This window comes from Humulus lupulus, chromosome 8, assembly GCF_963169125.1.
Source record: "Humulus lupulus chromosome 8, drHumLupu1.1, whole genome shotgun sequence".
Taxonomy (NCBI): Eukaryota; Viridiplantae; Streptophyta; class Magnoliopsida; order Rosales; family Cannabaceae; genus Humulus; species Humulus lupulus.
In genome coordinates this window covers 54,816,228-54,887,934 of record NC_084800.1, presented here as the reverse complement: position 1 = coordinate 54,887,934, position 71,707 = coordinate 54,816,228, and the positions used below count along the sequence as shown (strand labels likewise).

At 44.0% G+C, this 71,707-nt stretch overlaps 3 protein-coding genes across 4 annotated transcripts; 2 read left to right on the top strand and 1 right to left on the bottom strand.

Annotated features, from left to right (window-relative positions):
- The first annotated feature begins 35,948 nt into the window (after positions 1-35,948).
- Positions 35,949-39,690, top strand: LOC133797295 (subtilisin-like protease SBT1.8). Its single transcript, XM_062235154.1, has 2 exons — positions 35,949-37,710; positions 38,753-39,690. The coding sequence occupies exons 1-2, from the start codon at positions 36,096-36,098 to the stop codon at positions 39,412-39,414; spliced, it is 2,277 nt and encodes a 758-aa protein (XP_062091138.1). The 5' UTR covers positions 35,949-36,095; the 3' UTR covers positions 39,415-39,690.
- A 677-nt stretch (positions 39,691-40,367) lies between these two features.
- LOC133797296 (guanine nucleotide-binding protein subunit gamma 3) lies at positions 40,368-43,694 on the bottom strand. 2 transcript variants are annotated; one of them, XM_062235156.1, is made up of 6 exons: positions 42,546-43,694; positions 41,639-41,691; positions 41,456-41,500; positions 41,337-41,381; positions 40,621-40,975; positions 40,368-40,473 (listed from the first exon to the last, which is right to left on the bottom strand). In XM_062235156.1, exons 1-5 carry the CDS (start codon positions 42,690-42,692, stop codon positions 40,621-40,623), a joined length of 645 nt encoding a protein of 214 aa, XP_062091140.1. In that variant the 5' UTR covers positions 42,693-43,694; the 3' UTR covers positions 40,368-40,473. The 2 variants fall into 2 exon arrangements, with proteins under 2 accessions (XP_062091140.1, XP_062091139.1); XM_062235155.1 differs by having other exon boundaries at positions 40,368-40,975; positions 42,546-43,689.
- Positions 43,695-52,802: 9,108 nt separating this feature from the next.
- LOC133795413 (uncharacterized) lies at positions 52,803-53,357 on the top strand. Its single transcript, XM_062232861.1, has one exon. It carries the CDS (start codon positions 52,803-52,805, stop codon positions 53,355-53,357), a length of 555 nt encoding a protein of 184 aa, XP_062088845.1.
- The last annotated feature ends 18,350 nt before the right edge of the window (positions 53,358-71,707 follow it).

The window sequence follows — 71,707 nt, the reverse complement described above, 5'->3', positions numbered from 1 at the left end:
GGCGAAGCCTTTCTGTTCATCCGCGAGCCCTGGTCATCCTTCGTGAAAGATAGTGATAATTATGCTTCCCTGAGGCTACCCATCTAAACGCTATCCGGAAACCTGGATAACATTTACCCCCCAAGGTCACGGAGCTTGAGAGGTCCGGGAGCTTGTACAGTCCTCTGGGTACTCTGGTTTCTAGATTAGGCGTGGGGTCACCTCCTGTGTTCCCGGAAGGGTTCCTTTTTCTCGCCTGAGTGTTAGTATGAGAAAAGGAAATTTCTTCTGTTTGAACTCAAGTACTCGAGTGTGGCAAGGGCCACGCGTCATGCAGGGAATGGCTCTGTGACCAAGACGTGTGCGTGAGGCGACTGGCTGAGTATGCGTGCGTCAGGCGTCTGAGTAGTGATTTGACAGTATTTAATGGTACACCGGGCCCGAGATGGTATAATGATGGGAAATAAATACTTTATTCCCATCCGAGGAGTCATAAATGGGACCAGCGCTTCATCTCCAGCCGTCGGATCTGGTGCATGCGGTATGGGAAGATCGGGACCGTCCATTTGTGGGATTCGAAAGGACTTCGTTCCTGCTATAAAAACGAGGGAACGGACCTTTCTTCCTCTTTACGCTTTCACATTTTCGATCTTTCAGATTCTCAGATTCCCAAATCTTCGAACTCTCAAGCTTCCAAGCTTCCTTTCCTTCGAATTCGCCACTTTTTTTGGTAAGGACTCCAGAAACTTTTCTTTCGATTTGGCAGTGGGTTTGTTTGCCGAAGTTCTGGGTTTTAATCGTTGCTTGTCTTTGCAGCCTTTACTTCACGTGATCATGCGGTGCAGTGACCCGGTTACTCCCTCAATCATCAACTACCCGAACACCAGTAAGTAGTTTTACTTTTCTCTTTCCTTCCAAACCTTAGATTGTTGGTAGTTGTTAGGGTTGAGTTTTTTGCCGGTGTCATCTATATGCATGCGTGAATAGGGCTTTGATAGGCATGTGGCTGATGTGAGGCAATAAATCATTTCTTTGCACGCTTTGACGATTTGCTTTTGGAAAGTTGTTTCTCGTCTGCTTTTGTTGTTCTGGTTTGTTATTTTAGGGCATAAGCGTGAACGCCTTTAGGGTGTCTTCCCCTGGGAAGACACTTCTCTCGGCGGGCTTAGGCTCGAAGTTTAAATCTGGTTCCTTGCTGTCCTTCGGGTGGCATGATGCCAATCCCTCGGCAAGCTCGGTGGGAGCCTCTCCAAGCAGTTTTCAGGGAGGGTCTCCCCGACGCCTTTAATACCGTTAGGGTATGACAAGGGTGCTGACTTCTTGGAGTGTTTTCTTCTTTGTTTCTTTTGCTTAGTGACGAACACCTCAAAGGAACAAGTCATCGCTGCGGTAGAGGCTGAATCTGCCCAGGAGCAAGGTTCCCCTGTTGCCGGCGCAAAGGGGAAAGCAAAAACTAAAGTGGCCGCGGCTAGCCCACCGATTATCAACAGTTCCATCTGGGAGATGGACCAAAAGCCGAACCTGTTCAGGAACTACGGCATGCTGGAGCTGTATTCCTCAGAGGCGGGCCTGAAGAACATCCCAGGCCTGATGTGGCACCGTCTGTCGGTGCTGGGTGAGTCTGCCGGCCAGAGTCACGAGGGTTTTGGTGCCTGGAGCTGGGCACACATAGTGTGTGGGGCACACTTGCCCCTAAGAAGTTATTTTGCCAACTTCTGCGTGAAGGCGGGGATTGCCCCCTTCTAGTTGATTCCCCCTAGTTACAAGCTTCTAGCGGGGTGGTATATCTTTTGCAAGTCCCGGGACCTGGAGGCCCCTACCCCGGAGGAGGTACTATACTTCTATGGGCTGAAGTCTCAGCCCATGAGAGGTCATGCAGACAAGGTGGGATTTTATAGGCTGGAGAGGTATCCGGACGTGATGTGTCCCACCTGTCATACGGCGAGGGTCCCAGATCTCCGGAAGTACTGGTTCCTGACGACTGGCTTCCCATTGAAGAGGGTGCCAGCCCTGTCTTTGGACTTCAAAGTCCCTGGTAAGTGCTCCTTCCTTTCTTTTCTAACTTTGTTTCTTCACGTTTGGTTTACCTTCCGGGAGGATCTCTAACACTCGTGTTTGGATTTTGCAGAAGCCGTCCCGCGGACACCTCGCTGTGCGGAGATGATAAGGAGGTCAAACTTCTACGAGGGGCTCTCAGAGGAAGAGCTGAAGGTGGAAGGACTTGTGACCACCGAATCTTTGAGGGAGTATGGGCTACTCGCCTCTTTCCAAAATATTGAGCCAGTGAGTGGCAGGGGGGCAAAGTCAGGTGTCCGCTGACGTCCGGGAGCAGATTGCCCTGAAGCTGTCCAAGGTGATCTGCCAGGCGGCCCAGGACGAGAATAATTTATCCCCCAGTTGGGCGGAGAGGTTCCCCGACCCCCAGTCGGAGGAAGAAGAAATCAAGGCTCGCCACGCCGCAGCTTACCCCAATGAAGGGACTCCGGGAGCTGGTACCTCCGGGATAGGTAAGACTAGCTTTCTATTGATCCACACCCCCAGCCTGTCTGAGGTTTCCCGGACTTCTCAGTTAGGGTTCGATCCCCGTTTCCTTAGGCTAGATCCGCATAGGATACCCTTTGACAGATATTGCGATAGGGTAGATGAGCTCCTTGGGTGTTTGAGTGACGGTAGTCTGCCAGAAGGTGTCACCATGGTTGACCCTTCTTCCCTCAGCATGCTATTCCCGGACTTCGAGGAGTACGGGAGCTTCCTGGAGCAGGAAGCGGTGTCTTGTTTTGCTCGGGGAAGGCCATCCACGTTTCTCGTGCATGGTCGTCTCTTTCAAACTTTTCTCTTGCTTGTTTTTTGTTCCCTGCTGGTGGACTTGTTTGTGCTTTCATGTTGTTGCTTGTTTTGTTTTCTGCTTATCTTTTTTCACATCGCTTGCTGGTTGGTTAACCTTGCTTCGTACTCTTTTTTTTTTTTTTTTTTTTTTTTTTGCAGAACATCCCGAAGCGAAGATGTTGGGGAAAGCTACCTCACTTATCAAGAAGGCCGCCACCAGCCAAGACCCGTCCAAGGGGAAAGGACAAAAAGCCAGAGCTGGTAGGGGAGGTAAAGCTGCCACATCCAAGAAGGCAGGTGGCGAGGCGCAAGTGTCTCCGGCGGTGGAGAGGTCTCCTGCCAAGGGGCCTTCCGAGACCATGGCGGCCTCGAGTAGTAGCAGCGACGGGGAAGGTCTTGTGTTCCCCGCGAAGACGACCGGGACGAGCAAGCGCCCCGGAGGAGAGGCTGAGGGCGACAAGAAGAAACGCCTCAGACATTCTTCTCCCGGAGGTGATGGAGACCTCCGGGCTCGCTAGACTACTGTCACCCAGCAGCAACCACAACCCCAACAGCGACAGCAACCACAACAACAACAACAACAGCAACAGCAAAGACAACCATCACCGCCACAACAGCAGCAAAAACAACAACAAAATCAGCAGCAACAACAAAGGCAATCACCTCCGCCACCGCAGCAGCAAAAACAACAGCAACACCAGCAGCAACAACAAACCGGGGCTGTAGTGTCTTCTCTACCGTCCCTAATACCCCGTTTACCTCCTCCTCCAGTCCAAAGGGAGTTTACCCTTCCGGGGTCTCCTTCTTCTCCTTCTCTTCCACTTTCTCAACAAACAAGCCTTCCTCAGCCTGGCCTGAAGTTCCAATTCCCTCAGAAACCAACCCGTTTCCCCGCTGCCCTCCTGGAGGGTGTAAGACGGGCTGATAATTTTTGAAGAGGCGGTTGGAGGCTGAGAAGGCTGTTACTCAGGGAAGGGCAGACAACCTGTCTGCCGTGAAGAGAGCTGAGCTGGCAGAAGGGGTGAGATCCCTTCACCCGGCTGGAGCGGTTCTGGATGGCCCAGCCTTGGAGAAGAGGCTGGTGCCTAGGCTCGGGCGTGCTTTGGCGCCGTTCGGGGCGGAGATGATGGAGGACATGGCCTTGAGCTTGTGCGAGCTCAATTCTGAGAAATGGGCCATCAGTAGCAGTAAGGACCCGCTGTTGCTGACACATGCCGTAAAGCAGCAACTTACTGGGGTGAGCTATCAGTTGCTGTGTTCTGGGGTCATTGGTCTCAGTACATTTGGTTCTGCTTAACTTATTCTGTTGTTTTTCCTTGCAGGCCTCTCTTATCGCGGAACGCTCGTTCCGGGAGGTGGGTGCAGTTCTGATTCAGCTGGAGGAGAGCCAGGCGGGTCGCCAGGCCTTGGAGGCGGAGAAGCAGAAACTGACCCAACAGGTCGAGGGCATGAAGGGGGAGGCTATGGAGAAGATTAACCAGGCCCGGCGCACGGCTGAGGAAGAGGCGGACAAGAAATATCTTGCCAAATATCAAGAGTACCGGGCCAGCGCGGAGAATGAGTTCAAGCTGCGGTCGGACGACTTGAGGGCCAGAAACTCCAAGCTCCAGGAAGAGCTATCCCTGGTCAGGAAGGAGAAGGATACCTTGGATGCCCGCCTGCAATCGAAAAACGATCTTCTCCTTAAGCGGAACGAGGAATATGCCACTCTTCAAACAAGGCTGCACGAGGTGGAGCAAGATCACATTAAGAGCAAGGATCTCGTGTCTATGCTGGAGTTGGGGCTCGCTGAGAAGGATAAACAGATCAGAGCCTTGCAATTCACTGTCAGGGGGCATGTGACCGAGAAGCAATCCGTGCTGAACCAAAATAAGATGTAGCGCAAGGAGATCGATTCTCTTAAGGGAGAGCGGGATGCGTCCAAGGCCGAGCTAGAAAAACTGAGGGCTCAATTGGCTGTCGCCGGAGGCAAAGCTGGCGACCTCCGAGGCGGAGCGCTTGAAGGAGAAGGAGGATGCCGAGGTGGTGCTGAACAAGACGATTAATTTATCGCATGTGGTCCTCATGCATCAACTCTGGAAAATAAACCCGGAGGTAGTAGGCTATCTGGGAGAGGATGCCGACGCCACGAGGGAGAAGCTACTGGTGTGGGATCAAGGCCCAGAGGTGTACGTCCAAACTTACAATATTGACGAGCCTGCTGGAGCCCCTGAGGCAGAATACCTCGAAGGGGCGGGGACCTCTGATCCAGCCAGTGATGCCGTTCCTCCTTCCAACGAGCCGACTCCGCCGTCCCCAGTTGAAACCGCTGTCCCCGAGGCCCCGGTCGTGGAAGCCGCAGCCACCCCCAATGCTTGAAGGGGTCTTACCTTTTGTAAAAAATATTCTTTACTGATTATTATTTTTCATTTGTATTTTCCTTTGGGGCGAAGCTCCCTGTACTCTTTTCTCATTGCAGACATATTTGCCATAATTATAGCATTTTTCTTTCCTTTTCTGCCGAGTTCTTTGTTTAACTTTGCGTTTAGGGTAGGCTTTTATACGGTAGAAACTGTTGTAGGGGCGCATGAGGTTTTGGTTCCAACGGCCAGAACCTATGCATTTCCAACTTGAAGCTCCAAAAGCTTATGTCTTTTCCCACATAGTTTATAGGTTACGGAGGTTTCTTGGTTCCAACGGCCAGACTCCTTTCACCGTATTTCAGCTTTCCTAAGGCAAATAGCCAATCCCGGGACTTGTAGTTATACTGTTCGCTGGGATTGCTAAGGTGACCCGTTCCATGGTGCCGGAACGGGCGTTCTTTTGGTGAGCGTCACTAGACTTCGGGCTAGATCTTTGTTAAGCAAAACTAACTGTCGTTGCGGACCTCACGGTGGCCGACTTCAGGGACCTGGCATGAAGCCCTGCGAGGCCAGGTTCGTTGCGGTCGGGGAAATCGCCACGCCTACTATGTGCGATCCCGGAGCAGGGGCTTTGCGAAGCAAGGCCTGCTGTAATTGGGGGATCGATCATATCTGCTCCTGGAACTGAAGCTTGCGAAGCGAAGCTTGCAGTGGTCGAGGAGCTCGCCATGTAGTATTTGTGAGACCCGGAGCTGAAGCCTGCGAGGCAAAGCTAACAGCGGTCGCGGATCTTACCATCTTTCGCCTTGCGGGACCCGGAGCTGGAGCTTGCGAAGCAAAGCTTTCATCGGTCGCGGAGTACTCTGCGAAGGATTTGTCAGGGAGTTGGGGGTGTTTCGGCGTAGCTCTCTGAATGTGCCTCAACCCCCAGTCCTGTTCATCGCTGGGATACACAGGAGATAATTTTCATGATGCATAATGGCAGACATTTTCATGGCAATTTTCACATAACCACATAATGCACCTATGACACGTAATGCAAATATGTTCATGGCAATAAATCAACCTAAGCTTAACAATTTAAAATTTTCAAACACAATGCTAACACATAAGTGGTGTTCTCTGTATGTTTTGTTCAAGGGGCGTATGGCTATGCCTTAGCCATGTATACCCCCCCAAGTGAGCGTGGGGTCCGGACGTCTCCGGACCGCGTGGTCACTTGTTAAAACGCAGCTTGGAACAAAGGGATAAAAAATGCAGTAAGAGCGGAGTGAATCTCTCCATGTTTTATTAATTTAGCCTGTTAGGCATGCGTTTTACAGCTGGGAGGATTATCTCCACATTTTACATTTTGGCTACGTCCACCAAGGACTTCCGACTAGATAGTCCGGGGCCTACTGATAGTAATGGCGGAGGTGCTCCGCGTTCCAGGCGGGAGGGACTTTAGATCCGTCGAGTCTCTTTAAGTGATACGTCCCAGGGCCCACTTTTTCTTGGACTTCATAGGGGCCTTCCCAGTTGGGTCCGAGGACTCCCACTCCCGGATCCTGCGTAGCAGGAAATACTCTCCGTAGGACAAGGTCCCCAACTTCGAATGTACGGCTCTTGACTCTTGTGTTGAAGTGTCGGGCTATCTTGCCTTGGTACATTTTGAGTTGGACCTGTGACTGCTCCCGGAGCTCTTCGATCATGTCCAGGGACTCCTGGAGAAGGGCGTGGTTCCGGGTCGGGTCGTAGGTGTCCTGCCTGTGAGAGGGGATCATAGTTTCTACTGGGATGACGGCCTTGCAACCGAAGGTCATGGAATAAGGTGTGTGCCCCGTCGATGTTCTCTCTGTGGTGCGATAGGCCCAAAGTACTCGCGGAAGTTCTTCCGGCCAGTGAGCCTTGCATGCTTGGAGTTTTTTCTTCAACGTGGTCTTTAAGATTTTGTTCACTGCTTCCACTTGCCCATTGGCTTGAGGTCTGGCGACTGCGGAAAAGCTTTTGATGATTCCATGCGAAGCACAGAAGTCCGTGAAATGTTCACTGTCAAATTGCTTTCCGTTGTGGGACACAATTTTTCGTGGAAGCCCGAAACGACACACTATATTCTTGATGACAAAGTCCAGTGCTTTCTTAGAGGTGACCGTGTTCATAGGTTCAGCTTCAGCCCATTTGGTGAAGTAGTCTACCGCGACTATGGCATACTTCACTCCACCCCTTCCAGTTGGGAGGGAACCTACTAGGTCAATGCCCCAAACGGCGAACGGCCAGGGGCTGGTCATTAAGGTAATTTCTATAGGCGGCGCTCGCGGAACCTTGGCGTACCTCTGGCACTGCTCACATTTTCTGACATAATCCACACAATCCTTCTTCATGGTGGGCCAGAAGTATCATTGACGAAGGATCTTTTTGGAGAGGCTCAGCCCGGAGGTATGGTCGCCACAGCAGCCTCCGTGAATCTCATGGATGATGGTGCTGATTTCGGTTCCGGCAACACACCTAAGGAAGGGTATGGACAACCCCCTGCGGTAAATCTTTCCATCCATAACCACGTATCGGGGAGCTTGATATTGGAGCTTTCTTGCGTCAGCTTTATCAATGGGGAGCTCTCCGGTGGTGAGAAATCTGAGGATGGGTCCTATCCAGGAATGGGAATGGTCGATGATGGAATTTACCCTCCGTGTCTCAGTACTAGGTGCTTCTAAGTGCCCGATGGGCACTAGGCCATATTGTTCAATCTCCGGATCTGTTGCAAGCTTGGCCAGCGTGTCCGCGAGTGAATTCTGGTCCCGGGGGACCTGGCGGATTTGGTAGCCTTTGAAATGCTGCAGGAGGCCGCGGGAGAGAGACACGTAGGCAGCCATTTTTTCGCCTTTCGTCTGGTATTCTCCGGATATTTGGTTTACCACAAGTTGGGAGTCGCTGTATACTTCGATTTTTTGGGCTCCGACTTCCCTGGCCAGTTGTAATCCAGCTAGCATGGCTTCGTGTTCTGCCTCGTTGTTGGATGCTGGGAACGTGAAACGGATGGCGCTCTGGAGCTGATGTCCTTGGGGAGAAATTAGGATAACCCCTGCTCCAGCTCCTTTTTCATTTGAGGCTCCGTCTACATAGACCTTCCACGTGGGAAGTTCCGGGACAGGATCTTCCGGGAGGTCATTCATTCCTGAGCATTCCACAATAAAGTCCGCGAGAGCTTGACCTTTTATGGAAACACGTGGCTGGTAGTGGATGTCAAACTGGCTCAGTTCCATGGCCCATTTAAGTAATCTGCCAGAAGACTCGGGCTTCTGCAAGACTTGCCGGAGAGGGTGGTTGGTGAGTACTCTGATGGTGTGCGCCTGGAAATAGGGCCTTAGCTTTCGCGAAGCGATTAGCAAGCAGAGGGAGAGTTTCTCGATCATTGAATATCTGGACTCGGCGTCCAGTAACCTCTTGCTCACGTAATACACAGGGAGCTGGAGACGGCCGTCTTCCCGAACGAGAGCGGCACTTACGGCATGCTTGGTTACAGCTAAGTACAAGAACAACGCCTCTCCTTCGACAGGTTTGGACAGTATGGGAGCTTGAGTTAGATGTACCTTGAGGTGTTGGAAGGCTGCTTCGCATTCGGGGGTCCACTCGAACCTCTTGTTTCCTCGCAACACATTGAAGAAGGGGACACATTTGTCAGTGGCCTTAGATACGAAGCGGCTGAGAGCAGCTATCCTTCCCGTAACGCTTTGGACATCCTTATGCTTTCGGGGAGAAGGCATATCTATGAACGCCTTAATTTTCTCGGGGTTGGCCTCCACTCCACGGGAGCTGACAATGAAACCGAGGAACTTCCCAGACGAGACCCCGAAAGTACATTTCTTAGGATTCAGTTTCATTCCGTACTTTCGGATCACGGCGAAAGCTTCCTCAAGGTCGTCACTGTGGTCCTCGGAGGTCTTGGATTTTACCAACATGTCGTCTACATACACCTCCATGTTCCTCCCCAGGTGGTCCTTGAACATCCTGTTTACTAGGCGCTGGTATGTCGCCCCAGCATTCTTCAAACCGAAAGGCATGACCACGTAACAGTAGACACCCTTGTCCGTGAGGAAGCTGGTGTGCTCCCGGTCCGCGACATGCATCTTGATCTGGTTGTACCCGGAGTATGCATCCATGAAGGACAAGAGTTCATACCCGGAAGTAGCGTCTACCATTTGATCGATTCGCGGAAGAGGGAAGCAGTCTTTTGGGCAGGCTTTGTTTAGGTCCGTGAAGTCAATACACATTCTCCAGGACCCATTGGGTTTCGGGACCAGAACCGGGTTGGCCAACCACACGGGATAGTGTGACTCCTGGAGAAAGCCTATGGACATCAGCTTGTCCACTTCAGCTTTGACTGCTTCGGCCCTCACTGGGTCTAACGGCCTCCTCTTTTGGCGAACTGGAGTTGCAGATGGGTCTATGTTGAGTGCGTGGCACGCAACATTAGGATTAATCCCCGTCATATCAGCGTGGCACCATGCCAGGATATCCTGATTATTCTTCACAGTGGCCACGATCTTTTCTCGAATGGCCGATGGAAGGTTTTTCCCCACCTGAATGACTTTGGTGGGATCTCCCGGGTTGAGGATCACCTCTTCGACTTCCTCCATCGGCTCTATCGCCCTCTCGACCCCCAATCTAGGGTCGAGTTCGTCAACATATGCCCCTTGGGCACCCCCAGTTTCTGGTAGATTCTCCGCCAAAGGAGCGGCAACAGTCGCCTCCTGGACCGTGTAGACGGATCGGACGGAGACGTTATAACAGCTTCGTGCACTTCGTTGGTCTCCTCTGAGGGTGCCGATACGCTCGTTGTCGCATGGAAACTTCAAGCATAAGTGGCGTACCGAGGTTACGGCCCCAAAATCGATTAGGACCGGTCGGCCTAGGATGGCATTATACGCCGTGGGGCAGTCGACCACCACGAACGTGCAGTGCCTGAAGGCACAAGCGTCGCTGTCTCCTCTGAGGGTGACTGGAAGTTGAATTTTGCCTAAGGGCATGAGTGCATCCCCATTGAACCCCTGAAGCTGGATGGGGCATGGGGTCAGATCTGTCTCGGTTAATCCGATCGCGTGGAAGGCAGCTTTGAAGAGGATGTTTACGGAGCTTCCATTATCGACTAGGATCCGTGACACCTTCTTATTGGCGATCTAGGCTTCCACGACGAGGGGATCGTTGTGGGGGAAGTGCACATGTCGGGCTTCATCTTCCGTGAAGGTGATGGGAAGATCCATCATTCGGGGACGCTGAGCAGGTGACTGAACCAAGGCGCACATCTCCCCGGTGTGTTCTAACTCCCTCAAGTACCTTTTCTGGGAGTTGCGGGTGCTTCCGGCAAGGTGTGGTCCTCCGGAAATGGTGGCTACGTGTCCGTCAACGGATGGCAGAGCAAGGCCAGGCGGATATGGGTTTCCGGGTCCTGGAGCCAACATGGCAATGGGTGCCGGAGAGGTCGGAGCAGGAAGCGCTGGGAACTGAGATCCAGGAGCTTGGGGGCGACCGGCTCCAGGAGCGCTAGCGGTCCCCCTCTGTCCCGGAGAGAACGCAGCTCCGTGAACTACTCCCTGTCCGGGATAGATTATGGGTATCCTCACCCATTGACCGAGGTGTCCCGCTCTTGCCAGGGACTCGATCTCATCCTTCAGCTGAAGGCATTCGTTTGTGGTGTGCGCCACGTCTCTGTGGAACTCACACCTCTTATTGGAGTCTCGCGGACGCCTTCCTCCGTGAGACACTTTCGGGGGCTTCCTGTAGTTGACCATATTACAGGTCGCCCGATAGACATTCTCTCGTGAGTCTATCAAACTGGTGTACTCCGTGAACTTGGGCTCATAGTCCTTCCGGGGTTTCTTTGAATGGTCCCCCCGGTTGGAGTTTCTTCCGCCTCGTTTATTCCGCGATTGGCTCAGATTTTGTTCTGGGCCTTCCGCTTGCGGTTGTGACGGGTCGGGAGCGATACTACATCCGGTTTGTACAGCTCCGTACCCAGAGAAATGGGTTTGACTCGGCGTCTGAGCAGACGCGGAAGGCCCATACACGCTTGGAGTGAACTGGGCTCTTGGAAATGTGAGGGCTGGTGCGGGAGCCTGCGAAGCAAAGCTCGGCGCAGTCACGGAGGGCGTCGGAGCTGGGGGAACTCCAAAGGCCTGTTGGTAGGCATCTTCAAGGTTGATGATTCCCTGAGCTTTCGACATGAATTCGGACAGAGTTTCTGCCCGTCTCCTTTGCATTTCCCCCCATAGCAGGGAACCGACGGTAAGCCCCGATTGAAGGGCGATCAGCTTCATATCATCGCTGACCTTGGTCTTAGCAGCAGCTTCCATCATTCTTTGAATGAAAGCTTTGAGGCTCTCATTGGGTAGCTGCTTGATGTTGGTTAAGGAGCCAACCTCCATGTCGTGGTCCCGGGCAGCAATGAACTGCCTCCTGAACGCGGACTGTAGCTCCTTCCAACTGTGGATGGATCCGGGAGCTAATCTTTTCCACCAGTCCTCCGCGGACTTGGTAAGGGTGAGTGAGAAGCACATGCATTTGGCATCCTCACTGACGCGCGCCACTTGCATCATCTTGTTGTATTTAGCTAGATGGGTGCGCGGGTCTGTCCTCCCCTCATATAATTCTATATGAGGCATTTTGAAGTTCTCCGGGAGGGGCGTTTCCGCGATCCTCCGAATACATGGTTCCGGGTCTTCCTCCTCAGAGTCTGACAGGGCCCCACTTTGCTTCCGGACCAGCTTGGTCAAGGCAGCTATCTGTTCCTCGAGCCTCTTTGTATCACTCTCCGGGAGGTCACGTCCCCGGAGCTTGTCGTTGAGATGATTTCGCAGGTCATCTCCGCGAGGTCGAGCCTTTTCTCCTTTGGCCTTTTCATACTTGGCCTCCAACCTTCTTCTTAGGTCCACCGTGGACCAGCTATCCTCGGAGTGCGTGTCCGCAGCTCGACCGTCCTGGTTGACGGAATCACTGGGGCGGTTGTTCCTTCCCCTAGGCCTGGGTGCCTTAGTACCGGGCCCTTCAGGCACAGAGTGCCCCCTTGGGGCTGAAGGACGTCTGGGCTTAGGAGCGCCAGAGACCTTCTGCGCGTGGGGGGGGGGGGGGGGGGAGGGGGCAATTGGCCTGGTGATTCACGCCTTTAGGAGGTGCAGGGGCGTTAGTGCGCACAGGCTCCCCAACTTTCTCTTTGCCCTTGTTAGGGGCGGCTTTGGATGGTCCAGCAACGGCTGGATCCGGCATGGTGGCATCAGCACCACCTAAAACAGAGGCGTCCTCGTCCGAGTCGCCTAGATCTCCGAGCTTGCCTCGGAGGCGCTCCATCATGCGCTGCATTTTTTCGGAGACGCGCTCCTGCTCAGCAAGCTTGGCCTTAGTGGCCACCAGTTCCTCGGCTACTTGGACCAGTTCTGGATCCTTCTCGTAGTAGTAGCCGTCTTTGTAGTAACCGTCTCGGACATACTCTTCTTCGTTTTCTAAGTATGCCGTATCTTCAGTGCTGACCCGATCCTGGCGGGATGTCGGGTCTTCACCCTGGTAGTCCGAGTCTTGGGTACTTTCTCCTTCGGTCTGGGCTACCGAGGGTTCGTTTTGTACCGCGGATTTTCTCGTAGTCACCATCTTTTCAGTACGGAGTGAATACAAAAAACGTACACAGAAAAAGAGCTGACTAACAACTCTCTACAGCTCTCAATGAAAGCACCAAAATGTTTACCGAGTTTTTCGGAAACGAATACAAACAAAATAATAAAAAGATAAGAACTGTAGAAGTGCAGAAATATAAATAAACAAACAGGTTTTTTACGGGTTCAGGCGTTAACGAGCCCTAGTCCACGAGTCGATGTTATTATACTTGTAGAGAATTACAGTAAAATGACTGGTGTATAAGACCCTCACCCACTCACAATGTTTCTCTCGGGTTCTCTTGAAGAAGATGAAGCTAGAGAGATTTTTTGGCAGAGTTCTTGCCCTGTAATTTTTCTTTTTTCTCCCCTCATTCAATGAGGAGGTCTTTATAGCTAGGGTTTCGGATTAGGGTTTTTCTCTGCCCCAATGAGTCTTAATTACACCAGCCATAAATAAGGAATACAATTACCGTAGTCGCATGGCTACAAGGCTCTACGTAGGTATAATTACATGAAAATATGGGGAATGCCAAAAGGTAGCTGTCTTTTCCAGGCTGTCAGCGGAACAGTAGGCGAAAAGGCACTTTTAGGCGTGCTGGGATGTGTGCGGCCTCGACCTGTCAGGCGGGATCCTGTGTCAGGTGAGTATCATTTAAACTATGCCTCCTCCGTGACTTCGACCGCTTGGTCTTCTTCCGTGTGAGGCACGGAACTGTATCCGCGAAGGTAACCTGAAGTGCTTCTCCTGGAAGGACCTTCCCCGAAGGATATCCCTTCAAGAGTCCAGGAGAATTGATGAGCTTCCGGGTCGCGGTTACTTGAGAGAGTGTGCTAGACACTAAACAGGAGAGGCGAAGCCTTTCTGTTCATCCGCGAGCCCTGGTCATCCTTCGTGAAAGATAGTGATAATTATGCTTCCCCGAGGCTACCCATCTAAACGCTATCCGGAAACCTGGATAACAGTATTTATTTTGAATTTTCATACTACAATATATTTATTTTATATTGTAAAAGAAAAGAAAAACTAAAACTAAAACTAAAACTAAAAAAGAGTTATTTTTTATTAACTAATTTTTTAATTTTTTAAGGATTTAATTATTATTTTAGAAAAATTAAATAATTTTTTTTAGTAAAAGGGGTATATAGCGGTCAAAGTTGGGAGAGCAAAATTGTAATTATTATATACACGGCAGTGACACATCAACAGACAAAATGCTACATTATTAATCTGTTAACCACCTAAGATGAAATCTAACATAAGTCTCATATTTCAATGACGTACATAATTTAAGGGAATATCGTGAATTATTTAGGATGCACGATCATACAGGGATACAAAAATAATTTTTATTCTTAAATAAAAATATATGTAGATAAATTAAAATGTGCATTTTATTTGAGTTGAATATGGAAGGAATATTGATAATGGGACTAGACCCTACTCATCGATCTTCCTACTCTATGCCTACGATAGAGAAATGTTCCAAATTGTAGGACTAGAACTTGGCGTTTTCAAAAAGATAAACATTATGCAATACAATATACAATTCTTGAATCTTGATATATTTTATATATATAATAGCTGTAGTCACTATAGATCTACTATTTAACTATATAGTATATCCAGTAATTGAGTATGCGAATATGTAGTACTCTATGTTCTTTATGCAAAAAAAATGAAAATGTAGTACGATACTCTTTTTAGATTATTTATTAAAAATTTATGAGACATGTGGCCTAAGTGATTTGAGCGGTTGAGTTATTAAATGACATAATTATTTCTTCATCAAAGACTTTCATTCCTTTTTTAGTTTCTTTGTATGGTATATAAACTTAATACGTAGTTCAAATCATCAGTTCGAATGTCTTAATTCAAGTTATTAAATGCGACAATATCAAATGTGTGCTAATTAAAGCCTAATATTATGAGTTATATATACATGCATCTTTTCAAAGTATTAATTAATTTCAATGAAATGTCAATAATAATCAACACTAAATAACTTAAAATTAGGTAGTGGTCCAAGGATTAATTACATACGTACCTCATAATATGTACACATTTACACATCCCAATCTTTTCTATCATTTCTCTGGTTTGTGGTAATTTTTTGCTATCAAATTGCTGTCACAGTACTGTCATATCAATTTTTTTTTTCACCACTAAATTATATATAGAAAATACTTATTTATTTAAAAGCTTCTCTGCATGGAAACACGATTATTATTATTATTATTCGTTTGCGGGTAGAGTAAGAATTACTTGTCCAGCGATTATATAACATTCATAACCTTTATTAAATAATATTTTTTAGGACCAATAATGTAATATACCCACTATGTATAACTTAATCATATTTTAATACTATATCTATTGTCAAAGTCTAGTTGGTCGACTTTATAAATAGCTACAATTTAGTGGTAGACCAACTAGAGTTTGACATGAGATATAGTCTTAATTAGTGTTAATTAGTGGAATATCATTATATATATATAAGTGGTAAGATAGCTTTATAAGTATCTTCCAAGAAGAAGATGTTGGTTTTATGTCCTTGTAAAATCATGTCGGGCATATAACACGATTCTATATTGTTAATAAAAGAAGTATAAATCATTTAATTTGACAATTGTATTGCTTGCTTGTTTTATTACATAATTATTGGAATAATAAAAACATTTACAAAATCTTGAATATATAAATAATTATAATTATAGTGACTAAGTTACAGTGGATTATAATTGTAATTATATATTCAAAAGAATGAGTCTTAAGATTAAGTCAGTACATTGAATTTTCATTGATCTAGTATTTTACGATATGATCTACTTACACATTCGGGATGCAATGTCTTATCCAAGGCAATGACTAAGTAGATAAGATCGGATGTATTTTGTTACATTGGACTGAACCGATATTGATTATTGATAAGATAAGTAAGTATCGTTATTATCCAATCTAATCATATCACAACGTTGACTATAGGTCAATTCAATCTTAATTCTGAGTGATTAATGTTCTGCTAATTGTATTATTCAAGTCTTTTGATTTGGTCGTTGCCAACTTACCATGCATACTAGCTCATACTTACATATTGGAGATTTAGTAGTATAATTGAGTGAGTATTTATCATGGGCATGAAATCTATAGCTTTTGTTTAAGAAGTATAGTTTGGTTAAAATGTTAAATGATAGAGTATCAATTTCTGTAATTAAGTTTACGGAAATATCATTTACAAGGAACTTAGTTGGAGTTAAGGATAAAATATCAATAAAGGATAAAATGGTAATTTGCACCGATCTCATTAGTAGATCATCTATAGAGGAATGAATGACGGTTATGGTTATAATAATGGATAACGTATTTATATTTGGTGTAAACCGTTCTATGAATTCAAGAGTGAAATTCTGAGTCTATAGTGAAGTCACGATAAATTAATAAGGTAGTGAGATTATTTGTTATAAATAAATTCACTTTAATTTATTGTAGCTTGAGTTCATGGATCTATGGTCCCTATGTCATCTCTTATCAAAATGAATATAGTAGTCTTGAATAATTAATTTAATTATATCATATTGACTAGTTCAATAGAAATAAATAATGTTAAATTATTTATTGTTTGGTAGTGTAAGTTTTAAAATATTAATAGCTTATAAAACAAAATAATAATAATAATATATCTTGATGAAATTAATGATTTATTATTAACTTTGGTCCTGATATTTTACTGTATTTACTTATAATTATCGGATAACATATATCTTTTATTTTGTTTTGCTCTTCATCAACTGCCCCGCGTAGGTTCTTGTTTTGAACTCATTTTTAAAATATTAGTTTGTTGCTCTTTTCATAAAATTCAGTTCATGGTGTTCTTATTGATCAACAGAAACATATTTATCCATTCAATTAAATATGATAGTAAATCATAAATCATTTATATCACTGGTCTTACTTCAAATTGTTTATATAGTAGTAAATGAAACACACACATATATATATTATTAATTAAACACTTCTTGAATTTATTAACACTTCATGTAGCAGTATGGATACCGAGTTTTCGATAATTAATCATTGACCTAGCTTAACAATAACAACAATTCCAAGGAGTTTCCAAGCGAAACTTCTAATGACGCATTTCAAATAAAATAATAGTTACTGTAAAGTCCCAGATCTTAGATCTTTTACATATTTTTCTTCTTGCTATAGCGAGCACGAATATTATTAATATTAGTACAAATAATAGTTAATATCTAAGGCTCATTATAGACTTCTCTGATCAATCAACTGTACATCGTCACACAATACGGTCAAAGTTCCAAAATCAAGCAGTTGGAAAAATCGAGACACTATCATAATAAGCTGTACAACATGTACTTTACAATGGAAGCAAGCTAGCTAGCAAGCACTTTTTTTTAATAAAGTAAATATATGTTTTTATTGAAGAAAAAAAATGGGGAAAATATATAATGCAAAGTCAAGGTAACTGACAAGAATCATGAGGCTCCATCTAAAAATCAATTGGTGATTAGTGGAGTTACACATGTTCTTATTAATAGTTCAATATTCTAACACGTATTCCATGTGGGACACCATAGTCTAATATCCCCCCTCAAGATGGTGTCGATTTTTCGCTCACCAATCTTGAATCACCTGATCACAAGTGGCTCATTTTGTCAGCTCGCTTATTTTTTTGGATCTCAAGTGTTTTTTCGCACTATGCGGATCTCGTGCGGCTTGGCTCACTCTTTTGGATCGGTGTGGATCGAATGCCCGCTAGGGAATTGGCTCTTGATACCATGACAAGAATCATGAGGCTCCATCTAAAAACCAATTGGTGATTAGTGGAGTTACACATGTTCTTATTAATAGTTCAATATTCTTACACATATTCCATGTGGGACACCATAGTCTAATAGTAACAACATTATAGCAGTCAAAATTTACAAGAGAGAAACTCATTCATTCACACAAATAAATCCCTTATAATTATTACTTCTCTTTCATACAAAAACGTTGAAAAAACTATATCATTGGATACAGTACGAGTCACACCCAAAACTCTATGTTTGTAAATGTTACCTGCATTCTTGTGAAAGATATTCAATCTGTCAATTTTGGGAAGTGGGTTTCTTTTGTTGGGGTCCAAACCAAAGTAGGTGATTTGGCACATGCAAAATCCCAAAATTTTGGTGTGAAATAGGAGAAAATTAGAAAAACAAGAAGATTAGCTTGCTGATATGATGGTCAGAAAACGCGTGGATAATATGATATAATGAGAGAAAAATAAATGAAAAAGTTAAACGAGCGTGCGGCCCTGCACTACTGAACTTCTGTTTTTGCTTTGGCGTTCAGATTATTATTATTATTATCAGTAAAGGCTCAATTGACGCCACTATCTGCGGTTATAATGCCTATGCTTTGCTTTGTTGGGTCCCTCTTCTCACACCTCTGTGGTGACTCAAACACAGCATTTGTATTTATTTTTTTAAATAAAAAAAGAACATTGTTGTTAGTGCAAGCGTACTTTTTTTTTTTTTTTCTATATCAATTTTCTAATTCTAATGATTGGAGAGAAAAAAAAATTGCATTCATATTTAATCACCTATTTCAGCAAAAGGAAAGAGAAACAAAAAAAAAAAGAGAAGTGGTCTTTAACTTTTGTCTTTTCCTTTCTTTTTTCGCGATGTCCATTTTAATTTTGATGTTTTCCTTAGTAATTTATACCAAAATTATTAGTTTTTAAAATATCTAATACCACTCACATTTTAAAAAAAATACTATCGATTCCATGTACATATTATATAGCAAGTTAAAAAATATATACAATACATAGATAAATTTAAAATTAATTAAAAACTAAAAAAATTCAAAAAGAACAAAGCTGACTTAGTTACTATTATTTTTAAAAATAAAAGTTACGACATTAGAATGATACATATATTAACTAGTAATCAAATTGATAAATTAAAATAACTAAATAGTTCATTTATTTTAAAAAAAAATTGTAGTAGGAATCGAAGGTATTTATACTAATTTCAATTTGAAATTATAATAAATTATTGAAATTTTGTAGAAAAACAAAATACTCTACATTAGAATGATACATATATAAATAAATATATATGTTTTATGATATTTTTTTAACTATATAAAAATATATTTTAAAAAATTAGCTTATGATAATAATATTAAATTATTTTTTATTAAAATAAAGTATAATTCTTCTTTTTATATTTTTGTAACAATGAACTTTATTCATTGAAAAATAAAATCATAGTATTTTACAACCTATAAATATAAAACGCAAAATACAAAATGAGGAGAATTTTCTAGCCAAACAAGTTCATCTTCCACCATCTGAGCAGTCTTATTGGTTGTCCAGCGAACATGAATCAAGGATGCTCTTAGAAAATTGGACAACAAATTTACTATACCCTCTAACATGAATGATATGAATAGATAAGTTTTGAATTATGTAAACATAAGAGCATAGAGTGTTAAAATTGTGATGCATTACTAAAATATAGCTCACATTACAAAAAAAAAATCCAATGATGTGTCAATAGTTGTGCCAAATTTGGCACATACTAAAAGTTTGGTCATCTTTTGATACACAATATATCATGATGCATAAATAATACATTTTTTTTATTATTTTATTATTATTTATATCTATTATCATTAAATGCTAGACTTTTTACTTTACTATTTTATTATTATCATTAACTATCAACAATAAAATATAAAGTACAAATATTATTTTTGTATATTTTCAATAAATATTATATGAGCATTAATTAAATATTAATTTTTACTCAACTTTTACAATTGTGCATTGAAGCACAGCACATCTTCTATGGTCTAAACATGTGTATGTTTATAATAAAATAATATTATTATTATTTCTTATATTATTTTTTTCGTTTGGTAAAAAATACTAATTTCAAAGAGCACGTAAGAAAAATTGACAAACCAAATTAATGTAGTTATCTTTTATTTGTATTTTCTTTTTATAAAATCACATGAAGAAAACAAATATAGTTAAATATTAAATGACTTTATATGTAAACGTCTAAACAAATATCAATACTTAATAAGCGGCACTAATTGTACATAGTACCATTTTATATAATATATTTTTATTGAATAATTTAGTATGGGGTCTCACCTCTTTTTATTTAAAATAAAATAAGTGAAATTCAATACTAAATTATATCAATCAACATAAAATATGCAACTTATAGCAATGCCATTAACATCTTCCCCATCCCTTGTATAAAAGGAAGAAAAAAAATTACTTTCTTATCTCATTTGAATATTTGGTGACCAAATGGCACGCGTTTATGCCACATTCAGGGATTATTGTAGTATCTTAACAAGTTCCATCTAAAAGTAATTATTCTTTAATTTGTGTCCTAAAGTGTATTATATTAGATCCATTGGAGGACATGGAAGAATAATTGAAGCAAGATCTATTATTTTTAATTTACTTAATAATACATCTAGCATGTTCAAAGTTGGATTCCTTTCATAAAGTGCTTACATCTAGACCTAGTCAATTTTTTTTATAAAAAAAATAGAGAAAAAGAGATCAGAATTATCCTAACCAGTAGTTATTTACTACTACTATGAGCATGAAGATTGATTATTAAAGTTTAGCCATATTTATATGGCACCTTCTCTTCTAATTTATCACCAATTTTTTTTACAGATATTTTATCACCGATTTAGTAGATGCAATGATATATATATATATATATATTTTTTTTTTTTAAAAAGGAAGGCAATGCCTTTTTTTTTTTTTAAAGGAAGGCAAATACATATTAATATGGTATAATATATATATTCTTCAATTGAAATTGTGCTCTAAATTAGAAAAATATACTTCTACTCAAATTAAACTTTTACCAAGTTCACTTCATTAACATTACCATAAACACTTTGAAAATAAAATATTTGGTTCTTTCCTGTTAGTTAGGAAAAAAAAAAGTTGTTTCAGACATATGGTGGCTCCCTCCAAACACCACACACACACTTTCTCCAACGAATTTAAAAATACTTTTTTATTTTTATCATTTGTCTTGTTTTAGAAAGAAAAAAAATCAATAATATGATTTTTAATTTTAAAAATATACTGAACATATATTAATATACTAAATATAAGTGTAATATGCATGTTTCCTTAGTTTTATTTATAGAATTTATTAATTATTTTTATTAAATTTATGTTAATGTCATATAAACTTTGAAATAAATATCATATTTTAAATTTATTTATTTTTGTTTAAATTTATGTTTGTTCTAGTTTTTGAATTTGGGAGTGACAAAAAATATTATATATTTAATGTAGTATTAAATATTATACGTAGATTTTAAATTTAAGTTTCTTGTTAGTTTTAAAAAAAAAAAAATTGTTGCTAATTTACAGTAGATTATATTATATGTTTAATATGATATTGTTGACGCGGTTCTTCGCCAACAGGTAATTAAGAGAAGAAGAGAAAGGGACTAGTGCTGAAAGCAGAACCGTCACAGATGAAATCTTAGAGAATGAACTAGGTGACTCAAGACACGTTTTTAAGTGGTTCAAAGGTTAAAATCCTTCTACTCCACTAGTCAATATTATTGATATATTCTGGATTTTTGGTTACAAAGTGTATATCTCTTCTGAGACTATTTTTTCCAACCCTTATCAACTCCTAGGGTCTCCATATTTATAGGAGAAGGCACCTGGAAGTTGGTAAGGAGGTCATCCCGTGATCTTCTTATTTGTCGTATCAATTCTGTGACATTCATGATTAATTCCTAAACCTAACACATGAGTATGGTCAAATCGATAGATAAGGAGATAATGGGCCGCACGGCCCAACCCAGCCGTGGGTGTCTGAATACGCACGTTCCTGCTGCGTGTTCGAGAAGTCAGGGAGATATCGGACACGTGATGTCAGATATAGGCACGTTTATCTGGCGTGTGTTGACTTTACAAAAAGGGTCATAGATCTAGGGAGGAGCAGCTCGTATCACGAGCTGCTTCCCTGACCCGACCTTCGGCCTCAAGGATCCCTTCCCCCAGTCTTGGGCAGCCTTGGCGAGTTCTTGAGGATACCTCGAGCTAAGGGGGTACGATCTGGAAAACAGGATCTCCGACCTGGGGAAGTTTACGGACTAACCTTGATTAGTCCGAGGCTCGACCCGCTAATCAGCCCGCGGGAAAACCAGGGCGTACATCTGCCCCCCAAGCTCCTGCTCGTGGTATATGACGTCATATATAGAAGACCACAGTAGGGGCTTTTAGACTTCCCCACAACCCTTCGCATTCCACTTTTTGTGCAGGTGTCTGATACATGGAACGCCGTGGGTGGTGACGGTACGTTTTACGAGAACCGCATTTAATGGCCTAGTCTAAGCCCAGCTGTCGTTTCGTATTTCGAGTGGAAGGCCTCGGATCCCTCACTAGGGTCATCCAAGAGCCTTCTACACGTGATCCTTCACGTATATAAAAAGGGGGTGGCCACCCTACGCACGGGCCACCCCTTCATTCAAAATTTCCCAAATTTCATTCCTTCTTCCCTCTCTAACTTTCAGAAAAATGAAACCCTCGCCTTCGTTGCTGCCATTCTCATTGTTCAAGAAGCTTAGGCGCACGAGTTTCTCCGAAGCTTTGGAAGCTATTTCACCGACGAAGCTCCTATCAACGCAGCATTCTCTTCGACCTTCCAGCCATATACTGTAAGTTTCTTGACCCTGTTCATTTTGAAAACATGCTACTGTAGCTTAGGTAAAAAAAAATTACTGTAGCCGCATGCAAGGGTTTTCTGGGTTGCGTGGATAAGGAGGGTGACAGCCCTCTTTAGGCTAGGACATATTGGTTGTAGGAAATCGCCTTAGAGCCTGGGTTTCAGGATGCTTTTTCTGGGACATTTTCTGTGTAGGAGTTTTGGGAATTTTGGGTGCAAAACCGGGTAGCTTAGGGAACACGCCTCATGGGCGGTTTTGCAATTCCTGCCTACTGAAACTTTCCTCCCAAGGCAAATTTCACTCTGAGCCTCCTGACACGCGAATTCCGAGTAATCTGGGATCTGTTGGGAGTATACGCGCGTGTTTACTGAACCGCGTGGTTCCACTTCCCACGAGTTGGGCTTTCCTCAGCTCATGCAAATAATAATTATTCTTCCTCCCGCTTGGGTCGCCTTTTCTAAAATGTTTTCTTGTGTTCACTAGGCGACCAGATGGCTCCAAAAAAGAACCTCCCTCAGAAGAACGTTGGAAGCTTGGCCTCCCGGCAGGAGAAGGGAAAGGCGGTGATGCCCAGCTCGCCGATCCCCCACTTTGGGCCGGCCGTGGAGAAACAAGTCGAGGTGGCCCCCGACGCATTCTTTGAGGCGGAGAGAATCGTCTCAAAGGTAACCGATCAGGTGAAGATCAACAAACTCTTCCTCACCCACAAGATCCCATTGGGGAAAGCCTCAGTCATAGCCCGACCTGCTGCGGAGGGCGAGCGGAGCTGTACACCGCTAGACAAATCGTTTGCGGCCTGGAGTGGTGAACACTTCAAGGCAGGGGCCTTCCTCCCCCTGGATCAGTACTTCGCTGATTTCCTGAACTACGTGGGGTTGGCCCCTTTTCAGCTCCCCCCCAACTCCTACCGTCTGCTGGCAGGGTTGAGGTACTTGTTCAAGAAGTAGGAGTGGGAGGTCCCTACTCCTGCTGATATTTTATATTTCTTTTGCCTCAAAGCCAGCCCGGATCAGCGGGGGCGAGGTGACGGGTTTTACTATTTAACCCGTTTTCCTAATACGGCGGCGGTCATCAAGCTGCCAAGCCATCCAAATGACTTCAAGGACCAGTTCTTCATGTCAACTGGGTTCCGGAACTGTGAGCACCACTACTTCAACCGTCCTCGTAAGTGAACCCTGACCTTAGCTCGCCTTTTAAGTGTTGTTTAATTTTAGCTCCTCCCGTATTCCATTCTGATTCCAGCCCAATCTTGCAGCCATCTACGCGAGGACCGAGAAGTCTGTGACCTCGGGGGTCAATATGAAACACTGGCGGGATTGCCCCCAGTGAAAAGGACTATCGCGTGCTCGTGACGGACGAGACGATGGTGTTCTGCAAACTGATTTTTCCAAATCAGACTCTGAACCTGAAGAGGCCTCGGGGGTCGCCCCCAGCTCGCGCAAACAGACCTATCACCGTGGAGGAGGTTGTGGAAGAGGAGGACGAGGAGGACGAAACGGCTGAAGTTCCGCTCGTGAGGAATAGGAAGAGGAACTTGGAGGTCGCCTAAGGGATGGAAGAGGAGAGGATCCAATCCGGAGCAGCCGCGGGTCCTTCCGGCCAAGGTAACCCTTTCTTGCTTAGGAATGTAGATAGGGCCACTGCGGACCCCCGGCTGGTTAGGTTCAATCCTAGGCAGATCGTCCATCGCCACCGAAGGAACTCGGACCTGAACACACTCCTGCTCCATTGTGTTGACCGGCTCGTGCTGGATCACCAGGATAGTCGGCCTAGGGGTACCATAGTAGTAGATAACACCCTAGCTTTTAGGTCGATCATTTTTTAGGAGTATGGGACCAATTTACGCACATGGCCATCACTCCAGAGAGGTATCTATGCTCCGGGGCTTAGGCAGTATGTAGAAGAGTCTAGTCCCGAGTCAGAACCGGACCCCGAACTTGCGCCTATTCGGGAAATAATCGTCTTAGGTTCTTCCAGCTCGGGGGGTAGGGCTCCTCTAGTATTCGTATACTTTTTGCCTTTAACATTTTGCTTTTATTTCTGCCTGATTGCTAATTTGTAATAACCATGTTTTTTGTTTTCGCAGAAGAGATGTCTCAGCCCGAGGATAGTCTGCGGGACATAGACTTCGGGGGGAGTCCCCCGGCAAGGCCAAGATTGAAAAGGCTCCGAGGGTCCAAGAGCACGGCTGGGGGCTCCACCAAATCCCTGGCAAAGGAGAAGGAAAAAACCCCACCATCACAGGTCGGGGGGGGGGGGGCAATTCTTCTTTCTGGCGGAGCAGGACACATGCCCCCGCCGACCTAGCGATCTCCCTCAGCCGCCCAGGACGTGGGAACGGAGGTCGTGCCCCCGGCTGCAGTGGCCCCCGGCGTACGCATCACGGTTGACGCCCAGGATCTGGAGAAGATCCCAGAAGCCTTTCAGGGGACGGTGTATGAGTCGGCGAGCTACGCCGTCAAACATTTCGACAAGTTCAAAGAGAAGGAGCTCCGGGCTATTGAGACACTTAGCCCGGTCCACGTAATAGAGTCATCGCTGGACATGACCCTAACGGTAAGCTGCCCCATTCTTTTAAGGCTTTATCCCTCACACACACCGCCTTATTTTTCCACTTAGCCGATTTATCTCCCATTTCTCGCAGGGCATCGCTGCCGTACACCGAGGCATCGCCAGGACCAGAGCTCAGCTCGAGGAGATGAGGGCTGATCGCCAGACCGCCCTTCAGGAGGCTCACGTGGCGAAAGATGCGCTGGCGACCTCGAAGGCCGAGTTAGAGAGGACCCGCTCGAAGGTCAAAGAGCTCGAGACATCCTTTTCCACCTCGCGAACTGACCTCGAGGCAGCGAAGACCGAGGCCCAGGCCGCCCAGGCCGCCCTTGAAGCTGAACGGGCCACCTCGGAACAGTCCATGCAGGAACTGTTCTATCGTTGCTGGGCCCACAACCCGGAGGCTGACTTCTCCTTCATGCCGTCGGGTCTCTGGGCGCGCTTGTTGGTGAAGTTCCAAGCCCGCTTTGACAAAGAGGTGCCGCCTTCGGAGACTGGGGAAGCCTCTGGTGCGGCGGAGCAGGATGAGACTGCGACCTCCAAGGGGCCGACCGACGGGGCTTAGGGCGTTTTTTTCTCTCTTTATTTTGAAGTATTTTATGTAATCTTTAGCACGAGGTATTTTTTCCTCGAGACAATTTGCCTTGCAATTTTAACTTGGGTATTTCTTCATGCTTTCGACTATAATACACATATTTTGTTGTTTAATAAACTTAGTTCGTGTTAACCGTTATTTATATCCCGAGCCCTTTAAGAAGAACCACGATCAATAAATTTAAGTTAACTTCTAAGTTTTATGACCCGGTTAAAACCAGGAGCTTATTTTGAAAACTTAGTTCGTGTCAACTTTTTATCCATATCTCATGCTCTTTAAGAAGAACCACGATCAATAAATTTAAGTTAACTTCTCAGTTTTATGACTCGGTTAAAACCAGGAGCTTATTTTGAAAACTTAGTTCGTGTTAACTTTTTATCCATATCTCGTGCTCTTTAAGAAGAACCACGATCAATAAATTTAAGTTAACTTCTAAGTTTTATGACCCGGTTAAAACCAGGAGCTTATTTTGAAAACATAGTTCGTGTTAACTTTTTATCCATATCTCGTGCTCTTTAAGAAGAACCACGATCAATAAATTTAAGTTAACTTCTAAGTTTTATGACCCAGTTAAAACCAGGAGCTTATTTTGAAAACTTAGTTCGTGTTAACTTTTTATCCATATCTCGTGCTCTTTAAGAAGAACCACGATCAATAAATTTAAGTTAACTTCTAAGTTTTATGACCCGGTTAAAACCAGGAGCTTATTTTGAAAACTTAGTTCGTGTTAACTTTTTATCCATATCTCGTGCTCTTTAAGAAGAACCACGATCAATAAATTTAAGTTAACTTCTAAGTTTTATGACCCGGTTAAAACCAGGAGCTTATTTTGAAAACTTAGTTCGTGTTAACTTTTTATCCATATCTCGTGCTCTTTAAGAAGAACCACGATCAATAAATTTAAGTTAACTTCTAAGTTTTATGACCTGGTTAAAACCAGGATAGGACTTAGTTCGCGTTAACCCTTATACATTGATAAGAATCAACACCTAAGTCGTTAAGGAGACCTGGTTATATCCAGGTACCATATGCCCCCCAAGTAACTGGGAAAGGGTCTTTCGTGGTTACTTTAAGATTACACTTGCAAAAAGAAAGAAAAACTTGATTCTTATTAATACATAAAAAGTGGCCTTCCAGGCCTTACAAGTGGATCATTGATAATATTTCTTCAAATGGATGGCGTTCTAAGTCCGTGGGACTGCCCCTCCATCAAGTCGAGCTAACTTACAAGTTCCTTCCTTGATGACTTCAATGACCTGGTATGGTCCTTCCCAGTTCGGTCCTAAGACTCCATCCTTGGGATCTTTTTCGGCCAGGAAGACTCTTCTTAGGACCAAGTTGCCAACGCTAAAGGTACGTTTTTTGACTTTAGCGTTGAAGTAGCGAGCGATCTTTTGCTGGTAATGGGCGAGCTGGAGTTGCGAATCCTCTCGCCTTTCATCGATAAGGTCTAGGGAATGGCATAGGAGCCCGTGGTTCTTATCATGGTCGTAAGACTGGACCCTATGCGACAGAACTTTAATTTCCACGGGGAGGACTGCTTCACTCCCAAAGGTTAGGGAGAAAGGAGTGTGACCCGTAGGAGTTCGATGTGAGGTCCGGTATGCCCAAAGGACCTGGGGGAGCTGTTCTGGCCAGACCCCCTTTGCCTCATCTAGCCTCTTCTTGAGGCTCTCCTTTAGAGTTTTGTTGACAGCCTCGACCTGGCCGTTTGCCTGAGGATAGGCCACAGAGGAGAAGCTTTTCACAATCCCGTGCCTATCACAAAACTCAGTGAACAGGTCGCTGTCGAACTGAGTGCCGTTGTCGGAGATAATCTTCTTCGGCAGGCCGAACCAACAGATGATGCTTTTAACCACAAAGTCGAGTACCTTCTTCGATGTTATTGTTGCCAACGGCTGCCTCGGCCCACTTAGTAAAGTAGTCGATGGCTACCACGGCGTAGCGGACCCCGCCCTTTCCGGTAGGCAGGGCGCCTACTAAATCTATCCCCCAAACGGCGAATGGCCAAGGGGCTGAGATCATTTTCAGTTCGACTGGAGGAGCTCGGGTAACCGCAGCGAAGCGCTAGCACTTGTCGCACTTTTTCACATATGAAATCGAGTCTTTGGACAGAGTTGGCCAGTAATAACCTTGCCTGAGAACCTTCAAGGCCAGGCTTTGCCCCCCAGCATGGTCTCCGCAGAATCCTTCGTGAATGTCTTGCAAGATGGCCTGTGCCTCATCTTGATGAACGCACCGGAGGAGAGGTAGGGAATGCCCACGTCGGTACAACACACCATCGACCAGCGTGTACCTCGGAGCTTGATACAAGACTCGCCATGCATCGCTACGCTCTTCAGGCAGCTTACCTTCGACGATATACTCAAGAATGGGGGTCATCCAAGTCGGCCTGACATCAATCATCTCGACCTCTGCCCGATCTCCCTCTATACTTGGTTCTTTTAAGAATTCTATTGGCACTAACCCCAGGGTTTCTGTCTCTCCCGAGGTGGCGAGTTTGGCGAGAGAATCTGCGTTGGCGTTCTGTTCCCGAGGTATCTGTTCGATCGATCCTCGCTCAAATGCGGACAGCTCAGTTTTTACCTTTGCCAAATAGGCGGCCATCTTGGGTCCCCGCGCCTGATATTCGCCCAGGACCTGGTTTACCATGAGCTGGGAGTCACTGAAGCACTGGACGGAGCTCGCCTTTAACTCCTGAGCTACCCTTAGCCCAGCTAACAAGGCTTCGTACTCTGCCTCATTGTTGGACGCCTTGAACCCGAACCTTAGCGCCGAGTGGAACCTATGTCCCTCGGGGGATATTAGGATGATTCCAGCCCCGGAGCCGCCCTCGTTAGATGAACCATCAACGAAGATCTTCCACGACGAATGCGGCGAGGCGACTTGAGGTAGGCCTTCTGATGGATCCTCCTGGAATCCTGCGCACTCCGCCACGAAGTCAGCCAACGCCTGACTTTTTATGGCAGTTCGTGGAGTATAGAAAATCTCGAACTAACTGAGCTCGACCGCCCATTTTAACAAACGTCCCGATGCTTCAGGCTTTTGCAAAACCTGCCTTAGAGGCTGACCGGTCATGACGTGTACCGAGTGGGACTGGAAATACGGTCTGAGCTTTCGCGAGGCTGTGATTAGGCAAAACGCCAATTTTTCCATCAGTGGGTACCGTGACTCTGCTCCGAGGAGTCTCTTGCTGATGTAGTAGACTTGCTTTTGAACTTGGTCTTCTTCTCGTACTAGCACGGCACTAGCTGCATCCTCCGTGACGGCCATGTAGAGGAAAAGAGGTTCTCCTGCCCTGGGCTTGGACAGCACGGGCGGTTCAGCCAGATGCGCCTTCAGATCGAGGAATGCGCTTTCGCACTCTACTGTCCACTCAAATTTCTTGTTTCCCCGGAGCAGGTTGTAAAAGGGCAAACACTTGTCGGTCGATTTGGAAATGAACCGGTTGAGTGCTGCCACTCTTCCTGTGAGGCCTTGGACGTCTTTCCGCGACCTGGGGGAAGGAAGCTCGAGCAGTGACCTGATTTTGTCGGGGTTTGCCTCGATTCCTCGGGTATTGACTATGAACCCCAGGAATTTCCCTGATGCGACACCGAACGTGCATTTCTGAGGATTGAGCCTCATGCCGTATTCCTGTAGTATTTTAAAACATTCTTTCAGGTCAGAAACATGGTTGTCGGCAGTCTTTGACTTGACGAGTATATCATCAACATACATCTCCATGTTCTTTCCAATCTGGTCCGCGAACATTCTGTTTACTAGCCTCTGATAGGTAGCTCCGGCATTCTTCAGACCAAATGGCATGACCTTATAGCAATAGACATTCGCTGGAGTCATGAAGCTGGTATGCTCCTGGTCCGCCAGGCTCATCGCGATCTGATTGTAGCCTGAGTACGCGTCCATGAAGGTCATGAGCTCGTGCCCCGCCGTAGCATCCACCAGCTGATCGATCCTAGGCAATGGAAAGCAATCCTTGGGGCAGGCTTTATTCAGGTCGGAGAAATCAATGCAAGTCCGCCATTTCCCGTTGGGCTTTGGAACTAGCACGGGGTTGGCGACCCAAATTGGAAATTTGGCTTCGTGGATAAAGCCACACTTTTTGAGCCGGGCCACCTCTTCTTCTAGGGCTTCAGCTCGGGTTGTTCCTAAACGCCTCTGCTTTTGAGACTTGGCAGGAACACTTTTATCCAGATGGAGCGTATGCATGATGACACTCGGACTAATCCCCACCATGTCCTCGTGGGACCATGCGAATACGTCCAAGCTATTCTTCAGAAACGTAATCAGCTCCGTCTTTCTCTTATCGCAGAGGTTCTTCCCAAGCTTAACCGTCCGTGATGGATTTTGTTCATCAATGTTCACCTCCTCGAGCTCCTCAATAGCCTAGAGCTCGGATCTGTCCTCGCCTACTCGGGGGTCAATGTCCTCACTCATGGCGATCTTTTCCTCTTCGGTATTCTGAGGTTTTTCAATCTCAGGAGCCGCCAAGGGTCCCTGAGATTCCTCCTCGCCCTAAATGGCCATTTCCAGCTGCCCGGGTTTAGACTTTCCCTTCATGGGAATGCTGTAGCATTCCCTGGCAGCGAGCTGATCGCCCTTGATGGTGCAGATCCCTGTTGAAGTAGGGAATTTCATGGCGGGGTGTCGAATGGAAGTGATGGGCTCGAAAGCTATGAGCATAGGTCGGCCCAAAATGGCGTTGTAGGCAGCGGAGCAGTCAATGACCACGAACTCAAGTAGCTTGGAGACTGTCCGAGACTCTTCTCCTAGGGTGATCACCAGCTCGATCGTCCCTATCGCTGCCGATCCTTCTCCCGAAAAACCATATAGCATCATGGAGGTCGCCTTTAGCTCTGCGACGGTTAGACCCATCTTTTCTAATGTGGATCAGAATAAAAGGTTCACCGAGCTTCCGTTGTCCACCAACACTCTCCTCACTTTCCGGTTGGCGAGCTGGACTGCTACGACCATTGGATCATTATGGGGGAATTGGAAGTGACCTGCGTCTTCCTCCGTAAAAGTAATCGGTTGCTTCTCTAACCGCTGCTGTTTTGACTGATGCTGCTCCGGGATGAACTCTGCTCCGTTGTGGGCCTTTAACTCATTCACATACCTCTTCTGGGCACCTTTGCTCGTGCCAGCCATGTGCGGTCCTCCAGAGATAGTGGATATCTCTCCCTCGATCACGGGAGGAGGGACGTCCTGATCTATCCGAGGCCCGGGCTGACTGGCTGGGACTTCTGGAGTTGGTCGACCCGCTGGGACCCTGTTTCGCGAATATTGCGCCAAGGGGCCTGCTCGGATGAGAGTCTCGATTTCATCTTTTAGATGCCTGCAATTGTCGGTATTGTGGCCGACGTCGTTATGGAAACGGCAGAACTTTGAAGTATCTCTCTTTCCGTTGTGGTGTTTCAATGGCTCCGCCTCTTCCAGGGGACCCGAGTAAAGTTGGCTAGGAAGATGCTTTCCCTGGACTGGGTGAGCTCGGTATATGCTGTGAACACGGGCTTGAATTTATCTACGGACTTATTCTTCTTTTGACCGTGCTGGCTGTTTTCACCATTTCCCTTTCTTTTGCCACCGCCGGGCTGGTTGTTCTGCGCGTCGCCGGGGATCGCCACCACGATCTCCGTCCCCGCTCCAGCGGGCTTCTCGGGAACCTGGCTGGTCCCCGCGGCTGAAGCTTCAGCTTCTTCTAAGTTTATCCACTCTTGGGCTCTGTTAAGGAATTCGTTAACCGAGCTGACTCCCTTCCTCTGAATATCTTTCCACAGGTCTCCCCCGACCAGGATTCCGGTTCTCATGGCCATGAGCTTAGAGCTATCGTCAGCGTCTCGGGCTCGAGCAGCGACATTCGCGAATCTGCTCAAGTAGGCTTTTAGCGTTTCACCGGGCTGCTGTCTCACGTTAGCTAGGGAATCGGCTTGAACTCGGGCGACCTGGGAGGCGCGGAATGCCCTTTTGAAGTCAGCTGAAAAAGTCTTCCAGGAGCTGATTGACTGTCTTTTACTCTGCTTGAACCACTGCCTGGCAGGTCCGATCAGTGTGGAAGGGAAGATCAAGCAACGCAGCTCCGGGCCAATGTTATGAGCCATCATTAGGGTGTTGAACATCCCCAAATGATCCGACGGGTCCCCGTCCCCGTTGAACTTTGACAAGTGGGGCATACGGAAACCAGATGGGTATGCTGTCGCTGCTATATTGGGGGCGAAGAGTTCCATTTCGTCGCCCGAATCATACTCGTCTTTTTCTTTTTCTGTTAGGAGCTTCCTCATCAGTTCCTCCATCTGAGTTAGGCGCTCGAGGGTTTGGTCCTGAGATCCTGGGTTATTCCGGGGCTGTTCCACAGCTCCGGACCCATTGTACATATTAGGTGGGTTGTTGCCCCTTCTATCTTGAGATAGGTTATTTGGGACATTCCCTCCGTTACGTACTTCGGATCGGACTCCCGCCGAGCGGGCCTGACTACCATCCCTAGCCTTGTCCTCTCTGTGAGAGTTGAGGCGATCTCGAAGGTCGCCTCCCTGGGTGGTCTGGTGGCTCTGTGCCGAACTCAGTCGCTGACGCAGGTCTCCTCCGGAGAGATCACTCCGGCGGCTGTCGGTCCAATGACTCCTGTCGGATAGGCTTGGAGTCCGCCTTTGGTGGTGAGGACCTGAGCTTTCTTCAGGCGCCCTGCTATGCCGGGAAGGTCCCGCTGATGGTGGGTCTCTCCTATTACTTCCGTAAGCCGGGATGTCTCGGAAAGGCTGAGGAGACGGATATCTTATTGGAGAAGGAGGATGCCTGACTGGGGAGGCGATCCTAGTTCCGTCCGGACGGATCAAATTTGGTGGGGGCCTTTCGGCCCTGCCAGCTTGCTGGTCCCGCCCTGGGCGAGCTGGACGAGGCGCAGGACGGTCTTCTGGGACGAGCTGGCGCTGCTGGCCCACCCCGGATCTCTTTCGGGAGTTTCCTCGAGCTCTCCGGAGCGTTCCCGAGGAAGGTTGAGAACTAGGAGTTGACGTCCTGACCGAACGGCTGTATTGCTGTTGTCCGACCCCAGGCATTTCCCTAAAGTTTGCCTCTTGATGGTGTGATGAAGGGGTGGAGTTGGCTGCATGAGGCCTACCCGACCGGCTATGCCTGGGCCGATTACCCCGGTGAGACTTAGGAGCCTCACCTTGCCTCTCTCCAACGTTAACGTTGGTTGTGAGAGGGGATAGTCGGGCCAGAATATCCTGGATTTGCCGACCGGCTGTTGCTAACTGGCTCCTCAGTTGAGCATTCTCCATCTCCACCGCAGTATAATAACACGGGTTCAGATTAGGTGGCCGGTGTGCTGAGCTACCAGTGTCGTCTTGGCCCGCCGGCTGCTTTCCTGGCCTCTGTTGGACTTCAAGAATTTGTTCATCAGGGATGGCATTATGGTGGGCTTCCTGCCCATCCTGCTGCTCTGTTTCATTGCCATGCTTGGATCGAGTGGTCACCATAGTTGGATGTTTGTGGCAGCACTAATTGAACTTGCTCTCAATGAAATCACCAAACTGTTGACGTGGTTCTTCGCCAACAGGTAATTAAGAGAAGAAGAGAAAGGGACTATTGTTGAAAGCAGAACCGTCACAGATGAAATCTTAGAGAATGAACTAGGTGACTCAAGACACTTTTTTAAGTGGTTCAAAGGTTAAAATTCTTCTACTCCACTAGTCAATATTATTGATATATTCTGGATTTTTGGTTACAAAGTGTATATCTCTTCTAAGACTATTTTTTCCAACCCTTATCAACTCCCAGGGTCTTCATATTTATAGGAGAAGGCACCTGGAAGTTGGTAAGGAGGTCATCCCGTGATCTTCTTATTTGTCGTATCAACTCTATGACATTCATGATTAATTCCTAAACCTGACACATGAGTATGGTCAAATCGATAGATAAGGAGATAATGGGCCGCACGGCCCAACCCAGCCGTGGGTGTCTGAATACGCACGTTCCTGCTGTGTGTCCGAGAAGTCAGGGAGATATCGGACACGTGATGTCAGATATAGGCACGTTTATCTGGCGTGTGTTGACTTTACATAAAGGGTCATAGATCTAGGGAGGAGTAGCTCGTATCACGAGCTGCTTCCCTGACCCGACCTTCGGCCTCAAGGATCCCTTCCCCCAGTCTTGGGCAGCCTTGGCGAGTTCTTGAGGATACCTCGAGCTAAGGGGGTACGATCTGGAAAACAGGATCTCCGACCTGGGGAAGTTTACGGACTAACCTTGATTAGTCCGAGGCTCGACCCGCTAATCAGCCTGCGGGAAAACCAGGGCGTACAGATATTATTCTAATAAGTGAGTTTAAGTTTAATTAAATTTTATTTAAGTTATAAAACGTATGATTTTATTATTTTTAAATAATTATCATTCTAAAATATCTCAAAAATATCATATTTTAATTTGTTCAATTATTTATTATTTTAAAATATTATAATTGTAAAATATATGAAAAATATCATATTTTAATTTGTTTAATTATTTATTATTTTCAAATAATTACTATTATAAAATATCTCAAAAATATCATATTTCAATTTTTTTTATTTAAGTTTATTTTTAAATAATTATTATTATAAAATATCTCAAAAATATCATATTTTTTTTTTTTTTTTATTTTTAATTTTATCTTATTTAAGTTTAAGTATTTACAAACTACTGTTAAATATAAAAATATTCTGTTAAATATAAGAATATTCCGTTAAAGTTAACATTAAAAAAATAAAAAATAATTAAAACTAATAATTTTTGTTATCTACACATTTATTATATAGAAACATATTGAAAATATATCAAATCTATACTCTCAATATATATATATATATATTTTGAAGGATCTATACTCTCAATATTTAAAAATTGTAAAAATATAAAATAAAATTGGAACAAAATTATTTATTTTTGTTTTACAAAAAATTATATTATACACAAATTACAAAAAAAAAAATGCGCGTGAAAGTGAGAATAAAATGTATTTTAATTTTGAAATGTTAACGGTAAGATTAGCACGAAATGAAGTAGGAGCATGGTTAATTGACAAGTGCATAAAATTTATATATTGACCCTACGTGATTTAAACATGTATAGCCACTTCTTCTGCGGTTAAAGAAGAAAAAAGGAAGTGGATGATGACCAGTCAAAAATAAAATAAAAATAGTCGGTTAAAGAAGGGCGGTGAGTGAGTTTGAGTGTGACTCGAGTGAGTCAGGTCTTTCTCTTCGTTACAAAAAATAATTGAAATAATAAATCCAAAAATAAAAGTAGCCGTTGCAAATTTGCGTCCTTGAAAAATGGCGTGGGTTGCTAAGCACAATGACGCAGTGATATCAGTTTGCCTATCCCAATTCCCACGAGTGAAGTTTTATTCAACGTAAAAGACAAAAATTTATACCCCACTTCCTCCTTGATTTTTGTGCTCTGCTCTAGTTATTCTTTTCCAATATTGCCCTCATTTTCAGAAGCCTATGCAATACCACTCGTTGATTGTCATATGCCACCACCTTCTTCCAATAACATCCATATCTATACATACCGAGTTGGGATTTGGATGCCAACGTTTAATTACGTTGCTTTTAAAACTCCAACCCATTAACTACGATCAAAAAACAAAATGGGGGTCACAAGTATGAAAGATATTTCTGCCTATCTAAAGTGCAACGTGACATTAATTAGGTAAAAGGAAACGTAGACAATGAAATTTCTAAAGAAAAGAAAAAGAAAGAAGCGGCATAATCGAGTATTTTTCTCAAGGGGTTAGTACTTGACAAAAGTAATTATTAAAATAAAAGTAATGAGTGTATTTTATTAGGAATGGAATGGGCATTTTGGCTAAACAAATCTCTCAAATGTGGAGGATGATTCAATAAGCAAATAAAGTTTCGGCGTTGAATGGGTGGACCCATTGAGTGAAGTGTATCCAGCTGTAATAGTGTCTCCAAGTGTTTTCCCTTATTAAAGTACCTTTGGTTCTTTGTGATAAAAACAATTAGACACAAAGTAATCTTTTCGATTCCAACTACTATTTACTTCTAATTAATCTAATCCAATCTAAACAGCAATTGATTACTTTTGATTTTTCAATTTCATTTGGAAATTGAACCAACATTTCCAGATATTCAAACCCCACATGAACTTATTTCTAAACGCGTTTGTTTGATATAATGTTAATTTAACTACACTTTTTCCTGTTTGTAAAAGGAGTGGCATTTAAGTAATTTTACAAAAAAGAAACTCCTTATTTTAAATCTCAACTTGATATAAACCCGACATGAGTCTTCTTCTTCTTCTATCCATCTGACAGTCGCATCCATTAGCGACTGGTTTGGTTTCGCCTTCTTTCTCCTTTCGAATCTCACCATTTAATTTCACAATCATATTCTTTTTTATTTATTCTCTGAAACTAAAGCTTTAACTCACCACCTATAGCCATGGCCTCCATGGCCACGTTCTTGTTTTGCATCTTGGCTCTGCTTTTCATACCAAGTGGCCACTCGGCCATGGCCAAAAAGACCTACATTGTTCACATGAAAAATCGTGACACGCCACTTGGTTACCCCACTCGTCAGGAATGGTACTCTGCTAGCCTCTCTACTCTTTCTTCGAGCACGGATTCGCTGCTTTACTCCTACACCAATGCTTACCCTGGATTCGCAGCCTCTTTGGATCCTGAACAAGCTGAGTTGCTCCGCCAATCCGACGACGTCTTGGGTGTATACGAAGATACAGTTTATACCCTTCACACGACTCGAACCCCTGAGTTTCTGGGTCTGGAGGTCGATGGTGGACTCAGTACTCAGGACATTAACCAGGCCTCTCATGATGTCATTGTTGGAGTTTTGGATACTGGGGTGTGGCCCGAATCCAAAAGCTTCGACGATACTGGGATGCCTGAGATCCCAACCCGGTGGCGTGGGGAGTGCGAAACGGGGCCAGATTTCAGTTCATCTCTCTGCAACAAGAAGCTCATTGGAGCTCGAAGTTTCGCCAAGGGCTACCAGATGGCGTCCGGCGGGAGCTTCGTGAAGCAGCGCAAAGAGATCGTATCACCTCGGGACCGAGACGGCCACGGGACCCATACGGCGAGCACTGCCGCTGGCGCACACGTAGTGAACGCTAGCTTGCTCGGCTACGCCAGCGGGACGGCGCGTGGGATGGCGACCCACGCTCGAGTGGCCACATACAAAGTCTGTTGGAGCTCGGGTTGTTTCGGGTCGGACATTCTCGCAGGTATGGATCGGGCCATTGCTGACGGCGTTGATGTTCTCTCTATGTCCTTGGGAGGTGGGTCCGCCCCTTACTACCGCGACACTGTCGCCATCGGAGCATTCTCTGCCATCGAGAAGGGCATTTTTGTCTCTTGCTCTGCTGGTAACAGTGGGCCCAGTAAGGCCTCATTGGCCAATGTGGCCCCATGGATCATGACTGTTGGAGCTGGGACTCTGGATCGTGATTTCCCTGCTTTCGCTTTGCTGGGAAACAAGAACCGGTTTAGTGGGGTCTCACTCTACAGTGGACCCGGAATGGGAAATAAACCGGTGGCAATTGTCTACAATAAAGGGTCCAACAGTTCGGGCAACTTGTGCCTGCCCGGTTCACTCGAACCAAGATTGGTACGTGGGAAAGTGGTGTTGTGCGACAGAGGTGTGAATGCACGTGTAGAGAAAGGTGCGGTGGTCCGCGACGCCGGAGGGATCGGGATGATACTGGCCAACACGGCCGCGAGCGGCGAGGAATTGGTGGCAGACAGCCACTTGTTACCGGCCGTGGCGGTGGGAAGGAAGGGTGGTGACTTGATTAGGGAGTATGTGCGGTCAGATCCTTATCCAACGGCTGTGCTGAGCTTCGGTGGGACCGTGTTGAATGTACGACCCTCTCCCGTTGTGGCGGCGTTTAGTTCAAGGGGGCCCAATCTTGTGACGCCCCAGATCTTGAAGCCGGATGTTATTGGGCCTGGGGTGAACATCTTGGCTGCATGGTCAGAAGCTATTGGGCCCACTGGGCTTGAGAAGGACACGAGGAAAACGAAGTTCAACATTATGTCAGGTAAGGCAACGGTTACATTTCGTTTTTAACGTTCCTATTGTTTCAAAATTGGTAACGACTAACGGGGGACTTTAGAAACGAAGCCTCTCTCTCACCCTTACAACAATTTTAGGTAACATTATTTTTTTTTCTAAACCTATGCTTGGTATAAGACTAGGAGTGTATATTTTCTTAAGAAATGAGTCTTTTCTAGAGAGGACCGCAGTGCTCTCTTGAGAATTGGTATTTACATCAGAATTAAAATTGGTATAAGAGTTGTTAAATATTTCATTGTCTAATAACCTCTTCCAAAGTCTTTAGTTCTAACGGTCCACTCTAATCCATATCAATCCAAAAAAAAATTCCACATTTCCCTTTCCTTTCACTCTCTTTCCTACCAAACACTCTTTACTCTAGTTGAAAAGGAAGGTAAAGAGCATTAGAAACATATTAAATAGACAAAGTGGCTAACCCCTGCACTTGTTTGTGTAGTAGGGGTAGGGACATAAGAGTTGAAAAGATTAATTATTTTTATAAAATTGATGAATTATCTTGTAAACATATCTGTAATATTGTTTAAAATATTATTTATCATTTTTTATAAAAGAGGGAAGATATATTACCTCTTTATCATTTCCTTACACACACCCTCATTAGTTATTTTGCAAAAGAAGGTTTCACCTTCATTAGTTATTTTGCAAAAGAAGGTTTCGCCTCTCGTTCCTACCAAATGTAGCCTTATTAGTCACACTGTCATATCATTATGAACAATGAGAATTCTTTTTTCAACGAGAATTCTTTCTTGGACTGTGACTAATAAGCAAGTTTTTTATATTAAAAAATTAATTAAACGAAAATGATAGAAGAAGATATTGATTCACCTAGAATGTAATCACATGTTCTTGTTATCTCATATTTGTCTGAAAAAAATCGTGATTTTGAATTCTGATTATCATTGAATTCCAATGTAATCACATGTTCTTGTTATCTCAATATTTAAGTTATTTGTTAAAAAGTATAGTGAATTTAAATTCTGATTGGATATCATTGAATTTTAATGCAGGCACATCAATGTCTTGCCCACATATCAGTGGTCTAGCCGCTTTACTCAAAGCAGCTCATCCAGAATGGAGTCCCAGTGCAATCAAATCTGCCCTCATGACAACCGCATATGTAATAGATAACACCAAATCCCCCATTCGGGATGCAGAAGGAGGTGCCGCGTCCAACCCATGGGCTCACGGGTCGGGTCACGTCGACCCACAGAAAGCCCTCTCACCCGGTCTCGTTTACGACATCTCAACCCAACAGTACATCCAGTTCTTGTGCTCCTTAGACTACACCCTCGAACATGTCCAATCCATTGTCAAGCGCCACAATGTCACCTGCTCTAAAAAGTGGTCTGACCCGGGAGCTCTAAACTACCCTTCATTCTCTGTCGTTTTTGGAAACAAACGTGTCGTTCGCTACACTCGTCAATTGACTAACGTTGGAGCTGCAGGGTCTGTATATACCCTAACTGTTGATGCACCTCCAATGGTAAAGGTGTCTGTTAAGCCGACCAAGCTTGTGTTTAAAACAGTTGGGCAGAAGCTGCGATACTCGGTGACTTTTGTGGCAGCTAGCGGTGCAGCCTCTGCAAGGTCTGCTTTTGGCTCAATCTTGTGGAGCAACGCTGAGCACCAAGTTAGGAGCCCTGTTGCATTTGCATGGACGCAGTTGTGAGAAAATGGTTTAATGCGTTTCTTTAACTGTTGTTCCTTTCAAGAGATTTTTCTCTCTGGAGGGGGTCAAATGTGCCTATTTGCCAAGAGGGAAATAGAGGCCTGAAGGCTGTGATCAAGTTGGATAAAAATTTTAGTATTTGGGATTTGCAGTTGTAACAATTTCAGAGAGTGGGGTGAAAGGAGTTGATAACGAACTCCTCTGTATGTTCTGCTTTTTTAAAACTAATCTAATAGAATGACACAGCAGTGTTTAATTCTGTTTATGACAGACATACATTCTATATAGTAACCATATTATTTTTTTCCTTGTAGCTAAAAAGGGATTGTGCATTTGGTTGTGATTCTCATGTCCTATAAGACTAACCATATGGCTTAACTCTACCAAAAGTAGTTTGGTGGTTGGGTGACCATGGGCTGTCCATTTTATTTTGCTTCCATTTATAGAAGTGATCACATGGAAATCCACCTTACACTTGGATTGTGTATGGTTTTCTACAAAGGCACTCAAACCAAGGGAATCAGCCTCGAATATGGGCCTGAGATCTGTCGTGTTGCTCTAGTTTTTCAACTGAGCCATCAGAAACCTGCCAATTTGATGACTTGAATCAATAATGAATCCGTAGTAGGGCCACGATATGAATTATGGAGGTCAGATTGGCAGAATTATTGACGGAAAACTTGATTCCCATCCATGTCAGAGTGTGTAACTGTTGCTTAACATGAAAAATGCTAACTATATCAAGTCCTAACATTGTCCACTAAGTTTTCCAGAACAGACAACAAAGGGAAAGTCATTAAATTTCAAGCCACATTTCTTAGATAGGCATATCCTAATTAGGTTGTCTTAAGTCTTGTCATACCAATATAAGAGGACCCAAAACCTTATCAATGATCATGTCACTATATAGAGAAATAAAACTCAAGATGAGATGAGAATTATTTACATTGTAATGATACAAGTCCATTTTTTATTTATTATGTGAAAGATTGTAAAATATATCAAATCCTCAAACAGAGACCCAATAATTCAGACTGCCAACTTGCTAATACTTCCTTTCTGAAACCCAAAAAAAACGTTTGAACACTTGATATTAGCAAAATCATATTCTAGCTAAATAAAGCATGCATTTGCAGAATATAGGAGGATTCTAGAACAATAAAAGGAAAGGATTACAGCATAATTTTGTACAATAACAAAATATACCTATAGACAAGGAGGACACGAAGGACAAGGAGGACAAGAGCATTTGCATTTGCATTTGCATCTGCAAGAGGAGCAATCAGGACATGAAAAACAAGAAAAACAAGAAGTAGGAAATAGGCAGCAACAACTTCTGCTGCATGACTTCTTTTTACAGCAATCTGATCGGGGACACGAACACGAACAACGAGGGCAGCGCCATTTTGGTAACGAGCAACTGAACCACGACGGGCATTTACAACAACAAGCACAAGGACTGCAGTTACACTTACAGCACTGTGGCATTTCAAGGTGTATGGAGCAGCATTTAGAATAGCAGCAACAGCAAATCCATGAGAGGTTAAAACAGGGGATGCCACTGCATAAACAGCAGACGTTGTGTTAGATATGGAAGTTTCTCCGAGCCATTCTGCTTCCACAAGAGAGTACTCATTTGACTAATTTACTACTAATTAAAATAAAGTGATTATCACAACTCAACTAGAGAGGAAAATTCATGACGACTTCGTTAAGTGGATAAGAATTAGTTAATAACATATGTAACAAAGGGGCAAAAACAACCATTTTATAACTTTTAATCTGTGATCTCATTTTAAGGTAGTAGATAACAGATTTTCTCTAATGTTGCTCCAGTCTTGCTGTGCTTCAAACGCAGTCAACCATTTTGAAAAATTTGTTAAAGCCTAGCGAGGAGCTAGGGGAGAATAATTCAGACATACCAGAGCCATTTCCAGCATCGACATGATCGCCGCTTCCTTCGGTTCCTGATTGAAAGGGAACATGTTAGGAACAAATACAAAGATTTGAGTTGAACAAATATGGGCATCAATATTCTTACGTAGGCATTAAAGGATCTGGATTTGCCGCAACAAAATCAGCCACCCTGCAAAATAGACACATTTAATCAAAAATAAACTGACAAAAATTGAAAATGAAAACATGTTCACGAACCAAATCATCTTCCACTTCAAAGAAAAATTAAAACTTTTATGTTGCACGGAAATTGAACAACAAAGCATACTCTTTGCAGCATCTGGAGGCAGGTAGAATGCGCTCAGCAGATTTTAATTCCTCCTGTTCAAGACAAGTTATCAATGAAATCCCATTAGAAAAAGAAACTATAATAAGACAAGTGAAAGTATTATTTTTAAGTAGTTGATTCAGAGACATCTCGATAGTTTTCCACTACAAGTTGTTTATACAATTCAAACAAAATAATAAACAAGTTAAAAAAATCCACAAAGGGCTTTGTATAACAGGCTATAATTTTCCACTATTCAGACAGATCAGATACTGTCTAAACATTTAAGTTTTTGAACAACTCTAAAAACTGAAACTTTATAGTGCGTATGTAAACTGGAAACAATAATGTCTTTTGCTGGAACTGTACAACAAAATAACAGGAAAAAAAAAAGAAAAAAAATGATACGATCGATTTTAAACCTCTTTTAGATTCATAACACTACACTTAGTTTAGCTATATCAGTTCTATTATATGTTGTGGGGTGCTCTAAAAGATCATAAAGAACCTTCTCATGCTGATTCAATGATTTTCACATAAACAAGTGAGAAATCCCCTCAGATCAGGATTTAAAACAATAAAGTTAAACGTTACACTTTCAGGGCTTTGATTCCACTTTCCATTATACCCCAGTTGTTTGATCACAAAAAGAATTATAAAAAAGAGAGAAAATCTAAAAATTGCCATAGAAAAGCCAATCATTTCCAAATTCCCCGGTCCCATTTTTTTTCTCGTTCTTTCTTCTTAAACTCCAGCTAAGTGTACTAACCTTTTTTATAAAAACAAACCATTGCATTAATAGAAATGCATTAACAAATAAATCCAGTCCATTTCAAAAATAAAACCGCATACATTCAAATAAGACAAAAAAAAAAAGAAAAAGAAAGAAAGAAAATTTCAAACATACCTGAAGAAAACCAATCTCCCTCTCAAGCATCTGAACCTTAGCCATCTCCCGACGCTTCCCATACAAATCTGGATACGCCGGCGGAGACTTGGGACACGGCGGCGGAAGCGACGGCATCGAGGAAGACCGAGCCGGTGGAGTAGCCATTTGTATTTGTGTATTTGAGGTAAAAAAAAAAAGAAAAAAAAAACAAGGGTTTCACAGGTGAAAAGGAAGAAAACCGAATTGTGAAAAATGAAAAAGAAGTGAAATAGACATAGCAAGAGGAAAGCCCAGTAGAGTAGCGGGTACGCAGTAATGCCTAGACAGAGCAGTAGTACTGGTCTGGGAGTGGCAACAAAGCACGAGCTGGTAGCAGCAGAGTAATAGTAAGTGACAAACGAGAAGCGGCAAATGATGTTAGGTGTGAAATTGTATACGAAAAAGCCTGTGGCAGAGGCAGTAATTAGAGACTCTGACAAGGATAATTACGACCTCAGAACCACCCAAACAAAAATATAAAATAAAATAAAATAAAAATTAACACAGAAGGGGTTCCTCTCCTGCAGAAAACAGGGGTATGCATAAATGTTAATAATATAAGTAATATGTGTGCTCTGCAGGGATTCATTAGAAGTTTTTATTACGAGTTAAGAAGAAAAGAAAAGTAAAATTTGGAAAACAGAGTAATTATGAGGCTAAAAAGAGAGTTATTATTATTATTGTCAAATGTCATAATCTTAAGACTGAAAAAGCGAAAAATAAAAATAAATGTGGTTATGATGAGGAGTTATCGAGGCACGTCTATTGTGCATGGTAATAACGGATACTAAATAATAACAATGACAATGGTAATGGTAGAGACGGCTGTGAAAAAGGCTGCAACTGCAAAACACTCTGCAATAACCCATTTGGCAAAGTTGAGGGTTTTGATCGAAATTGCCTTATTTCTTTTTTATTTATTTGGTTTCTAAAATCTAAAAAAGAAACTCTTTTGTGTCTTGTCCCAGACCCATCTTTGCTATTTTCTTTTTTTTTTTCGCTGTTGGAGAAGAGTGTTGCAGGACTGAGTGTCTGCAGGGGGAAGAAGCGAAAAGCACGATGGTATGTATACCTCAGACCGCACGTGACCGCTGCGTAGGAAAGAGGGAAAATATTTTGGTGTAGAGAAAGAGAGAAAAGGACGAATAAGCCCTGACTTTGAGAATAACTATCTCTTCTTACCCTCCCACAGGTAATTTCATTTCATTACACCAAAAAAAAAACAATGAAAAAAATAATAAAAAGATTTACTTTCTACAGTTATTTTCTTTTCAACTTTGTCTTCTCTAACAGTTATTTGAGAATAATGACAAATTGGGTTAGTGTTTCTGAAATATTAGTCAAATTTTACTAAATTTACAGTCTATAGAATTAAGATAATATATTTCCTTCTATTGTTCGTTTCCTAGAATCATTTTAATTGTATCACTTTTCTGGTACAAATATGATAAGTTTGACTTAATCATGAAAAAAAAGTATGATATGAAAATTTTGACTGATGGGTAATTATAATTGGAGTTGGTTGTGGATATAGGGTTGGGCATTTTATTAAGTAAGCCCAACCCCATGAATGAATGAACATGAATGAATGATTGAATGGGTCATTTGGAGAAGTAGTGAAAGAAACAACTTAAGATATAAGAATCATCCATTTTTTAAGTGAAAAATGGGAATGGAATGAGAAAGAAAGTTTTCAGTTGGTAAATGAAAATGATATGATCCAAATTCCAAACATAGAAATTATACTTATGGGCCTTCTCTTCTCTGTGAGTACAGTGTCGCTGTCATTTTCATTGCAAACCTTTTGTCTGACGCGTCATTCCACCCTGTGTCTCCACGTAAGATACACATTTTTCTTCTTTAAAAAATACTTCAACTTTTTTTTTTTTCTTTTTATTGTATGAAATCAAAATGTATTTGGAACAAATAATATGTGTTCAATTCAAATCTATAAAAGAACATTCCATTTTAAAAAAATCTATACAAGAACTTCTAAGGCCGAAGAAGATTGGTAAACATAATAGATAAGATTATGGTATTTCATAATTTAATTAAACTATAGTAATTATATTGGTTAGCAAAATGAAGAAGATTATGGTTGTATATCAACCTATCCTAAAATGACAAAATAGTACACAAAAAAGCCATATTTGGATTTTAAATACTCCAAAGTCCAAACCAATGTTATGAGCAGGGACGAGACAGAAAACTCAAGCGAGAGGACCAAATATAAAGAATTTTTTTTAAAAGGGGCTAATGTATAATTTTTTTGAAATAAATAAGAAGAAATATAAAAAACTACTAAAACAATTAAAAAAATTAAAATTAAGGAGGCCAAGGCCACCCTTTTGTATACTACTGGCTAGTGGCTCCGTCCATGGTTATGAGGTCGGATCTAGTAAATCTCACATAGCATGTAATCCAATCCCCTACACTTGCTTTAATATAATATAAACAAGGTATGAAACCGTTTCCAAAAAAAATATTTATGAAAAGGAAACTTCACTTCAATTGGTAATGGTATATATGTTTAGTATACTTTAGAGCATATCATTTTATAAGGTTTTAAATGACCTATAACAAAAAAGGACAAATGTTTTATGAGAAAACTAAAATTCAAGTATTTTTCTCAACAAGTGAAATTATATACAATGACAAAGCTAGGGGGACTAGTGGTCATGGCCCCTTTAACTTTTTATTCTACCATGTAATTTAGAAGAAAAAAATTATTATAAATATATCTATCAATTTGTATTGGCCTTTCTAAAATTAAAAAAAAAAAAATTGGCCCCCTCTATATTTTAGTTTTGAATTGGCCCCCTCTATATTTTAGTTTTGAATCTATCAGGGAGTTTTGACAATTTTGTCCTCAGGGACGTTTTTGGGACCCCGAGTCTCGGGACTTACTTAAAGCTACTTAGAGCCTAAGTAACCTCACAATTACGCAAAAACAGAAAAAAAAAAAAAAAAAAAAAAACAGAGAAAACACATTTCCCTTTTCTCTCTCTCAGTTACACTTTTCTTTCTCAAATTCTTGAGAATTTCTATGATTATAGGAGAATCGAGGCTAGCTTAGGCTCAGGATTGCTTAGGGAAAGACTCACCATCAACTGGGGCAACAGAGGCAACGATTTCCAGCCCTAAATCCTTGTGTTTTTTGGGTTTTGGTTGAGTTTTTGGAGTTTAGAAAACTCAGCTCTAACTTTGGGATTTGAATGGGTTTTGGCCAAGCTTTTTCCTGGGTTTTGTTGGACTTGAGCTGTTGAATCGATTGGGCGTTTTACTTTTGAGTTTTAGCTATGTTGGGATAGGTTTTTGGAAATATTTGGCTTGAAGAAAATGAATAAAAAATAGGGTTTTCATGTCAAGTCGCGACCCTATTCTTGGGGTGTCGCGGCTCTCTTGAATGTTTGAAGAAGCTGGTGCCTTCGGGACATTTGAGCCACGACGCCTGCTAGGGAGCGTTGCGGCGCAGGTGGGAGAGCTTCAGCTATTTGACTTGGGGCGGGTCACGCCTTCTTTGTTTTGAGCTGCGACACTGAAGGGTTTTGGAGCCCCGGGAGGGTTTTCGAGTGCGGGAACTCAAACCTAAGGGCTCAGGATTGATCCTACTATCCGGTTTAGTAGAATTCAACGTCCCAGAAGCTAGGACACGGTCCGGAAACCTTTAATCGCTCATTTTGACGAGATTCTCTATTGGTTGTGACTAGGTTATCGCTAGGGGCTCAGAACCAAGATTGTGCTCGAGGGTCGTTCTTAATAAGCTTTGCACTCGGACCTAAAGTAAGAAAACTACACCCGACCTGCGTTTAGGGTTCGTCCCGATTATAGTACAAGGTTACGTTATATTGAGAATTTTTTATTAAACATATTGAATGCGTTGTGTTGCCTACGTGATGTAATAATAATTGGTCTGAATATCTGATTGGGGAAACTCAACTTATAAGCTGAAGGTTTATCTGTGTTATCTGATAAAGGGCTTGGCTTAATAGTCAAGGGTATAGTCGGTTTAAGAGACTCAACTTATCAGTCGAAGGTTAAGACTCGACTTATCAGTCAAAGGATAAAACTCGACTTATCAGTCAAAGGTTAAAGACACAACTTATCAGTCAAAGATTGGAAAGACTCAACCTGTTAATTGAAGGATAAAGGACTCAACTTATGAGTCGAGAGTTTAGAGGCTTGGCTTAGAAGTCGAGGGTAGTAATAGCATGATGAACGTTGGCCGATAGGGTTAAGCCAACCCGAAAGCGAGATATACGCTTGAATGCCTCTAGGGTCATCTCGAATGTTAAGCATCAGACCTGCTTGGCTAGCCCTAAGGCTGGTTATGTGAAAGATGGGCACTAAGCTCTGGCGTGACTCTATAGTCACTTATTTGAGTTAATTGCATGCATGAGTAGGATTATTACTACTAGCATGCTAGTTATGATTCTGCGATCTGATAATGTACTACTTATAAGCATGTTTATGTTTTCTTGCTGAGTCTTGGCTCACGGGTGCTAAATGGTGCACTTAAAGGAAAGAAAAGGCTAGACCATCCATGAGTAAGAGAGATTCATGAGCAGAGTGTACATATGCGGCCTGCTCGTCCACCACGACCGAGGCTATCAGCTGGAACTAGGGTTGGACCCTGATTTTGCCGCCTAGGTTGGCTTTTGTATTCACTTTTGGGGTTTTGTAACCGTTTTAAACTATGATGGGATCCCATGTATGGAAGTTAAAATATTTTAATGAAAGGGTTGACCTTTGACCGAAAGTTTTAGTACCTAAGCCTATGGTTAGTTTTAATTACATGATTTAAACTCAAATGTCTCGCTTAGCGAGTTAAATACTATTTAAACTACACAGTGTAACGGTCCTTGATTAGCAGGACATTATAGTACACCTCTATATAAGATAGTATTTACATTGTTTACTTTTTATTTGTGAACCTTTTAAAAAAAAAAAGTAAAGTGTTGTATCTATTATGGTTACCAAAGTTTGTGTGTTTGTGTTTTAATCCTAAAACAAATAATATTATAAGTATTTATTTAGTTACTAATTAAATATATTTATCTTATCAATTTTTCATGTGAATTTTAGGTTACATTCATTCATTTTTTAAGTTGATCGGTAACTATATAACATTCCTCATACTTATAAGTTTCTAAGTTTAAAATTGTTACTTGAAGATGATTGGATACCAACAATAATTTTCCAAGTTAGTTGGTAATTTAAAATAATTTTTGGAGCCATTCCCTTCCTCTCAAGTCCAACAGTTAGGTTAGGGATGTAAGGCACAAGACAGGTCCAGTTTATGCCCATTAGGAGCCATTTGATTTTGGGTCAATCATGGGCCTATTTTTGTGGCCACCTCTTAAGTAAGGCGAATTCTACCTTTAAGACAATTTAGATTCCTCAGGTAGGTTGAGGACCTTAGGGTTGTGTGACCTCAGGTTGGCTCTCCTTTCTTAATCGGTTGTGCATTAGTATCTAAAATCCCAACTTTTTTCTGTTATCATCCAGCTGTCTTACAATTGTCATAATAGTTAAAACTAACTTCTATTTTGTGTCTATTTCGAAGCCCATAAATAAAAGATTGTATTTATCACTTGCATTAGATGTAACACAAATCAAGATAGAGATAAAGAATTGAGAAAAGAGCTGGGTGTGGGAATTGTATTGAGCAGTACAACCGTATCGAAAGTACTTACTTGGGTTTGAGTGTTTTGAGAGATTACACATGAGAGGTTAAGAGATTCACCAAGTGTTATGCCCTACTTCCTTAGAGCTGTTACTAAGTGAGTTTAAAACGTGCAATTAGCTCGCTAACCGAGGTTTTAAGACAAAAATGTAGCTAAACCATAGACAAAGTCACATACTTTGTAAATACAACCATTCATTGAAAATTATAAAGTGTTTAACATTTGGGATCCCAAATTACTTGTTTAGAAATATTTACAATACCAAAATATGATTAAAGTCGATTAAACGACAAAACTAGGTTTAAGACAAACATCTCCCAAAAATACATCTAGTCGTGGCAGCCAGGTAGGCCAAACATATACACATCGCCTCACGCTCTCCGTACTCATGATTAGTCAACTTTCCCATTGCCCTTACCTGCACCATAGAGCACCCGTGAGCCAAAGCCCAGCAAGAAAACTCACACAAGCAGATAATATATGCATATCAATCATTCAACATATAATCAAGCCGCCAACAGGCTAAACACATACAGCCATGCCGTCCCAGGTGCTTTACCAGGCCCTGGGTTCGCGGTCTACACCGTGAGGATATCCCAGGTATCCTATAGGGTCTCGCTCTGGCAACTCGCACTTCACGTGCTAAACGCTGCTCCCGGCTCCTTGCCATATTCGGCCTTGTCGTTCTCGGCCTTTGCCATTCTCGGCCCTCGACGTTCCCGGCTCTTGCCATTCATTCACACATGTATGCACACATAGCATAACTAAACAAATGCTTAAACACGTATAAACATAATCGATGGGGCTACGCCTTGCAACACAATCATATAGGGTCATGCCCTGCAACACAAGCTATAGGGCATTGCCCTGCTCTACGGGTACAACAGTTTTCTTACCTGTCTCCTGAGCTTTCCAAGCACCAATGTCCCGAGCACAGTCCCCTAGTCCGAGCCTCGCTGAAACCCTAGCCACAACGCATCAACAATATCCAACCATCAAGTTCTAATCCACTAAATAGCTTTGGATCATAATTCTAGTCTCCAGGACCTTGAATTCTATCAATCCGGGTGATAAAATCCATCCCGAGCCTTAACTTTTGGATTCCCGAGCCTAAAACCTCTCTAAAGCCCAAAAATGCACTAATTGTCGCGACCCCATGAGCCCATGCCACGGCCCGCCTCAACCAGAGACCTCCAACCCCAAAATAGGGCAGGCGCGTCGCAGCCCAAGCTAGGGCATGCCGCAGCCCGCCCCTCTTCCTGGCCTCCAACCTGTTCTAAAGGGTCGCGGCTCAGAAAGAACAATGTCGCGGGCCAACCCTTCGAACCCAGAAAAATCCTCCATTTTTACTACGAAAACCCAGCCAATTTACCCCAAAATCAACCTAACAATCCAACTCAATCATCACAATAGTTCCAGAGTGATCCTAGTAGCAAAACCCAACAGACACTAACCCCAAACCTCATCTAGAACTCAAAGATAGATCTTCATCTAACTCACATGCAACACTCTAAAATACCAGCAGAAAACCAACACAATTCAACAAGTTTAAAAACTTACCTTGAGCTTATTTAAATCTCTGAATCAATCCCCTAGGTTCCAAGCTTCTAGCACCCAAAATCCCAATTTTAAATCCTTAGTTTCTAGTTAGTTTTCACCAAATTCACCAAGCTTCCAAAGAAAGAAAACTCCAAGAGAGAGAGAAAGAAAGAGGGTCAGTTTCCTTAGCTTCTGAACAATTCCTGTAACGCTCTGCTACCTTAGAGTCGTTACTAAGTGAGTTTAAAATGTGCAACTAACTCGCTAATCGAGGTTTTAGGACAAAAGTGTAATTAAATCATAATCAGAGTCATAAATTTGAAAATAAATCTTTCATGGAAAAATTATAAAGCGTTTAACATTTGGGATTCCAAAAACATTGTTTAGAAATATTTACAACTCAAAATATAACCAAAGTTGACTAAACAACAAAATTCAAGTTTAGTACAATCATCTACCCAAAATACCCCTGGCCGTGGCAGCCAGGTAGACTAGACATGTATGCGCCGCCCGTCACGCTCACCATACTCAAGGTTGGTCGACTTTCCCCTTGTCTTTACTTGCACCATAGAGCACCCGTGAGCCGAAACCCAGCAAGAAAACTCTCACAAGCAGATAACATATACATAACAACACTTAACATATAAACATGCCATCATCAGGCTATACATACACGGCTAAGTCGTTCCAGGCACTTTACCAGACCCTGGGTTCGCGGTCTACACCGTAAGGATATCCCAGGTATCCCTTGGGGTCTCGCCCTGGCAACTCGCATTCCGCGTGCTAAACGCTGCTCCTAGCCCCTTGCCGTTCCTGGCCTTCGCCGTTCCATCATTTACATACACATATGATAAATCTAAGTAGAAATCTAAACAATTATAAATTCAATCAAAGGGCCATGCCCCACAACACACATTCATATAGGGCCAAGCCCTGCAACACAAGCTCTATGGAAGCAGTAGTTTTCTTACCTGTGTCTCGAGCTTTCTAAGCACCGATATCCCGAGCACAGTTCCCTAGTCTGAGCCTCGCCAAAGCCCTAATCACAACGCATTAACAATATCCACCCATCAAGCTCTAATCCATTAAATAACTTCAAGCCATAATTCTAATCTCTGGGGCATTGAATTCTATCAATCCGGGTGATAAAATCCATCCCGAGCCTTAACTAGTGAATTCCCGAGCCTAAAACCTCTTAAAATCCCAAAAGTACCTTAAGCGTCGCGGCCCTAAGGACTCATGTCGCGGCCCCCAGCTCAACCTGAAGCCTTGCCTCAAAATATCCCACACGCGCCGCGACCCTTCCTAAAGGGCGCTGCGGCGCGCCTTCATTTCCAGGTGCCCCAAGTTCTATGGGGTCGCGGCTTAGCAAGAACAACGCCGCGACCCGACCCCTCGAGCCCAGAAAACTCACTATTTTCACCTCAAAAACCAGTCCAATTATCCCCATAATCAAGCCAACATTCCAAACTAGTTATCATAAAGATTATACTATTGATTCAACAGCAAAATCCAACAGAAACTCAAGCCAAAACCCTTATAAAAATCAAAGTTGAATCTTCATCCCTCCAACATGCAAAACTCTAATATTCAACCTAAAACCAGCTACAAATTAACACAACACAACATATTAAGAAACTTACCTTTACTTAATTAAGTTATGAGCTAATCCTCTAGGTTCCAAGCTTTAATCTCCCCAAAATCCCAACTCCACTTCTTAGTCTTTAGCTTGATTCACCAAGAGTTTTCCCCAAGCTTCAAATGGAGAGAAAATCTTCCAAAGAGAGGTGAAGGAAGAGATAAAGTCGGTTTAGAGAAGTCTGGGAGTTTCCTTTTTTATTTATTTAACTTAAGTCTATGTGGTTACCTCAAGGCTCGGGGTACCAAAACGTCCCCGAGGGAAAAATAGTAAATTTCCCCAATATTCCCTCCTAGACATTCTAACCTCAAATATATCTCCAAATATTTATTTCCAAAACCCGAAAACCCTTAAAATATCTCATACCTGGTATACCCCTCGACTCGCCCCGAGTCGGATTCTCAACCTCGCTGTGACTTTCTGACTAATGGCTCCCTAGGACTGTCTCGGATCGTGATGCACAGATATATCACAAACATATCACATTTATCACATTTATGCCCTCAATGGGCTCAAATCACAAACATGCCCCTAACATCCAAACGGGGCCCACATGCATGTTTAATTCAACTAAACATGCATCTCTATCATTTATTCACATAAATTCACATATTATAATAATAATTTACTTCTTTCCCTACAGGCATGCTAATCAAGGCCCTAAGCCTTATTAGCAGATTTGGGTCGTTACACTTCCTCAACTTTGTTTTATTTAACTTAAGTTCTAAGGTTATCTCAAAGGCTGGGGGTACTGAAAACGTCCCCGATGGCAAAATGGATTTCCCCGATATTCCCTCCTAAACATTCTAACTTCAAATATATCTCCAAATATTTATTTCCATAACCCGATAACCTCATAAAACATCCAGTAGCCGAAATACCACTCGACTCTCCCCGAGTTGGGTTTTCGACCACATTGTGACTTCTAGCAATTCGCTCCCTAGGACTGTCTCGGATCATGCAACACAGATATATCATAATAATTACGTTTATGCCCTCAACGGGCTAATATTACAAGCATGCCCCTAATAACCAAACGGGGCCCACATGCATATTTAATTCACCTAAACATGCATTTCTAATCACATATTCATCAAATTCACACATTAACACATTAAATCACTTATTATTAGAATTAAGTTTATGGTTAGTTAGTTAGGTTTGGTTTAGGTTAGCTTTCTTGGTTAACCAATTCTATTTTATTTTAGTTAGGTTTGTTACTTTCGGATTGGACCTTTCTCAGCCTTTATTTAAGTTGATTTGGTCCTCTTGTACAGATGAGTTTTCATATGAATTTTGACTGAATAATAAGAGTTCTTTCTTTAATATGGTATCAGTGACCATCTGACCTTTCTTTTCTCCTTTGTCTCCATGGCACGAACAAGAGCTACAGGTCTTCGAAATACAAGCCCCGTTCCTCCTCTTCTGGAGCCTGCAACGGCTGCTACTGATTCATCTCTTTCGAATCCTGATGCTCCTCCTCAAGAACCCCCAATTTCTAGGGTTCTGAGTTCTCCCATCCATGTCTCCAATCGTTTCTCTTCTTTTTCCGTTCTTGATCGACCTGCCCATGAAGATGGTAGTAGTCCCTACTTCTTGAGCACAGGAGATCATCCAGCACTTGTTCTTGCCTCTCCTCCCCTCATGGACAAGAATTTTCAACAATGGAGAAGGGATTTCAAGATCTCCATTCGGGCAAAGAACAAGCTCCCCTTTCTCAACAGATCTCTCCCTCAACCAGCTGAAGATGGTCCTCTTCTCAATCAATGGCTTCGCTGCAACCACATGGTAATGTCTTGGATACTTCACTCTGTTTCCCCTGACATCAAAAGTAGTATTATGTTATTGGACACTGCTGCTGCTATGTGGAATGAACTAAACAGTAGGTTTGATCAAGGCAACGGACCTAAGATCTTTGATCTTTGAACATCTCTCATCAGCCTTCATCAAGGTGATGACTCTGTAAGTTCCTACTTCACTAAACTCAAAGCTATATGGGATGAGATTATTGATTTATGCCCTAGACTTCCGTGTACTTGTGCTGCTTCTGCTGACTCTCTTGATTTTCTTAACCAAGAACATGTTCTTCAATTCCTCACGGGTTTGAATGAGTCCTTTCATGCTATAAGAGCTCAAATATTGTTGATAGATCCATTCCCCTCTCTTTCAAAAGTTTTTTCCATGATTATTCAAGAAGAGAATCAAAGGAGACTTTGACCATCTCACAACATAACCTTCATTGCTGTTGTTCCTCCATCCGTTCCATCTTCTACATCTCGCACCAAGAAGATGCGTCCCACTTGTACCCATTGTCTCAAACCAGGGCACCTCAAGGAGAAATGTTTTTTCCTTCATGGAATTCCCCCGGGTTATGGTGATAGACGCAAATCTGATTCTGTCAAGACTAATCAAGTTTCTGTCTCTACTTCTTCACCAAGTGGACCGATCCTTCAACCATCCCAATTGGAGCTCAGCCAACAACTTATTGCTCTGTTAAGTCAACAGCTGCATCATACCTCTTCCCCAAGTGATACTCTTCCTCAAGTATCTAATATCACTAGTAAAATTGTATCTTCTCCCTCTCTTTTTTGGATAGTAGATAGTGGTGCCACACATCATGTTTGCCACTCTACCAAGTTTTTTATCTCTTTTAACAACCATGTTCTTGATAAATATGTTACTTTACCTAATGGCCATAAGATTTTTATTCATAAATCTGGTATCGTACGTGTGAACAGAGACATTTTATTGACTAATGTTCTTTATATCCCTGAATTTCGGTTCAATCTTTTTTCTATACCTGCCTATCTTCACAACAGTCCTAACACTATTTTCTTTGACCATACTAACTATTTTCTTTAGGGTCCTCAGCTGACTTCAAAGATTGGGATTGCTAAGAAAGTGGGCAACCTATTCTTCATTCAGCAAGATCCTTCTTTCTTACATTCAGGTTCTACCAATTCTTCCTTTTCACATATATCTACTGTTGTACTTACCTCTAGTCATAATAATACTTTGAAATCCTAATGTAATGATTTGAACCAATGGCATTTTTGCCTTGGTCATCCTTCTGTACAAGTTTCAAAAGCTATCAATAAAAATTTACAATTTTCAGAAGCTTCTCAAGATAATGTGTGTTCAATTTGTCATCTTGCTAAACAAAAAAGACTACCTTTCAATCCTCAAAATAATATGGCTGCTTCTCCTTTTGATTTAATTCACTTAGACATTTGGGGTGCATTCCATATCATGAGTTTAGAAGGGTACAAATATTTTCTTACTATTGTTGATGACCACACAAGATATACTTGGGTTTACATGCTTAAGACTAAATCTGAAGTTCAAACCATTATACCTCAATTTTGTAACCTTGTTGCCACTCAATTTTTGACTTCTATTAAAGGTATTCGGACTGATAATGCAAAAGAGTTTAATCTTACTACATTTTATGCATCTAAGGGCATTCTTCATTATCACTCATGTGTCGAAAGACCACAACAAAACTCTGTTGTTGAAAGGAAACATCAACACATTTTAAATGTTGCACGAGCTCTTTTATTTCAATCTCAGTTATCTCTTCCTTATTGGTCATATATTGTCAATACAGCAGTTTATCTTATCAATAGAACCCCTTCCACGATTCTCAAAAAGAAAACATCATTTGAATTACTTCATAATAAACTTCCTTGTTATGATCATCTTCGTGTGTTTGGCTGCCTTGCTTTTGCCTCTACTTTAGATAGTAAACAACATAAATTTTCTCCAAGGTCCAAACCTTGCATCTTCATTGGTTACCCTCCCAGAATGAAAGCATATACTCTTCTTGACATAGAAAGCCATCAAATTTTTCATTCTCGGGATGTAGTTTTTTATGAGAATATATTTCCATTTAAAAATAATCTATCTCATCATAATATTGATTCTTTGTTCTCGCAATCCATGTTGCCAAATGCAGGAACTAACCCTTCTTTAAAGTCTATATCTCCCCAATCTGAAGCTTCACATCAACAGCAAGATTCACATACTTCACCAAATATTCCTCATTCGTCTACTTCTGGATGTGTCCTATATCTTGATGATTATGTTTGTAATCTAACTACCTCTATTGCGTATCCCTTATATGACTTTTTGTCTTATGACAGGCTTAATGAATCTTTTCGGGCTGCCATTCTTGCTACCAATACTATTATGGAGCCCACTAGCTACAAACTTGCATATGTCATACCTGAATGGCAGCAAGCGATGGCTGTAGAAATCAAGGCTTTAGAAGATAATAACACATGGAAAATAGTATCTCTCCCTCCTGGACATCACACCATAGGCAGCAAGTGGATATACAAAGTAAAATATCAAGCCAATGGTTCCATTGACAAGTATAAAGCTAGATTTGTGGCCAAAGGCTACACCCAAAAATAAGGTATTGATTACATTGACACCTTTGCTCCTGTTGCAAAATTTAATACCCTCAAATTATTACTTTCTCTTGCTGCAATCAAAATTTGGTCATTATCTCAGTTATACATTAACAATGTCTTCCTTCATGGAGACTTAAATGAAAATGTCTATATGAAACTACCAAAGGGTTATCAACCCAAAACACCTTTACCTCAAAATGTTGTTTGTAAATTAACCAAGAGTCTATATGGCTTAAAACAAGCCTCAAGACAATGGTACACAAAACTCAGCACATATCTTATTTCAAATGGTTTTAAACAATCTTATTCTGACAACTTTTGTTCATCAAGAGTACTTATAACACCTTCATTGCTATCTTAATTTATGTTGATGATATAGTTATTGCTTATAAAAATGACTCTATTGTTTCCTTGTTTAAACAACTAAACTCAGTTTTTCAGTTAAAGGACCTTGGTCCTTTACGTTTTTTTTTTTTTTTGGGGCTAGAAATTGGGCAATCAAATAGTGGTATTTCTGTATCTCAGCGCCCTTTTACTTTACAGCTCTTAAATGACACAGGTTGTATGGGCACCAAAGTTTCCTCCACTCCTATGGAGCCAAATACAAAACTCAGTAACGATGAAGGTCCTCTCTTATCTGATCCTACAGCTTATAGACGTCTTATTGGTAAATTAATTTACTTAACTATAACTCGACCTGGCATCTCCTTTGCTGTGAATCATTTAAGTCAATTTTTATCTTCTCCTAGAATGCCTCACATGCAAGCTGCCCAACGCATCCTTCAATACTTAAAGGGTACCACGGGCCAAGGCCTTTTGTTGACGCGGTTCTTCGGCAACAGATAATTAAGAGAAGAAGAGAAAGAGATTAGTACTTAAAAGTAGAACCGTCGCAGATATGAAATCTTTGTGGAAAGAACTAGGTGACCCTAAACACGTTTTTAAGTGGTTCGAAGGTTAAAATCCTTCTACTCCACTAGTCAATATTATTGATCTTTTCTGGGTAATTGGTTTACAAAATATATAGTTCTTACAAGACTATTTTTTCCAACCCCTATCAACTCCCAGGGTCTCCATATTTATAGGAGAAGGCACCTGGAAATTGGTAGGGAGGTCATCCCGTGACCTTACCACTTGTCATATCAAGTCTGTGATATTCATGATTAATTCCTAAACCTGACACACAAGTGTGGTCTAATCAGTATGGGAGGAGATAATGGGCCGCACGGCCCAACCCGCCCGTGGGTGTCTGAATACGCACGTTCCTGCGGCGTGTCCGAGAAGTCAGGGGGATATCGGACACGTGATGGCAGGATTATGCACGTTTATCTTGCGTGTTGACTTCCCATAGGGTCAGAGCTTCCTGAGAAGCTCGCTACCGGAGCAATCCATAACCCGAGCTGATCCGTCAGTGGTCGCCGGATGTTGTTCCCAGCTCCTGGTGCAACAAGAGGGAGCTGGAAACAGGACCCCCTCGAGCTAGAAAGGGCCCGTCCTGAAAATAGAGCATCTGGCCTGTGGGAGCCTCGGGCTAAATCATGTTTAGTCCGAGGCTCGTCCTGCTAAACAGCCTGTGGGAAAACCAGGGCGTACATCTGCCCCCCAAGCTCTTGCTCGTGGTCCATGACGTCAGATATGGGAGACCACAGTAGGGGCTTTTAGACTTCTCCCACAACCCTTCGCATTCCATGCTCTTCGCATGCGTCTGATACGTGGAACGCCGTGGGTGGCGACAGTACACTCTACGAGAACCGCATTAAATGGCCTAGCCTACTGTCTAGCCGTCGTTTCACATTTCGAGTGGAGGGTCTCCCAAGGGCCTTTTACACGTGATCCTTCCCGTGTATAAAAAGGGGTGGTCATCCCACGCACGGGCCACCTTACCATTCAAAACCTCTCAACTTTCCTTGTTTTCTCTGACCTTCCGAAGAACAAAACCCTCATTTCCACTTCTCTCATCTTCTTCGTTCACGAAGCTTAAGCGCACGAGTTCCTTCCAAAACTTCGGAGACCACCGTGCCAACGAAGCTCCTACCAGCGCAGCAACCTCACTCCCCATCTAACCATATACTGTAAGTCTCCTGTCCTTGTTTATTTTTGAAAGCATGCCACTGTAGCTTAGGCAAAAATGTTACTGTAGCCACATGCAGAGGTTTTCTGGGTCGTGCGGATATGGAGGGTGACAGCCCTTCTTAGATTAGGGCACACTTGCCATGGGACATCATCTTAGAATATGGTTTCCATGGTTCTTTCTTAGGAACGATTTCTGGGTAGGACCCTTAGGAATTTTGGGTGCAAAAACCGGGTAGCTTAGGGAATACGCCTTAAAAGCGGTTTTGCCACGCCTTGCCTGTTGAAACTTTCCCCCCAAGGCAATTTTTTACTCTGAGCCCTCTGACACACGAATTCCGAGTAATCTGGGATCTGTTGAGGGCATAGGCGCGTGTTCCTTGGAACGCGTGGCACCACTCTCCACGGGCTGGGCTTACCCCAGCTCGTGTACATAATACTTGCTTCACTCTCCTGCTTGGGTCGCCTTTTCTAAAGTGTTTTCTTTTGTTCGATAGGCGACCAGATGGCTCCAAAGAGAAATCTGCCACAGAAGAATGTGGGAAGTTCGGCCTCCCATAAGGATAAAGGAAAGGCGGTGGTGACCAGCTCGCCAATTCCTCACTTTGGGCCGGCGGTGGAGAAGCAGGCCGAGGTGGCTCCTGACGCGTTTTTCGAGGCGGAGAGAATCGTCTCGAAGATAACCAGCCAGGCAAAGATCACCAAAATCTTCCTTAACCACAACATTCCTCTGGGGAAGACCTCCGTGATCGCCCGACCTGCTGCGGATGGGGAGAGGAGCTGCACGCCGCTCGATGAGTCGTTCGCGGCCTGGAGCGGGGAACACTTCAAGGCAGGGGCCTTCCTCCCCCTGGATCAGTATTTTGCTGATTTTCTGAACTATGTGGGGTTGGCCCCATTTCAGCTCCCCCCCAATTCATACCGTCTGCTGGCGGGACTGAGGTATTTGTTCCAAAAGCATGAGTGGGAGGTCCCCACTCCTGCTGATATTCTATATTTCTTCTGCCTCAAAGCCAGCCCGGACCAGCGGGGGCAAGGCGACGGGTTCTATTACTTAACCCGCTTCCCTAACACAGCAGCAGTGATCGAGCTGCCGAGCCATCCAAACGACTTCAAAGACCAGTTTTTTATGTCTACTGGGTTCCGAAACTGCGATCATCACTATTTCAACCGCCCTTGTAAGTAATCCTTAATTTAGCTCGCCTTTTAACGGTTATCTTATTTTAGCTCGTCCCTTATTCCAATTCTGATTTCAACCAACCTTGCAGCCATCTACTCGAGGACCGAAAAGTCTGTGACCCTCGGGGGTCAATACGATACACTGGCGAACCTGCCCCCCAGTGAGAAAGACTACCGCGTGCTCGTGACGGACGAGACGATGGTATTCTGCAAGCTGATTTTCCCAAATCAGACTTTGAATTTGAAAAGGCCCCGGGGGCCTCCCCCAACTCGCGACAACAGGCCGATCGTCGCGGAGGAGGTCGCAGATGACGAAGGCGAGGAAGAAGGTGAGGAAGTTCCTCTGGTGAGGAACAGGAAGAGGAGCTTGGAGGTCGCCCAGGGGATGAGCGAGGAGAGGGCCCAATCCGGAGCAGCCGCGGGTCCTTCCGGTCAAGGTAACCCTTACTTATTTAAGAACGTAGATAGGGCCACTGCAGACCCCCGGCTGGTTAGGTTCAACCCGAGGCAGCTCGTCCATCGTCACCCAAGGAATCCGGACCTGGACACGCTCCTGCTCCACTGCGTTGACCAGCTCGTGCTGGACAACCAAGAGAGTCGGCCCAAGGGTACCGTAGTAGTAGATAATACCCTAGCCTTTAGGTCGGCCATTTTTGAGGAGTACGGGACCAATTTACGCACGTGGCCTGCGCTCCAGAGGGGCATCTATGCTCCGGGGATTAGGCAATACGTAGAAGAGTCCAGCCCCGATTCAGAACCGGACCTAGAACCTTCGCCAGTTCGCGAGATAATCGTCCTAGGCTCTTCCAGCTCGGGGGGTAGGGCTCCCTTAGTATTTGCTTTCTTATTGCCTTTGGACCTTTTGTCTTTATTTCTGTATGATTGCTAATAACCGTGTTTTTTTTTTTTGCTCTTGGCAGAAGAGATGTCTCAGCCCGGGAATAGTCTGCGGGGCGTTGTGTTTGGTGGGAATCCCCCAGCGGGGCCGAGGTTAAAGAGGCTTCGCGAGTCCAAGAGCTCGGCCGGGGCCTCCACCAAATCCCCAGCTGCGGAGAAGGAGAAAGCCCCGCCATCCCAGGTCGCGGGGGCGAACCTTCCTGTCGCCAGGACAGGACTCATGCACCCGCCACCCCAACGATCTCCACTGGCCGCCCAGGACGGGGTAATAGAGGTCGGGAATCTGGCCGCGGCAGCCCCGGACGTGCGAATCCCGGTCGACCCCCGGGCTCTGGAGAAGATGCCCGAAGCATTCCGGGGTACGGTGTATGAGTCGGCTAGCTACGCCGTCAGCCACTATTACAATATAAGGGAGAAGGAGCTCCGGGCCATCGAAACAACGAGCCCGGTCCGAGTTATAGAGTCTGCTATGGACATGACTTTAACGGTAAAGTGCCCCCTTCTTTTAAGGCTTTGACACTCACACGCCGCCTTTTTCCTTCCAGTTTGCTAATTTATCATTCTTTTCATGCAGGGCATGGCTGCCGCCTATAGAAGCATCGTTAGGACCAAGGCCCAGCTCGAGGGTTTGGAAGCAGATCGCCAGACCGCCCTCCAGGAGTCTCAGGAGGCGAGAGACGCTCTGGCGGCCTCTAAAGCCGAGCTAGAGAAGATCCGCTCGGAGAACCAAGAGCTTAAACGCTCCCTGGCCGCATCCGAGCTAGAGAAGCTTCGCTCCGAGAACCTAGAGCTTAAAAACTCCCTGGCCGCATCGCGGAAAGATCTTGAGGTGGCGAAGGCCGAAGTCCAGGCCTCCCAGGCCGCCCTGAAAGACGAGCGGGTCGTGTCGGAGCAGTCCTTACAGGACCTGTTCTATCACTGCTGGTCCCACAATCCGGACGCGGACTTCTCCTTCATGCCGCCGGACCTCTGGGCATTCTTGTTGCCGCGGCTTCAAGCCCGCCTGAATAAAGAGGCTCCTCCATCGGAGACTGGAGAGGCCTCTGCCGCGGCGGAACAGGGCGAGACCGCGACCTCGAAAGGGCCAGCTGATGGGGCTTAGGATGCTCCTCGTTTACGTACTTTGAACACTTTTTTATTGTAATTCTCTTTTTTGTGTGGGGCGTTTCCGCCTCGAGACAATTTGCTCAACCAGTTTTATATATATATTTGTATGCATTTGGTCACAATTTATCTTTTTATTTTTATGACTTAGTTCAAGTTAACATTATCCGTGTCCCGGGCTCTCTAAAGAAGATCCGCGTTCAACAAATTTTAGTTAACTTTTAAGTTTTACGACCTGGTTAAGACCAGGAACTTATTTTGAAAAAACTCAGATCGCGTCAACTTTTATCCGTATCCCGGGCTCTTTTAAAGAAGAACCACGGTCAACAAATTTTTGTTAACTTCTAAGTTTTATGACCTGGTTAAGACCAGGAACTTATTTTGAAAAAACTCAGGTCGCGTCAACTTTTATCCGTATCCCGGGCTCTTTTAAAGAAGAACCACGGTCAACAAATTTTTGTTAACTTCTAAGTTTTATGACCCGGTTAAGACCAGGAACTTATTTTGAAAAAACTCAGATCGCGTCAACTTTTATCCGTATCCCGAGCTCTTTTAAAGAAGAACCACGGTCAACAAATTTTTGTTAACTTCTAAGTTTTATAACCCGGTTAAGACCAGGAACTTATTTTGAAAAAACTCAGATCGCGTCAACTTTTATCCGTATCTCGGGCTCTTTTAAAGAAGAACCACGGTCAACAAATTTTTGTTAACTTCTAAGTTTTATGACCTGGTTAAGACCAGGAACTTATTTTGAAAAAACTCAGATCGCGTCAACTTTTATCCGTATCCCGGGCTCTTTTAAAGAAGAACCACGGTCAACAAATTTTTGTTAACTTCTAAGTTTTATGACCTGGTTAAGACCAGGAACTTATTTTGAAAAAACTCAGATCGCGTCAACTTTTATCCGTATCCCGGGCTCTTTTAAAGAAGAACCACGGTCAACAAATTTTTGTTAACTTCTAAGTTTTATGACCTGGTTAAGACCAGGATAGGACTTAGTTTGTGATGACTCTTATCCGTAGATAAAAATTAACACCTAAGTCATTAAGGAGACCTGGATATATCCAGGTACCATATGCCCCCCAAGTAACTGGGAAAGGGTCTTTCGTTGTTACTTTAAAATTACACTTGCAAATAACGAGAAACATTTGATTTTTATTTATACATGGAAGGTGACCTTCTAGGTCTTACAAATGTTCATTGATAATATTTCTTTAGGTGGATTGCATTCCAAGTCCGCGGGACCGCCCCTTCACCAAGTCGAGTTAATTTATAAGTTCCCTCTTTGATGACTTCGATGACCTGGTATGGTCCTTCCCAGCTTGGTCCCAAAACCCCCTCTTTGGGATCTTTCCCGGCCAGGAAAACTCTCCTCAAGACCAGATTGCCAACGCTAAAGGTACGTCTTTTGACCTTAGTGTTGAAGTAGCGAGTGATCTTCTGTTGATAATGGGCGAGCTGGAGTTGTGAATCCTCTCGCCTTTCATCCATTAAGTCTAAGGAGTGGCATAGGAGCTCGTGGTTCTTGTCTTGTTCGTAGGACCGGACCCTGTGCGACAGGACCTTCACCTCCACGGGGAGGACTGCTTCATTTCCAAAGGTTAGGGAGAAATGAGTGTGACCCGTGGGAGTCCGATGTGAGGTCCTATAGGCCCACAGAACTTGGGGGAGCTGTTCTGGCCAGATCCCCTTTGCCTCATCTAGCCTCTTCTTGAGGCTTGCCTTCAGAGTTTTATTGACAGCTTCGACCTGGCCGTTCGCCTGGGGATAGGCCACGGACGAGAAGCTTTTCACAATTCCGTGCCTTTCGCAAAATTCGGTGAACAGGTCGCTGTCAAATTGAGTGCCATTGTCGGAGACGATCTTTTTGGGTAAGCCAAATCGACAAACGATGCTTTTAACCACGAAGTCTAGCACCTTTTTCGATGTTATTGTCGCCAACGGCTCTGCTTCGGCCCATTTGGTGAAGTAGTCAATGGCTACCACGGCGTAACGGACCCCGCCCCTTCCGGTGGGCAGGGCGCCTATTAGATCTATGCCCCAAATGGCGAAGGGCCAGGGAGACGAGATCATTTTTAGCTCGGTCGGGGGAGCTCGTGCAACCGCGGCGAACCGCTGACATTTGTCGCACTTTTTTACATATGAGATCGAGTCTTTGGACAGAGTCGGCCAGTAAAAACCCTGCCGAAGGATCTTCAAGGCCAGGCTTTGCCCCCCAGTGTGATCTCCGTAGAATCCGTCATGAACTTCTTGCAGGATGGCCTTCGCTTCACTTGGAAGAACGCACCGGAGGAGAGGTAATGAATGCCCACGTCGGTACAACACCCCCTCGACTAGCGTATATCTCGGAGCTTGATAAAGGACTCGTCGTGCGTCGTTGCGCCCTTCGGGTAACTTGCCCTCGACGAGGTACTCAATAATGGGAGTCATCCAGGTCGGCCTGATGTCAATCATCCCAATATCTGCTCGATCTCCGTCTATGCTTGGTTTGTCCAAGAACTCAACTGGCACCAACCCCAGGGTTTCTGCCTCTCCCGAGGTGGCGAGCTTGGCGAGAGCATCTGCATTGGTGTTCTGCTCCCGAGGTATCTGTTCGATCGACCCTTGCCCAAACGTAGACAGTTCGGATTTTACCTTGGCCAAATAGGAGGCCATCTTGGGACCCCGCGCCTGATACTCGCCTAGGACCTGATTCACCACGAGCTGGGAGTCGCTGAAGCATTGGACAGAGCTTGCCTTTAGCTCGCTAGCTATCCTAAGTCCAGCTAACAAGGCCTAGTACTCTGCCTCGTTGTTGGACGCCTTGAACCCGAACCTCAGCGCCGAATGGAATCTATGCCCCTCTGGGGATATCAGAATGATTCCGGCCCCGGTGCCGTTCTCGTTAGATGAGCCATCAACGAAGATCCTCCACGATGAACCTGAGGAGGTGAGCTGATGTGAGTCTTCCGATGGGATCTCATGGAATCCCGCGCATTCTGCCACGAAGTCGGCCAAGGCTTGACTTTTTATGGTAGTTCGGGGAGTATAGAAAATCTCGAACTGACTGAGTTCGACCGCCCACTTTAGCAAGCGTCCCGAGGCTTCAGGCTTTTGCAAAACCTGCCTTAGAGGCTGATCGGTCATGACGTGTACAGAGTGGGACTGGAAGTATGGCCTGAGTTTTCGCGAGGCCGTGATTAGGCAGAACGCCAGTTTTTCCATCAATGGGTACCTTGACTCAGCTCCGAGGAGTCTCTTGCTGATGTAATAAACCGGTTTCTGAGCCTGGTCCCCTTCTCGCACCAAAACGGCACTAGCTGCGTCCTCAGTGACGGCCATGTAGAGGAAAAGAGGTTCTCCTACCTTGGGCTTTGATAGCACAGGTGGCTCAGCTAGGTGCGTTTTTAGGTCGAGGAATGCGCCTTCGCATTCTACTGTCCATTCGAACTTCTTGTTTCCGCGGAGTAGGTTGTAGAAGGGCAGGCACTTGTCGGTCGATTTGGAAATGAACCGATTCAGTGCTGCCACCCTTCCTGTGAGGCCTTGGACATCTTTCCGTGACCTGGGGGATGGAAGCTCGAGCAGTGACCTGATCTTGTCGGGATTTGCCTCGATTCCTTGGGTATTGACTATGAAACCCAAGAATTTCCCCGATGCAACACCGAAAGTGCATTTCTGAGGATTGAGCCTCATGCCATATTCTCGCAGTATGTTAAAACATTCTTCCAGGTCGGCAACGTGGTTGCTGGCAGTCTTTGACTTGACAAGCATATCATCGACGTACACTTCCATGTTTTTCCCGATCTGATCCGCGAACATTCTATTTACCAGCCTTTGGTAGGTAGCCCCGGCATTCTTAAGACCGAACGGCATGACCTTATAGCAATAGACATTAGTCGGGGTCATAAAGCTGGTATGATCCTGGTCTGCTGGATTCATCGCGATCTGATTGTAGCCCGAGTACGCGTCCATGAAGCACATGAGCTCGTGCCCCGCCGTGGCATCCACCAGTTGATCGATCCTCGGCAACGGAAAGCAATCCTTGGGGCAGGCTTTATTCAGGTCGGAAAAGTCGATACAGGTCCGCCACTTCCCATTGGGCTTCGGAACTAACACGGGATTGGCAACCCAAATGGGAAATCTGGCTTCGCGGATAAAGCCACATTTTTTGAGCCGGGCCACTTCTTCTTCAAGGGCTTCGGCTCGGGTTGTCCCTAAACGCCTCTGCTTTTGAGACTTTGCAGGGACGCTTTTGTCTAGGTGGAGCGTGTGCATGATTACGCTCGGACTGATCCCTATCATGTCCTCGTGCGACCATGCGAATACGTCCAGGTTCTTTTTCAGAAACGCAGTCAGTTCCGCCTTTATTCTATCGCAGAGGTTCTTTCCGAGCTTAACCGTCCGTGACGGGTTTTGTTCATCGATGCCTACCTCCTCGAGATCTTCAATAGCTTGGAGCTCGGACCTGTCCTTGCCTACTCGGGGGTCAATGTCCTCGCTTAAGGCGAGCTTTTCGTCTTTGGAAACCCGAGGTTTTTCAATCTCAGGGGCCGCCTTGGGTCCCTGCGATTCCTCTTCATCCTGAATGGCCATCGTCACCTGCCCGGGTTTAGATTTTCCCTTCATGGAAATGCTGTAGCATTCCCTGGCAGCGAGCTGATCGCCCTTGATAGTGCAGACCCCTGTTGAAGTAGGGAACTTCATGGCGAGGTGCCGGACGGACGTGATAGCTTCGAAAGCAACGAGCGTTGGTCGGCCCAAAATTGCATTGTAGGCAGCGGAGCAGTCAATGACTACGAATTCGAGCAATTTGGACACTGTTCGTGATTCGTCGCCTAGGGTGATCACCAGCTCAATCGTTCCTATCGCTGCTGACCCTTCTCCTGAAAAACCATATAGCATCATCGAGGTTGCCTTTAGCTCGGAGACGGTCAGACCCATTTTTTCTAAGGTGGAACGGAATAGGAGATTCACCGAGCTCCCATTGTCCACTAACACCCTCCTTACTCTCCGGTTGGCGAGCTGGACTGCTACGACCAAGGGATCGTTATGAGGGAATTGGACATGGCCCGCGTCTTCCTCCGTGAAAGTGACTGGTTGTTTCTCTAATCTTTGTTGTTTTGATTGACGCTGTTCCGGGACGAACTCCCCTCCATTGTGGGCCTTCAACTCATTTATGTACCTCTTCTGGGCGCCTCTGCTCGTGCCAGCCATGTGTGGCCCTCCAGAGATGGTGGAAATCTCTCCCTCGACCACGGGGGGAGGGACGTCCTGATCTACTCGAGGTCCAGGTTGACTGGCTGGGATCTCCAGAGCGGGTCGAGCTGTCGGGACCCTGTTTCGCGAGTATTGCGCCAACGGACCTGCTCGGATGAGAGTCTCGATTTCATCTTTGAGGTGCCTGCAATCGTCGGTATTGTGCCCGACGTCGTTATGAAAACGGCAGAACTTCGAAGCGTCTCTCTTTCCCTTAGGGTGCTTTATTGGCTCCTGTCTTTTCCAGGGGACTCGCGTAGCGTTGGCCAGGAAAATATTCTCTCTGGTTTGGGTGAGCTCGGTATACGTTGTGAACACGGGCTTGAATTTATCCACGGACTTATTCTTCTTTTGACCGTGCTGGACGTTTTCACCATTCCCTTTTCTTTTACCGCCACCGGGCTGGTTACTCTGCGTGACATCGGGAGTCGCTACTACGATCTCTGTTCCCGTCCCAGCGGGCTTCTCGAGGACCTGGCTGGTCCCCGCGGCTGAAGCTTCAGCTTCTTCCAAGTTTATCCATTCTTGGGCTCTGTTAAGGAATTCACTAACTGAGCTGACCCCCCTCCTTTGAATATCCTTCCACAGATCTCCGCCTACTAGGATCCCGGTCCTCATAGCCATGAGTTTGGAGCTGTCGTCGGCGTCTCTGGCTCGAGCAGCGACATTTGCAAATCTGCTCAAGTAGGCTTTTAGCGTTTCTCCAGGTTGCTGTCTCACGTTAGCTAGGGAGTCGGCCTGGACCCTGGCGGCCTGAGAGGCGCAGAATGCCCTCTTGAAGTCAGCCGAAAAGGTCTTCCAGGAGCTGATTGACTGCCTTTTACTTTGTTTGAACCACTGCCTGGCAGGTCCAGTTAGGGTGGAAGGAAAGATCAAGCAACGAAGCTCTGGCCCGATGTTATGAGCCATCATTAGGGTGTTGAACATCCCTAAGTGATCAGATGGGTCTCCATCCCCGTTGAACTTTGACAAGTGAGGCATACGAAAGCCAGAAGGGTATGCCGTTGCTGCTATGTTGGGGGCGAAGAGCTCCATCTCATCCCCTGAATCATATTCGTCTTTTTCTTTCTCCGACAGGAGCTTCTTCATCAGCTCCTCCATTTGAGTTAAGCGCTCTAGGGTTTTGTCCTGAGATCCTGGGTTATTCCGGGGCTGTTCAACAGCTCCGGACCCGTTGTACATATTAGGCGGGTTATTGCCCCTCCTATCTGGAGATAGGTCATTTGGGGCATTCCCGCCATTACGTACTTCAGATCGGACCCCAACTGAGCGGGCCTGGCTACCATCCCTAACTCGATCCTCTCTGTGAGAGTTGAGGCGATCTCGAAGGTCGCCTCCATGGGAATTATGGTGACTTTGTGCTGAACTCAGTCGCTGTCGCAGGTCTCCTCCCGAAAGATCACTCCGTGCACTACCGGTCCAGTGACTCCTGCTGGACAGGCTCGATGTGCGTCTTTGGCGGCTCCGACCTGATCCTTCCCCCGGCACCCTGCTGCGCCGGGAAGGCCCGGCCGATGGCGGGTCTCTCCTACTATTTCCGTAGGTCGGGATGTCTCGGACGGTCTGAGGAGATGGATATCTGATGGGAGAAGGAGGATGCCTGACCGGAGAGGCGATCCTAGTGCCGTCCGGACGGACTAAATTTGGTGGGGGCCTCTCGGCCCTGCCAGCTTGATGGTTTCGCGCTGGGCGATCTGGACGAGGAACTGGACGTTCTTCGGGGACGGGCTGACGTCTCCAGATCCCCTCGGCCCTCCTTTGGGAATTTCCCCGATCTCTTCTGGGCGTCCTCGAGGAAGGCTGAGAGCTAGGGGTTGATGTCCTAATCGAACGGCTGTACTGCTGCTGTTCGGTCTGAGGCATTTCCCTGAAGTTTGCCTCTTGATGGCGCGATGAAGGGTTGGAGTTGGCTACAGGGAGTCTACCCGAACGGCTATGCCTGGATCGATTACTCCGGCGAGACTTAGGAGCCTCGCCTTGCCTCTCTCCAACGTTACCGTTGGTTGTGAGAGGGGGTAGTCGACTCAGAATATCCTGGATTTGCTGACCAGCTGCTGCTAGCTGGCTCCTCAGCTGAGCATTCTCCATCTCCACCGCAGTATAATAACATGGATTCGGATTAGGCGGCCGGGGCGCCGAACTACCAGTGTCGTCTCGGCCGGCCGGCTGCTTTCCTGGCCTTTGCTGGACTTCAGGAACTTGCTCCTCGGGGAGGGCAACATGGCGGGCCTCCTGCCCATCATGCTGTTCTGTCTCGTTGCCATGTTTGGATCGAGTGGTCACCATAGTTGTATGTTTGTGGTAGTACTAATTGGACTTGCTCTCAATGAAAGCACCAAACTGTTGACGCGGTTCTTCGGCAACAGATAATTAAGAGAAGAAGAGAAAGAGATTAGTACTTAAAAGTAGAACCGTCGCAGATATGAAATCTTTGTGGAAAGAACTAGGTGACCCTAAACACGTTTTTAAGTGGTTCGAAGGTTAAAATCCTTCTACTCCACTAGTCAATATTATTGATCTTTTCTGGGTAATTGGTTTACAAAATATATAGTTCTTACAAGACTATTTTTTCCAACCCCTATCAACTCCCAGGGTCTCCATATTTATAGGAGAAGGCACCTGGAAATTGGTAGGGAGGTCATCCCGTGACCTTACCACTTGTCATATCAAGTCTGTGATATTCATGATTAATTCCTAAACCTGACACACAAGTGTGGTCTAATCAGTATGGGAGGAGATAATGGGCCGCACGGCCCAACCCGCCCGTGGGTGTCTGAATACGCACGTTCCTGCGGCGTGTCCGAGAAGTCAGGGGGATATCGGACACGTGATGGCAGGATTATGCACGTTTATCTTGCGTGTTGACTTCCCATAGGGTCAGAGCTTCCTGAGAAGCTCGCTACCGGAGCAATCCATAACCCGAGCTGATCCGTCAGTGGTCGCCGGATGTTGTTCCCAGCTCCTGGTGCAACAAGAGGGAGCTGGAAACAGGACCCCCTCGAGCTAGAAAGGGCCCGTCCTGAAAATAGAGCATCTGGCCTGTGGGAGCCTCGGGCTAAATCATGTTTAGTCCGAGGCTCGTCCTGCTAAACAGCCTATGGGAAAACCAGGGCGTACACCTTTTATTTCACTCTTCTTCTACACCCCACTTAAGTGCTCATGCTTAATCTAATTATACTTCAGATTTCAGTCTTAAATTTTTTTCAGATGCCGATTGAGGATCTTGTCTTGATACCCGACGCTCAGTTTCAGGCTACTGCATATTCCTTGGCCAATCTCTCATTTCATGGAAGTCCAAAAAGCAAAGCACTGTGTCCCGCTCTTCCGCTGAAGCTGAATACCGTGCTATGGCTAATGCTACTTGTGAAGTAACGTGGTTGATTGCCTTACTCAAAGACTTCCACGTCATTCACAACAATCCAGCTATCTTATATTGTGACAGTACAACTGCAATCCATATATCAGAAAATCCTGTTTTTCATGAGAGAACAAAACACATCGACATAGACTGTCACATTGTCCGCGACAAAATACAAGAAGGTTGCATCAAACTCATTCATGTCCCTACAAAGAACAATATAGCTAACTTGCTCACCAAACCTTTATTTCCAGCTCATTTTAAGGACTTAATATCCAAGATGAAAGTTAAAAAACTTGTAGATTTCATCTTGAGGGGGTCTATTAGAATTAAGTTTATGATTAGTTAGTTAGGCTTGGTTTATGTTAGCTTTCTTGGTTAATCAATTCTGTTTTATTTTAGTTAGGTTTGTTACTTTCGGATTGGACCTTTCTCAGCCTTTATTTAAGCTGATTTGGTCCTCTTGTACAGATGAGTTTTTCATATGAGTTTTGACTGAATAATAAGAGTTCTTTCTTTAATACTTATTGCCCTCCAGGCACGCTAATCAATGCCCTAAGCCTTTTTAGCAAATTTGGGACGCTACACCAAGAGTTTGACTGCCTTACATCTTGATTGAATAAAGAAAAACAAAGATAGAGTTCCAAAACTGGATTAGGCCGAGGAAACTTGGTTGAACCAGTATACTTCTGGTGTTATTTGTCTTTTACATTTATGCTTTTAATTGTTGATTTTATTTTGTTTGTGTTTGTGTTCAAAACTTAGAATTTATCTTAGGATATTGATCAAGTTATTAGCATAGTTTTCCTACTATATCATAGCCAGGTTCATCGATCAAAGACCAATTGCCAAGACCCTATCATTGATTCAACAAAGAAAGCTCAAAGAACACATTCAAGAAAGAATGTCTACAATGGCCAAGTTCGAATTAGAGAAATTCAATGGCACCAGTGATTTTTCATGATGGAAGGAGAGAATGAAAGGCATCTTGGTACACCAGAAAGTTTCCAAGGTCCTTGGAGACAAGAAGTTGTTATATCGGGAAAGAAAGCTGAAGAAATAGTTGAGATGGAGGAGATGACATATTACACAATTATCATGTATTTGCCAAATACAGTAAGAAGAAAATTGAAGGCTGAGAAGACAACAAAAGAATTATGGGACAAACTAGAACAGCTCTACCTAAAGCCATCTATCTCAAGAAAATTAATCTTTTACAAAGATTATATGGTTTCAAAATGAATTCTTCTTTGTCTTTAGATGAAAATATTGACAAATTTCATGAAAATATTATAGGTCTTTCAAACATCAAGCATGAAGTGGATGAAGAAAGTAAGACTATCATTCTTCTCAAATCATTGCTGTTAATCCTTATTGGCATTTTTATAGAAATATCTTTTTCTTAAAAGATAAAATTGGTTGAATTAGTTGTTTCCCTTTATTATAATATTCGGAAATGTTTGTTTCCCTTTATTATAATTTTCGGAATTGTTTGGTTTCCTTTATTGATATTTTCGGAAAACCACTTTCCTTTTGTGTGAATTTTGGACAATAATGTGCTTCCTTATTTAGCCTATATTGTCTCATTTTGTTTATAAAGGAAACAAAGTTTATTGCAAATATTCGGTACTTACCCAAAGTTGTTTTTGGATTATTTGCTGATATATTTTCGTGCAGCTCAAGGATTGCAATCAGGAAACTGGTTCTTAATGTCATTAATTATTGTTTCCTTTTTGAGCTTGTTTTGATCCGACACAGGTCTGAGCTGTCCCCACCGATATCGCATCTGTCGGATCAGCATCTTCTAAATAAGGCAACTCTTCGACAATCAAGAATATCTTCTGTGATTCTTGCCTTTATTAGAATAATTCTTTCTCTGCCTTTGTGAGCACGAAAAAGACTCTATAAATAGGGCTCTAAAGGCAGTGAGAAAGATGAACTCTTTGGTGCATTATTTGTGAGCATTATTGTAATATTTGTGAGAGTTCCTCTTTGTATTCAAGATCATAAGTATT

Coding starts and splice junctions, on each gene's coding strand:
- LOC133797295 (XM_062235154.1), top strand. CDS start 36,096: ATGGCCTCCATGGCCACGTTCTTGTTTTGCATCTTGGCTCTGCTTTTC. Junction 37,711..38,752: donor GAAGTTCAACATTATGTCAG/GTAAGGCAACGG, acceptor ATTTTAATGCAG/GCACATCAATGTCTTGCCCA.
- LOC133797296 (XM_062235156.1), bottom strand. CDS start 42,692: ATGGCTACTCCACCGGCTCGGTCTTCCTCGATGCCGTCGCTTCCGCCG. Junction 41,692..42,545: donor GGGAGATTGGTTTTCTTCAG/GTATGTTTGAAA, acceptor TGTCTTGAACAG/GAGGAATTAAAATCTGCTGA. Junction 41,501..41,638: donor GCCTCCAGATGCTGCAAAGA/GTATGCTTTGTT, acceptor TCTATTTTGCAG/GGTGGCTGATTTTGTTGCGG.
- LOC133795413 (XM_062232861.1), top strand. CDS start 52,803: ATGGCACGAACAAGAGCTACAGGTCTTCGAAATACAAGCCCCGTTCCT.